The sequence below is a fragment of the Engraulis encrasicolus genome, chromosome 18 (genome assembly GCF_034702125.1).
Source record: "Engraulis encrasicolus isolate BLACKSEA-1 chromosome 18, IST_EnEncr_1.0, whole genome shotgun sequence".
NCBI lineage: Eukaryota > Metazoa > Chordata > Actinopteri > Clupeiformes > Engraulidae > Engraulis > Engraulis encrasicolus.
This window is the reverse complement of record NC_085874.1, coordinates 4860647-4932735: the sequence shown is the minus strand read 5'-3', so window position 1 is coordinate 4932735 and position 72089 is coordinate 4860647. Positions and strand designations below refer to the sequence as shown.

Here is a 72089-nt window from a genome sequence, read left to right as displayed (position 1 = left end):
AGCTTTATGTCCCAGTATTGGCAATTGTTTTGCAGTGGGTGGTACACTTCTCACACCCACACACACAAAACATTTAACAGATAAAGATTTTTTTAAAAAAAGGTGGAGGGGTTAAGATAAAATAGTAATCTAAAAGAAAGCTCTACAGAATAAATCTAAACAGTATCACTTCAACACTTGATTAGTAAAATAAGGTTTGATTGTACCACATTAAGATGGTAAGTGGGTTACTTTTTACCATTTCCATACATGGATGCAATATAGGCCTACTGTATAATACCAGCCTTTCAGATTCACAGTCTTCTGAATTAAATTCGGTCCGTGTACCATTCGTTCTTTTGTTTTTCGCTTCAGAACCAAATAACAAAAAAACGAAAAAACGGCTGGTTATTTCATTATTTCGTTTCAGTGATAAACGAAAAAACAAATTTTGATCTGTATTTCCAATTTTTATTTTCTACTTCATTTCAAAATAACGCCAATGGAAAAAAGGTTGACGTGCTATTTTTAATTTTTGATATTTTCATCTCTCGGCCGTATGTGCCCCGGAAGTTATAGCCTACAAGCCGACCTCGAATAAACAGGTTTAACTCATTACTAAATCCATACTGGATGTTGTCAGAAGAGGTGTTTTGAAACATATATGTGAAATTCACAGTCTAAAACAAATCTAAACTGCAATATTTTTATGAAAATCTATCAGTTGAAAGCTTTCATGTCCATCTACATGGCCTGACGCGCTTTGCCTGCATGGACGGGCGCCCTCTGTGCATGGTGCTGAAATCGCGGCACCAAAGATTATTTTAAGTTTAACTCCTCTGGCTGCACAACTCTTATGTGTGAAGCACGTTACAGTTTCATGAGTGAATACGTACAGACAGTCTACAAAAGACCAAACAATACAACCGATCAATACTGTTACCCTTTGCCGACATAAGGCTCTCACATGCACGTCACAAAACAATAATCCACGCGGCGGGACTATTTTGATTATATTCCTTCCAAAAAATGTCAAAATGACACAAAAATCAATAATTTGCATTGTCCGTAATTATACCAAACTAAAACAAAAGTATACACGTAGAAGACAGTCCACGTTACAAAACTTCAACAAAAATGCGAGCCATATCACAAATGAAGGCCATCCAAAATGCTGGTTTATTTAGGCAATTACCACAAAATCAATAGCATCAGTTTTACACTGGAAAATGAAATATGAGCTAAAACAACCCCTATCGTCAGTACAGTAGGTTACATTTCTGAGTAGCTCTAGGTGTGATCATTCTCTCTGGCATTTGCAGCTGGTGCAGCCCTTGTATTGCACTACGAGCTGTCCACGTGTGTGGTGCTAGGTGAAATGTGCACTGGCAGCACTCATCATTGAGTTTGGGAGATGTCTTTAGTGAGAGTATTTGAATTTGAGAAAACACGTTGAATACAGTGGCAATGGCCATTTTCAGTAAGCTTGTGGGCGGTATAGCCTTTCGCCCTGTAAGCCTATGCGTCTTGTTTTACCGTCGTACTTGCATCAGCACATTACACTTGCCAAAATAACGTTGATGTGGTGCTGACATTTTACTGAAGCCTAATATCTCAACCAAATCGGGAGTAAATTGAATTAAATTAAAGTCTCTCAACATGGCTTGCCATTCCATGAGGGATAAGGAGAATGCAGCTCACACACGCGGTGCGTTCCTTTGATAGATGCCTGCTGTAGCCTATTAAGTTCTGCGTGCAAGCATTGTGTAGGTTTAGACAAATTACAGTGATAAAAATATCCAGGTCAAAATTATAACAGGAAAAGACGGACAATGACAAAGGGAATGAATTCGCCAATTTGGCAAACTAGAGACTTTCTCAAAGAATGCTTGGCATTAGATCTGATGGCTAATGGGGGAAACGTCAGAGGGCAATTCTTTCCGAGAGTCCAACAACAACACAATATCAAAATGTCATGGTGGACGTGATCACCTGCCACCAAAAGTCAGCTCCTTTCGGTTCCTAGAAAACAGATGCCTTAATATAATAATACTAATCCAGGGATCCCATTCGGCTACTAAGGCTATCTCCACATTGTTCCATAAGACAGCTTCGCTGATAAGCCTAGCTAATAGCTGTAGTAAGCCCACAAGACACCAAAACAGTGTTCGGTGGTCGTTGTCTATTACAAAACTGTTATAAAATAAAACCTGGGGTCTTCGGGTAGCCTAGGCCTACGACATTTAAAACTATGTCAGTCGTGCGCACTGCCAAATGAGAGCCACGAGAAACGCGGTGGAGCGCAGCATCGTCCTGTGTTTCGCAACTTCGCCAACGGCAGGGGCAAACGCTAGTACTTCCGGGGCACATAAGGCTGTGAAATGAAAATATCAAAAATGAAAAATAGCACGTCGGCTTTTTTTCATTGGCGTTGTTTTGAAATGAAGTACAAAATACATTTTGGAAATACAGATCAAAATTTGTTTTTTCGTTTATCACTAAAACGAAATAATGAAATAACCAGCCGTTTTTTCGTTTTTTGTTATTTGGTTCTGAATCGAAAAACAAAAGAACGAATGGTACACGGACCAAATTCCCTGCTCTTGTCTTATTCTGATATATTCAGTAAAACTCCAACCGACTTTGGGAGAACCAATTTGGTGCAACACAGAATCAACACATACGCCGCTGCACCCATCAGAAAGCGTGCCTATCGTACCTCTCCTCATATGCAGTCTGTGATTCAGGCACAAGTGGAAGACATGCTGGCCAAGGACATTATCGAGGTCAGTCACAGTCCATGGGCTGCGCCTGTGGTTATGGTGAGAAAAAAAGACGGAAGCTGGCGTTTCTGTGTTGACTACAGGGGTTTAAACTCAGTGACAGTCAAGGATGCTCACCCTCTTCCCAGAACAGATGACACTCTAGATGCACTGAGTGGTGCCTCTATGTTCAGTACCATGGATTTGTCCTCAGGCTATTGGCAGGTTCAGCTTGACCAGCAGGATAAGGAAAAAACAGCCTTCACAACTAGCCATGCTCTCTACCAGTTTAAAGTAATGCCAATGGGATTAGTCAATGCACCCCCACATTTCAGTATCTTATGCAGCTAGTACTACAGGGCCTGTCCTGGAGGACATGTTTGGTGTACTTAGACGACATATTGGTGTACAGTAAGACCTTCACCGAACACCTGCTGCATTTGAAAGAGGTGTTCGAACGACTCAGAACTGCCAACCTCAAGTTGAAACCCTCCAAATGTGACTTTGCGCAACCTCAAGTGACCTTTCTGGGACATGTCGTGTCTAACACAGGGTTAAAGCCAGACCCCAAAAACATTGACAAAGTACTTCATTGGCCAGTCCCAGAAAATCCTACTGAGGTTAGGGCATTCCTCGGGCTCTGCTCTTATTACAGAAGATTTATACACCAATTTTCAAAGATTTCGCAACCTCTACATGCCCTTACGCAGAAAGGAAAGTCTTACTCATGGACTGAGGTAGAGCAAAAGGCTTTTGACACACTCCGTCATGCCCTTACGCACACCCCCATTCTTGCCTACCCAGATTTTTCCAAGGAATTTTTGCTTTTCACTGATGCGTCTAACTTCGCAATTGGATGTGTGCTCTCACAGCTAAATGACAACAACAGGGAACATGTAATTGCCTATGGCAGCCATACCCTCACGGCAACAGAGAGACGGTGGTCAACATTTGATCGGGAGCTTTGGGCAATTGTGTGGTCGATACGGCACTTCCGTCAGTACCTCACAGGCCATTCATTTCGAATCATTACAGATCACAGACCTCTCCTTGGATTGAGGGAGATGGCCCTGGATTGTGATCCCACAGGACGGCGAGCAAGGTGGGCACTTGAAATAGACAGTTATGACTGGACTATTGAACACAAACAGGGCCTCAAACACAGCAATGCTGACCCCTTGTCACGACGCCCATGCAGGGCTGATGAACTCATGACTGCAAGCAACTCCGAGGCTGCGGATTCTGTCCTAATACAAAGTCAGATTGCTGGGAAGGCCAATACCACTACATCGTTAAAACCTACAGCTCAAACACTGGCAGTACACCCTGTGACAGTGAGCCTCCAACATGATGAGCTTCTTGGTCTCGGCCTGGAGAAAACCACTCTGGCCGATGCACAGAGACATGATCCAGTCTTGCAGGCAGTGTGTGAGTGGGTTTCCGGGGACAGCAGACCCCCTTTTGCACAACTACGAGGAAAGCCCTTCGAACTGCGCCACTACTGGAAAGAATTTCCAAGGCTGGTCATGGTGGACTCCATCCTGTGCCGCAGAGTTCGCCATCCACCAGGTGACCCTGTGTTCCAAGTGGTCATACCGAACCAACTGCGGAAAGAAGTATTTAACATGCTGCACGGCCACTCGCTGGCTGGCCACTTTGGCAGTAAGAGAATCATTCAAAATCCAGAACCACGTTGTTACTGGCCACACATGAATCGGGATCATACAGAGTGGAGTCTTCAATGTAAGGCTTGTGAGGCCCGCAGACCACCAATCCCACATCTGCAGGCCCCAATGCAGAACATAGTGACATCAATGCCTTTTGAAGAAATCGCTGCTGATCTAACTGAACTGCCAGTCAGTCACAGAGGCAATCGTTACATACTTGTTGTGATGGATTATTTTACAAAGTACATGAACTTGTATGCACTCCCTGACCAGAGAGCGACAACTGTGGCAAAGTGTTTGTTTGAGGACTACATCAGCAGGCAAGTAGTACCCCACAGTCTCCATACTGACCAAGGTCGCCAGTTTGACTCGGATCTGGTCAAAGAGCTGTGTGCACACCTTGGAGTTCACAAAACCCGGACATCTGCTTATCATCCTATGTCAGACGGTATGGTGGAGCGAGCGAACCGATCTATCAACCCATTGAGGTCTAAGTGCCCTTGAGAGGGCAATTTGACATGTCTCTAAAAACAAATCTGTAACTCTGTGAGTTTTTGTCATTGAAACACATAAGTTACACCATTAGAAACATCAGACCTTCCAGATTTCAAATATATATATATTAAATAAATTATATAGCTGGCCCAATTTAAAGAAAGTGAAAAGAAATCTTCGCATATTCTGTACTCTCTGCCTGTAGCAGCCACACCTATAGCTATTCACATGTAAAGTACCAGTGCTTGAGTGGCTATTCAGAGGTGACAACACGCCCCTTTCAGGTAGGATAAACACAGCAGACGTAGAGTGACAGGGGGGTTGGGGCTATCAGAGCACATGGGGATTGACAGGGGGGTGTGGGCCATTAGAGGTTTTTCACACCTATCTCATTAGTATTCAAATGAGACAGGCAGTGGCAGTGACATAGTCATTCTTTTTTGCATTTTGTATGAAAACAACAAAACATTTCTAAATGCCCTTTTCACTTTTATGCTGCCAATACATTTGTTTACAAGATTCAAACTTCAAAAGTCTTGGCTAGATATATTTATTGTGTGTTTTCTTGAACTTTTTGAAGACGTCTGAACCCTGTTTTTTTGTACAGTTGTGTTTATACTCAATTTAAATAAAACATGTTTGTATGACATCCAATTTTTTTTCGGATTATTTCTTGTCAGGCTTTTCACAATACAACCATATATCCCACTTTTGCATAGATGCTTACTGTTAGCTGAAAATACTTGAAAATGTCAGGGTGGTGCAAGCAGCCTAAAAGCCTCTGAAAGGCCTTAGACCTCAGAGGGTTAAGGATCAGCTGGCCAAATTTCTCTACACAAAAGGGGGTGAATGGGATGATCACCTACGCCATGTTGAATTCGCATACAACACAAGTGTGCATACCTCAACTCACCACACACCTTTCTTTTTGACCAATGGCAGAGAAGCTCGCTTGCCTGCAGATGTCCTTCTTGGGGACTTACCAGCATCTTCTAATGGTACACCTGGAAGCCCTAGTGAATATGGAGCGTCTCTCAGACAAAGGCTTTATTCAGCTTTTAACATAGTGGAAGGCAACATTGCTGTGGCCAAGGCTAGACAGAAGCAGTATTATGATCGCCACATGAGGCACAGTGCTTACAAGCCAGGCGACCTGGTGTGGCTCAATCTCCCAGCACTGGCCAGACAGAAGTTGTCCCCCAGATGGACTGGGCCTTTTAAAGTGCTACAGCGTTTGGATTCCCACTCCGGGGAAATTGGGGTGGATTACAACATCCAAGACCAACTCGACCCAAGGGCAAAGCCTAAAGTGGTTCACTATAATCGCCTCAAACCCTACCGCTCACCTTGGTCTGAAGACTCAGCTCCCACGACACCGGAGAACAACCAAGCTAATCGAGCAGCAAGGCCACAGCTCACAGCCCTTTCAGCATCACGGCCATATGCTTACCGCGTTCCAGATACAGCCGCCAGCCATCCTGCACCTCCAGATGGTGCACCAGATACACCAGCAAGCCACCAGGCAGCTCCAGACCAGGCCCCAAATGCAGCAGCAACACCAGGTTGTGCGCCGCCAGCGCAGCCAGCTACACCAGGCCGTGCGCAGCCAGCTACACCAGGCCGTGCGCAGCCAGCTACACCAGGCCGTGCGTTGGATCCAGTGCCAGTGGCAAGGCTCCCTGCATCACCAGTCGGTGTTCCAGAGACACTAGCAGACAATCCTACAACCGAGGGACACGCGTCTCACGAGCAGACAACCAGATCAGTTCGTATTGTCCGTCTTCCTCAACGTTATAGGGACAACACCTAGATGTTTAAACTATTTACTTTTGTCTTGCTAATGTAGTGGGGCGGGGTAAAGTTCAATAAGTAGTCGACTACGCCATGGGGAATAGCCCCAACAACCAACCAAAACCTCAATCACTTGGTAATACCAGAAGGTTAAGCACACAGGTTCGTTGCAATTAAAGAGCAGAGACAGAATTCCATTCACATGATATAATTTATTTAAAGACAAATCAAAACCTGGTATGGTAAGGAGAGGGAAGGAATATGCAGTTAACTAATAGTTTATTGACAATAGGGCATTAGGCCAAGACACAGACAGACATGATGCATACATACAACATTCACAGGAGTGGAGGAGGGACCCACCAGAGGGAGGCGTCTCTTCAGTAACAGAGGCCCAAGAGGCCACACGTGGACTATAGTGATACTACAAACACACAATTGGAAGCTACACTACTACACACTGTAAAGAGTGCAACACACCACAACAAGAGGGCACCTGCCACTAGGTAACCAGCCTCCCTTCTGAGAACCCGCTCCACTCCTGGAATAAGAGACAGAATGACACATGAAGCGGGACAAACAAAAACACATAGGCCACTTGGACCAATGCGCTTCGCCTGGCATGCAAGGGTTAAATTGTGACAAATAAGGCAGATAGCCAAGCAAGCAAAATAATGGCACAGCAAGCAAAGCAAAAGAAGTCACACCATGCAAACCCAAAAGAAATACAGCACTGCAAGCTAAATTAACCCAGCACACCCAGATAAGCGCAGCCAAAAGCCATGCATAAAGTAGGCCAGACAGAGCCAAACACTGGATTGACAAGACAAACAAAACAAAATACAAATAGAAGAAGGGAAACAAACAAAAAGCTACGATCACACACACACGCACGCACACACACACACACACACACACGTCCGCGTCCAGAGGGCACTGGCCCAAAGCTGTGGGCAGCGAAAGTTAGCAGCAGACGTACGGATTGGACAGAGACAAAACAGCGGCACAGCTATCAGCTGGTAGACTGAGGATTCCAACTGACCAAGGAGTCAGGCACCTATGAATGTGGAAGCAAATTACTACTAGAAGTAACATGATTTAAGACATACCGGTGGAATCATCATCATTAATTACATACCACCGCAGATGATGTCGCTGAAGCACAGAAAGTAGAGAACGAGCGCTCCGCCCCAACGCAACCTGTGGAGTGAGGGCGATTTAGTTGAAAGGAAATTAAAAAAACAACTAAAGTTCACACATCCATTTTACATACCGTCAATCGGGTTTAGGTCACGGACGCCTAGTCCTCGCTTTTGCACCACGACTCAATGTGACCACCACACGCAGCAGAGAAACCAGAGACAGGGGAGGTAGCCACCTGAGCAACCCCTGCCGTAAACAGAGGATTTGCATGAAGCTGTGCGCTTAAACACTTAAAATACATGAACACAAAGGCATCGAGCATACCTTTCACAAACGGGAGATGTCCTCAACCTCCACTTCAAACGCGGAGCACAAGCAGAGAAAGCGCTGAGTTACCCCTGCCACAAACAACTCACGTTAGGATCATTACGCTTACATGCTAAACAGATAGGCGCACAACGATTCAACATACCTTCCACACAATGAGGTTATCTCCAGCTCCACTTCCAACGCGGAGCACAAACCGAATCAGATCGGATCAAGCGAATGGTCAAACACAACCAGTGTCACTCATCACGGTCGCACAGCCTAAACAAAGAATAAAAGCTCTCCTGATCACTAATTGATTACCATCCGCCGTGGGTGTAACCAAAGAGGCTTGAGACAAGAGGGCTTACTCACGTCATAACAGCGTAGTAGGAAATGATGGCGAGGGGAGTACGGAAATGTTATTCACTGTGGAACAGGTCATAGGACAGCGTGAATGTCTGTCAGCTGTCCTTAATTACCCCCAGCAATTACTGCTGACCAACAGCTGCCGTTACTTGGCCACAAATTACGGAGTACGAAAATGGCATCCATCGTGGATGGATGACCAATGACCATGCGCAAGGGAGTTAATTTTCCATCCACTCGTGTCCTCAGGCAACGCCCCCGTACTACACCGTGGCCAATGCATTCCCCGCCATGAGATTGTTCTTTCTCTTGAGTTTCTTTGGTGTAACATCCTTACGGTAGTGTGTCAGGATGACGTCAGCTCATACGTCATTACGGTAACGTGTAGTCAACAGGCACATGAGCGCAGCCTTTCCCATTACACTATCTGATTGTTTTGGATAGGGACAGCATTTAATTGCATGTGTACATGTGATGTGTTTTCTTCTGTCTGAGCATGTTATTTTTGTTGTTTCAGAGCCTGTTCCAAGTGAGTTCAAGAGCACAAGGCCGTGACAGTGCTATAATTACATAATAGTGATTATTATTGATTTTTTTGTATGTGTAGGACATAACGGTTATTTTGCTAAACTGTAAAACAAGGACGTTTTAATTTCAGAGGGGTGAAGTAGTGTAGGAACTGAAAGTGTGATTGTTGTGTATTGTGTTAAAGGGGCATTCCACCGGTGGAGACATGAATATGTTACTGAAAATGGGTCATATGTATAGTAGAATAGTAACATACATTTCTAATTTGGTGCCTTCTTGGCCAAGAAAAGGCAGAAAATGACTTTTCAGTGCTTGTGGATTTGTGACAACAATCCCCATAATGCACTGCAATGCTCAAGTTCCACAGGCCACACCCAGTTATTTGGGACTCTATGCATCATCCCTCCCTCAGCTTGCAGGCAGTGTTGCCAGATTGGGCTGTTTTCCGCCCAATTGGGCTGCTTAGGATGGTCGTGTGCGGGTAAAAATGGCATTTAGCAGAAAAACCCGCCCAATTTTTGCCATAGAAATCAATAGAATTGGGCGGGATTTTGAGCTTCTAGGCTGGTTTTGAGCATTTTTTGGGCTAGAAATCATCAGCCTCATCTGGCAACCCTGCTTGCAGGTGCATCACAGTGGAACAGACATCACTGGAAAGGAGAAGCTGGAGCACACTGCAGCTTAGTTTTCAAGACTTAAATTTGTGCACACATGCGACCAACATTTCTGTGTTGCTACACCTTCTTCAGAGTCAAATGATAGCAAGAGAGAGACACACATTTCAAGACTTGACATTCACAGGTGATCCTACTTGGTTTGGCTAAATTGGTCTGATCTCATTGCAGGTAATTGACCCCACCCCCCAACACCAGGACAAGATTGTAGACAATTAGACAGCTTGCCAACTTCCCAAAACAAAATAAAAAAGTGAAAAAAACAATACACAAAGAACATTGTCAATAAAACCACAGCTACAATTATTAGAAGACCACAGCTGCGATGCTGGAACAATTTGTTACAGAGAGCAAGACATATTGTGTTCCTCATTTATGCCCTGAGGCTCCACTGAATTTAGAGTATGAATCCAAAATGCCTTTCCACAAAGCCTCTCTGTCTAATTGTCTGCAATCTTGTCCTGGTGTTGGGGGGTGGGGTCAATTACCTGCAATGAGATAAGACCAATTTAGCCAAACCAAGTGGGATCACCTGTGAATGTCAAGTCCTGAAATGTGTGTCTCTCTCTTGCTATCATTTGACTCTGAAGAAGGTTTAGCAACACCGAAACGTTGGTCGGGTGTGTGCACAAAATAAAGTCTTGAAAACTAAGCTGCAGTGTGCTCCAGCTTCTCCTTTCCAGCTATGCCAGTGACTTACTGGCAGCGTTGCCAGATGAGTCTGATGATTTCCAGCCCAAAAAATGCTCAAAACCCGCCTGGAAGCACTAAATCCAGCCCAATTCTATTGATGTTGATGGGAAAGATTGGGCGAGTTTTCCTGTAAAATGCCATTTTTACCCGCAGACGGCCATCCCAAGCAGCCTAATTGGGTGGGAAACAGCCCAATCTGGCAACACTGCTTACTGGAGCCTCAATGCCAGTGATTTCAAAAGCACTGGGACACTGAGCAGTGATAGGTCTGTTAGAGCATTAGGTCCAACCCCCTATGGGCGGGGTTGAAAAGGTGGGAAAAAGGCTTGTAGTCTCAACAGAAATCCACCTCTCTTACACTTCCTATGTCGATGATGCAAAATGACCATTTTTACATCATTGACATAGGAAGTGTTAAGAGATGAATGTGGATTTCTCCAATCTCAGGGGGAATTGAGAGATTTTTGAAAGACCATTCAAAAGTATGACTGGGTGTCTATCAATGGAAAGCCTAATGCAAAATGGGTGGAGTGTCCCTTTAACTGCAAGTCCCAAGATGCTTTGTGTGTTCGATTGGCAGAGATGCTTTTGTATTGTATCCGAAGACACTTGGGTAATTTTAGGGGGGTCTGGGAAATGAAGAAGTTAAGTATTGTCTTTTCAGTTCGAGCTCGTATGTTTGTAAGTTATTCCAGTAAGAACCGATTCTTGAAATTACTTGGTTTTACACTAGAACTACACTAATGTTCTCCAAACTGAAAGGCGTTTTTCGCGTTGGGAGATATTTCAGTTAGCACTGAAATACAAGATGAAAATGCCATGGATATTCCACAGTCAAAAGTAGCCTACACCGCTACTGCTGGCGTTTTGGTCTTCACTAGATTGTAATGATCCAAGGGCTTTTCCACGCTCTTGGTGGGGGAAGGGAGGGGAGGGGAGGGAGCAGCTTTGAGTGCCAAGAAAAGCGCCATATAAAAAATAATTCTTTTCTATTACTACTACGTGTTTCACACTCTTGGTTTTGGTCGAAAGCTTTTTCCACTGTTAACCCCCTGTCCTCTGAAAAAAAACCCTACTTGTTTCTGAAATGTTAGATTGTAATGTAGCGGAATTGCAGAAACGTTGGTTTACGTTGAGAAAACCAGAAACGTTTTAGAACAATAATATTGAACGTAGTGGCACACAGGAGCAGGCTAATGTGTGGTACTATGCACCAAGTAGGCATGGCACCGTTTGAGTCAATGACGTGTTGTCTATTTTATCAGGGACAGTTTAGATTTTCCTATTAAAATCTCTGATTTTATAGCCTGCTACTTTTGATATTGACCAGGGATAAAATAATAGTCAGATTTATTTCCAGTTGCCTACCGTGGAGCACTGGAATCTTGGCTTTATAGATCATCTAACAAAGTACATCTATTGCCTTTGTTCAGCTATGAAAGCAGGCTTGCGCCGTCTTCCACTCCCATGAGGCCCATGAGGGAGAGACCCAGCAGGGTACAGAGATTGAGGCCTGCCCCACCATTGTCGAACATTTCAGATGGATCAGACAGGTAGATCTATATCATGGACCTGGTGATTCTATTTGACCTGGTACAGTTGATGTGTATGTGTGTCTCACACTCCCTATTCTTGTGTTTTTCCCTCGCTCCATCTTGTTTCTATGCAGTGACGATGAAGTTCTAAAAACCATCCTTGAAGGACGGGAGTCGGAGAGCCTGCGTCAGAGGTAATTTTTTTTTCTTTAAAAGAAAATATTGATTTGCGTCTGAGATTCATAGACAATTGAAGTATCTCTGCAGATGGTTGCCATTTTTGTAATTTCTCCCTTCTATTTACAAAGCTTGCAGGACATGAACACTGATAATGAGGATGGATGTGAATTGGATGAACATGTCTTCAATGATCCAATTAACAGTGTGTTAGTAATTAGGATTCTGAATGTGTTACTACTTGGGTGCAGTTTCAGGTGAAGTGCAGGGTATAACTTACTGTCTGTTCATCACAGAATTGACTGGTCATGCTGATAGGAAAGAGACTGATCGTATGTGAGCAAATATAATTGTGAATGTTTTGTGTTCTTTTTCATAATATTACTATTGGATGATTGCATTCATTTTTAGTCTCTCTCTGTTAATAGGCATCAAAGGTGAAAGGGCAGTCTATTCTACTCAACTGCAGTGTTGGGCAAGTTACTTTGAAAAAGTAACTAGTTACTAGTTACTAGTTACTTCTCCAAAAAAGTAACTGAGTTACTTCCTGGGTTACTCCGGTATCAAAGTAACTAGTTACCAGTAAAAGTAACTATTGCGTTACTCGCCCCCCGACCATGTTTCATAAACCACATAGAGAAGGACGGTAAAGACAGGTGACGTTACAAACAACAATTTATTGCAAAATAATGAACCAAAGCCACTGGATGGACAAAATATATTTTTTTTTTATAAAAGAAAATAACACATTTTAATAGGCTTATTTAAATTCAACTGAAAATGTGCATGTTAAATCCAATTTAAATTACAACTAAATGTAGTAGGCCTATTTACATTTTAATTATTACTAAATGCTTCCCTTTCAAACAAGACTACGATTACGTCATTTTGTAGTTCACAGAGTCGTGAAGCAGTAAAAGACGCGACCTGTGACGCGACCACAAAATGCGGAAGTAGCCACTTTGCGTCTTTGTCTCGAAGCGTGCGAGTTGAGTTTGTGTTGTTATCAGCGAACTATCAGCGAGCTATTTCATCGTGGTTAGTGAGAAGTTGAATCATGATGAAGTTCTGAGCATGTTATTTACCTATTCTGACTCTGAAGGACCGTTTTTATCTCACGAGGAGGATAATGATCGGACGAGCACTCTTTGTTTACCGCGGCGAAACTTCCGAAGGCAGTGATGCCGACATGCGAAGCAAGGATGTTCTCTAAGCACACACACACATTTAAACTCACTCGGTGACTTTATCATATCTCAAGTGAGTCGGTGGTACTGGCGAATGCAGTCGTAGTGACCATGCAGGTATTGGTGGAGGAATGAGGGGTGAGAGAGGTGGGTCTGGTAATGTTAGCTTGCGCTCCCTCCACAGCCCCCTGTGATGTGGGTAGCCACCTATCCGGACGCAAACGCAACAATCCTGGGATCAGACAAACACTGTTCACCAAGCAGCACACACACACTCATTTTCACACACCTCTTTCTGACTTCTACTGGGTGAATGGCAGCGGCGAACGTGGCCATATGACCGTATGGAGAGGTTTTGGTAATAGAACGCACGGTGACGACGCCAGGCTACCCTAAAACAGTAACGTGCAGTAACGGAGTGTATGAAATTGTAACGGCGTTATACTGACAGTAAGAATAATTAGTTAGATTACCCGTTACTGAAAAATGTAACGGCGTTAGTAACGCCGTTTATTTAAACGCCGTTATTCCCAACACTGCTCAACTGGCTGAAGGACATCACCAACCACTTTTGGTGGTGTTGCAAGACCGCAGACACGTATGCGGAATTTCTTGTAAGTGAATTTGACATTTATTTGCGGCTATAAACCCACATTATGTACTGTATTTGTCTAATACATTGTTCTGTGGTGTCTCCTGTATGTTTCATTGTCCCACACCCATAGAACCTTTGGATTGGCATTACCCATCATGTATGCAACGTACACTCATGGAGAATGGGCGGCTGCCAACACAGTCCAATTGAAGATGAGCCTGACAGACAGTGGATGGAGAGAGATTCCGTTAGCCACAAAGCGCTGGTAGACATTGTCCTCAACAAGCGTTTTCGGAAGGATGTCCACAAGTACTTGCGCTTCAGGTACTTTTTTTTTTTTTTTTTTTAAACATATTTTTACTGAATATACAGTAGAGGTGCTCCGATCACCATTTTTTGGGTCCGATCACCGATACCGATCACCAAAAATCTTTATCTGCCGATTACCGATCATTGCCGATCACAAAAATGATTTCCTATTTTTTTAATAGCCTATTAATTATCCTTATTGAATACCATTTCTGCCCATAAACCAATCAATCTTAATTTGCACATGTCTATTATTAGGCTATTATTATTATTATTATTATTATTATTATTATTATTATTATTATTATTATCTTTCAGACTAGTGTTGGTAATACAGTCTACAGTATTAATCAATGTATAAGTTATTGCATAGAATAACTAAACTATTTAAGATTGAATTGAAACTGAAACATTACATCAAATAGTCTTCCACATACGAGAAAAAAACAACCTGTCGCTTTAAATGAGCAGCCTCGTGAGGAGAGCCCCTCCCCTCTCTGTCACCGTCCACAGTTGCAGTGCTCCACTACCGTTCTGAATCTCTCTCTCAAGTTTTAACCACATCTGTCGCCGTTTGGTGTTTCAGCGACTATCAAACTAATCGACTGACTGCCAATTACAACTTTGAAAACAATAATCGACATGTTTGTGCTGACAACGTCGCGTGCTGACCAAGGCAACTACACAGGTTATAACGTAACATGGCTCACTGGCGAGTAGCCTACTCAATCGCAAATTACATTTGTCACTCAGGTAAACGGCGCATGGATCGGAAAATCAGATCATTGTTGATGCAGTTATGGTTATGAATGGTGGAAATGAAGGGGGGAATGGCGAAAAGTTATAGACAAGCAAAGATGCCTTCTTTTGGTGCAGTTGCAGCTGTGCAGAGCCAGCGCCTACATGCAGCGCCAGGTGTAAAGGCAAATGGTTGCGTGAGGAATTTAATATCTCTCGATCGGTTTTTTGATCGGCATGTTTTTCCGATCACCGATCAGGCTATTTTTGGCCATTATCGGCCGGTCATGATCGGCAGCCGAGCAATCGGAGCACCTCTAATATACAGTAAATAAAAATTCAAACCACTGTAAAATGCATGCAGAGGTTTCAAACGTAAAAGCAAATTCATGTTGCACGTACAATACTTGCACATGATATTACATAGCTGTTACATAAGTTATCCCATTGCACCTAAACATATGGACTGTTACTGAAAAACAATAAAACCTAACAAGAATCCACCACAAACAGAGTTGGCTGACGTTATGCCCCATGCACAGGTCTACTGATCACTCAGCTAAGCTACCTGTGTTGAAATGAGACCTGTGTTGGATTTTTTTTTTTCACTTTTAGTTTTGACGCCTTTGGATGTGTGCATCTTTTTCTGCTTATTTAGATCAACATCGCAGTTCGTTCCAGAACCACATACTCATGTATGCCAGTAAGCGCCACTCCTTCAGCCCACCGGTTTATGAAGCTTGAGTTTTGTTGGCAGCTCTGGACTACAACTTCCATCGTGACAGGCCAATGCTCACAACAGAGGGCCAACAAATGTAAGTTGTACTTGAAACACCTTTATGTGATTTTCTATTTGGTATGCCATTTACTGCGAAATGATGTTGGATGCTGACTTTTTTTTTTTTTTTTTACAAATTGATGTGGATAATGTATGCACTGATGCGGTGGTCCCAATCAGCCTATTTTAACTGCTTTCAAACTAATGTTCAACAGGCAATTAGGCATGAATCAAATGCAGACTCTACACCTAAGTACCTGCACGTCAATGTTTTCTAATTAATTCATACATTGGTCATAAGTCATGTTTGACAGAACACATTTTTTAGCTTTGGAATAGAAAACTCAAAGCTATGCATCTACTAGGAATACCTCAAACTACACATATTTTTGTCATGACTAAGACTCCATGTTGTATGTTGGCCTCTTTGTTTCAGTTTCAGACGGACATATAACAAAAATGCCAGGAGGTACAGCCTGTATGCTGCAAAGGCGCAGAAGACCTACGACTACATCCCAAATCTGCAAGGGAGAATTGTTGAGCAACGACTCAGCAGCGGGGTTGGAATGCCCAGGACCAGGACACTTCGACCTGACGACCCTAGGAGACTTGGCGTTGTGCCCCCAGTCCCTCTACCAACGATGTCAGAGCTTGTGCAGACACAAGTCAGCCGAGGTCTTGGTATGTGAGACTGTCGCTTATATTATTGACACTGATATCTTTGCACACTGTCATCTACCATAACACGTTGTGCTGGGCTTGACACTGGCACCTGCCAACCAGCTAAATGCTGGTAAAACTTGGCTGTGGCTAGTAATATGTTCAGTGTCACTAGCCAATTTGGCTGGCAGCTTATGACATACGCCTCATAGTAGCCTATATTCAGTTTTTTTTTTTTTTTGTATTTGAGTTCAAGAAAAAGCTCAGTAAGTCAGTTTCTATTTGCTTGATATACTTCCATGTAGAAAGCCGTACACTCATCTTGCTTTAACACCTTATCTTCTGAGGTTAGATTCATATCATGATAAAGAAAAAAAAAACAATATAACAATATACAATCTGTGGCTGGTGGAATACCTAAATGGCTAGTGACTCAAGAAAACCACTAGACACAGTGGCCGGTGGGTGGAAAAGTTAATGTCAAGCCCTGACTTTGTGCATTCATCTGATTGTGCTTTCTTTCCACAGCTTCTGCTTTCCAGGCAGCTGCTGATGACGACCAATGATGTACTTCATGACCACCTCCATCCTGATGTGAATTTTTTTTTTTTTTACCTTTACATTTATTGTTGGGAGAATCGTTCTTTTCTTGACTTTTTTATGAATGTATGTATATTCTGTATATAAAAACAGCACTGACAAAGTGTTATCTTTCTTTTTTTATTGCTAAAAGAAATAGAAATTGCACTGCATTACAATGTAACTTGTACAAACTGTTCAAAAACAAAAGTCTAACTATTTACAGTAAAAATAAACCAAATATTTTAAATTAAAAAGTCTGTCAAATATCTGAATTATCTATTTACAAGTACAAATGAAAAATCAATTAAATAGGGGGTATGAATCCAGCATATTGCCCGTGGGGATCAGGGAACTTGTCCCTGATCTTCCAGACACAACAGCTCGGAATGACCCTCCTGTTGCCCTGCCCCAAGGACCCATGCTGCCAAAATATGTAGTGGCGGTAGGCAGCATACCGGAATTCTCTGTTATCGTTCCCCGGCTCTCTAATGGCACCTAGCCTAGTCACATCTTCCCGGTACTGCCTGTGCACCCTGAGGTATGCTGGATCAAGGCAAAACTGTAAAAAGTGTCTAAGTGCACTTGAACAATTCTGAGGGTCCTGTCCACAGCACTGCTTCTCCCGGTCGGTTGGCATTTCCCGACAATTCCCACAACTGCACCAAGGCACCACTGGTGAACCTGCAGGAGATGGGGCACCATGCCTGTTCCGCCACCGCTGCAGGACATCAAAGACCAGGCCTGGTTGATACTCGAGGATCTCAGATGTGAAACTGCGGAAATCATCCAGTGTCATCTCCTGCAGTGCTGCCTGCAGAAATAACAGGGAATTTAGGTTTATACTGCCTAAGCCATTGTAAAATACATTGTGAAGGAAGTCAGAGAAATATGGATTATTGGAGGTCGGGTAGAGTAGAGTAGAGTAGAGTAACTTTATTGATCCCCAGGGGGAAATGCAGGTATCCAGTAGCTTACATAAATACACAAAAGGTAATGGAAGCAAATGCATTTGCTGCAGGAAGAGTGCTTTGTTGTCACTATAGGGCCTATAGGCCTAAATACAGTGAGATGAGGTGGGCCAGTTGTAGCATTATGGGTCATCATAGATGGATAGACCATATTATGACCTTAGTTAGTTGTTTTGTTGTCAAATGTGGCACTAATAGACCGGTCCGAGCCGGGACATAATCGCAATGTTTTCCTGTCAAGGTTTTCTCAATGGATTCTTGTACGTTGGACCATACCGATCAAAATAAGCTTTTGCTTTAAGTTGTCCGGAATCCAAGATGGCCGCCAGAAATTAACACATTCACTACCAAGTCACGTACAAATACGTTTTGCCTCCCATGCGTTGGCTCCCAAACCGTAAAATTACTTTTTTACTTTTTTTTATTGGATTCTGAATCTACACATTCTAATGCACATTCTGTGTGATTTTCGTAATAATGTGATGAACAGAACTGACATAGATCATGAAAACACCTACAAAGTCAAAACTCCTACAAAGTCAGGATCTGTATATTTCATCATCTGTGCATTTTATTACACACAGTATTTGAGTTTTATTAATAGCGAATCAAACCGTCTCTCACCACTTCCTGATCACGTCACGTCACGTCTCCATTTACTTCCTAGACCATCAAAACAAAGCATGTCCTGTCAGCACAGCCCTTGCTAGCTAGCCTGTTCCTAAACATATGATGGAAGGATAAGGAGTTTTGCCGCCATCAGGATAGGTGTAAAATGGAAGGTTGTAATGAAAAACAGCATGCAACACAGCAGGAACTAACCTTCTTTTGGGTGAGTACTTTGGCACGTCTACTTTTATCTGCAGAACGAAAACTGCCAGTCAAGTGACATTACCTAGCTAGCATTTCAGATGCTCTGAACTGCCTGACCAGGTGATTTTTGCATCAAAGTAGTTTACTTGGAAGATACTGGAGTTGTTCTTTGGGCAAGAAAATGCATTTAGACCCGCAATTTAAACTCGGAGAGTCAGAGCGCACCCCTGACAAAAAAGGCTTTATCTCAGTTCGAATGTTCAAAATCGCTATTTTTACCTAAACCAGTGCGCGCTTAAAGTGAAATAACTTCGGAATGAAACAAGCTAGAAACAAACCGTAAAAATATACAGACAGCTGAGTCTTTGGGCTTTCGAACAAGCCCTGACATGTGTCTGTGGGTTGAAGACAAAATATTCGGTGGGTGTTCAAAAAATGACATAAAATGATGAAATTGTCTGGGAGTCTACGGTTGAATTCCAAAAAACGGCTGGTATTGAATGTGTTAAATATGGCCACCAGAATGCCTAAAACCAGTCCTATGTTGGAGGAAATTGTTCAAAGATCACTTTCTTTGGCCTAAGTTGGAGATTTATGGTGACTGAAATAATATTCTGTGGCTTAGAGATCATTATCTCATGTTGCAAATCCAAGATGGCTGCCAAAGTGGTCCCCTATACTAAAAATTGTCATATCTCCCGATCGAAAAGGGCTACAACTATAATTCTGGTGTCTATTCATATGTTTCCATGGTCTGTGAATCAATTTCTGCATGTATTTTGTGAATCTGACCATTTGTTTAATTGTGCAAATCCAAGATGGCGCCAAATGTGTTCCCCTCAACCACAAACTGTATTATGTCCTGATCTAGAAGGGCCAAAACTATAATTCTGGTGTCTATTCATGTTTCCATGGTCTGTGAATCCATTTCTGCATGTATTTTGTGAATCTCGCCATTTGTTCTATCAGAAAATCCAAAATGGCCAACAATGCAGCCACCTCCACTTCAGGGAAACTGTGAAAGATTGGCTACACAGCAAGAATGAAATATGCATTGTAGTCAAGTGATATACTGTAGATGAGTGAATTCAGAAAAAAATAATGCATTTTATTAATATTCTGTGACTCGTAAATCATTAACCAGTACTTTCATCGTCCGAATCCAAGATGACTGCCAGACGTGGCCCTATGAAGTAGGATATCTCCTGTTCTACGAATAGTGTTTGGAATTCTAGTGCGTTTTCAATATATTTTCATGGTCCCTGAATCAATTTCTGTAGGTATTTTGTGAATCCAACTCCTGAAAGAAAATTCTAAATGGCAGACAGCGCCACCACCTCAACTTTGAGGAATGGCCATATGCACGCTATGTAGCAAGTATGATATTTGATTTGTGTGTGTGTGTGTGTGTGTGTGTGTGTGTGTGTGTGTGTGTGTGTGAGTGACACTGGTCCGTGTAAGCAGGGACAGGCAATCTGGATTGAGAAAGTGAGAAGATCTTGCCAGAATACCCTGCTCGTGACAAAGGTTATGTCACTAAATAGCTCATCAACCTGACTGAAGGGGTAATGTAATTAGGATCAGCTGGTACTTTAAATTGACTGGAGCAAATACAGTATGTCCCCCATACTCAAATAGCGGCTCGCGAGCCATTTGTGGCTTGCGGGGCATCTATTTTTGGCTCTCGAATAATTTTGAAAATTTAAAAAAAAAAAATGTTTTTTTTTTTTGGTCCGATCGCGCTGTCGGCTCTTATTTTGAAATCGCGCCACAGACGCAATGAAGAAGCGTGCCGTGCCCCGCCCCCTCGGCAGTTTCTCCCTCTTTGTGTCAGTCACCGCAGGCTCCAACGCTGGTATTAGAGGTTGTGAGGTAGACTACAAGGGAAGGACTGTATCAGAGCCTGTAAATAAATTATTCACAAAGTTCTCTATGCATTGTTTTTGAAAGTAATGGTCCACATTTGATTGCAAACAGTGTGTTAGGACTTCGAATTGGTTTAGCAGTAGCTGTAGCTAGTTGCTAACACAAATGAAGGCAAACTGAGTTTGAACTCTGCTGGCAGCTAACTATTGGTAGCCTATTAAAAACGAATAGCTAAATACACTTTTCACACTTTTACACAGTCCCCAAATAGTTCGTTTGGAATGCAAAGACCCTCATAAGACTGCAAACAAAGTTATGAGCAACTTGACAATTTATTATTGGCTTTTGCATTTAATCAACATGGCATCAAATGTGCCATTTTCTTGTTGACAAAACTTGGTGTTCTCCTATCTATGTGTCCTCTTTGGGTCCATTATTGCCTCTGATTCTCATTATGCATGTGAGAGCTGCATAAACAAAGTCATAATAAGCAACATGTGTTTGAAAAGTGTTATCTTTAGGCTTATTGGTTTTCTCACTAAGAAATAAATCTTTATGAACGTAGTCTGCAAATATAGGCTATCAGATAATCTTATGTCATTTTAAAAAAATACTGAAGGGTGGGTGGCAATGAGAGCAAGGCAGGCACCTCACACCACAATGCAGGCCCTTTATGAGAGAAATGTTCTCCCGTCCTGTCACTAGAAACTAAATATATGCTGTTGGTGTGAGTGCGTTTGTATTGTGCTTACAAAGGACTTATCATGTTTTATTTTATTTATTTATTTTTATTTTTTATTTGGGGGGGGGGGGGGGGGGGGCGTCGTGTCGGCCCGGCCCGGCCCTTTATTGGGAGGAATTTTGAAAAACTGGCCCTCGGGGACTTTTAATTGAGTACCCCTGCAGTATGTGATGGGGGCTTTAGTATTTGATCCCTGGATGTCCATTCTGTAGGTACAGTAAGACAGAGAGAGAGACTGTGCAAGAGAAAGAGACATGCATTTTCCATTAAAAAAGATGATTGCATAATATGATACGCATCGAGAAGATTGTGCGACACATGACGGAAAAACAGCTAGTGTTGTAGCGACGGTTTTATTCGGCAGGAGGAAGGTTGTTTCAATACATAGTTGATGAAAATGGTTTGACGCGGTAGGCCTATAGGAAATCCACACAGGCACAGAAGCTATGACTGGACCTGGCTCAAGAGTTCCACCAGTTGATGAGGCTCATGTTTGCTCAAACTCCTGATGACAGTTTATTTTGCACAACTGAAATAATAAACAATAAATTAAAAAATAAAAAACTGATGGAAAAGGACCAGTGACAGACACAGAGAGTGTGCTTGTCCTTGCACTTGCTCTTGTACATGGTGCTGGTCTAGATGTATTCAAACTGATCCATGATTCCTGGCATGTGGTAAATAGGACCAACACCACAGAGTGAAAAAATCCCCCTGTCATGATGCTTGCACAATCATGCTTAACCGTCTTCACTGTGTACTATGGTTTGCAGGATGTCCGACAAACTGTCTATGACCCTTAGACCTCAAAAGAACAATCTAATCTAATCTTATCTAATAATGGTGCAAGTATCATGATGGGGATGTTTTTGTTCTATGTTGGTCCTGTGTACTGCGTACCAGGATCATGGATCAGTTTGAGTACAACAGGATACTGGAAGAAGTAATGTTTCCTTATACTAATGAGGAAAGGCCTTTGAAGTGGATGCCCAACAAGACAATGACCCTAAATACACCAGCAAGCGACCAAAATCATGGTTCCAGACAAACAGCATCCAACTGAGGGGCAGCACATTTCCCGGACCTAAATCTCATAGAAAACTGTTCACAGCTGTTCATATGGCAAAACCAAGAAATGCGGAGGGATTCTGGAATCTAGTACCTGGGCTGCAGTACCTGTTGACTGTTGTTAGACTTTGGTTGACTCCATGCACCATATATGCAAAGCTGTTAAACCATGGTTGAGCAGTAAAATATTAATTTAGGATGCACAGCAAAGTTCAGTTATCAAAAATATATTCTTGTACAGAACATTTTGGAGTTTCCAAAGACAGTGCTGTTTTGAGCATAACTGAAATTTAGAGACTTTGGCTCCAAACATTCAAAGACTTAAGAGAGAAAAAACAACAACAAGTGTGACATATAAAATGTAATCATTCATCTGTACCCTATAGATTACAAATCAAATCAAACCAAAATTGCTGTGTAACAAGTCTTGACAGTTTCCCCACAGCGGAGGCAACATAATTTGTTATGATTTGTTATGCCACAAAATATACAGTCATGCCAAATGATTTGATAGCCACAGAATATTCATAAATTGCCTCTGAATTCATTCATCTATATCCCTAGCCTACAAATAAAATTTCATAATGGCTGTTTATCAAGTCTGAATCCAATCCAAAATGCTGCCATAAATGGATTCATAGACCATGGAAACCTATGAGTAGACCAGAGTATGCTGGTTAATAATTTGATAGCAACAGAATATTTGTAAAATGCATCTATGTTTCTAGACTACAAATGAAATGTCATACTGTGTCAAGTCTTTGACTGTTTCACCACAGCAGAGGTACTGGAATTGTCGGCCATTTTGGATTTTCTAACAGACTTAATGATTCAATTTGCAGCCCACCTGCATAAATACATTTATAGACATTGGAAACATGAATAAGCACCAGAATTATAGTTATGGCCCTTCTAGATCCAAACATAAGGCAGTTTGTGGTTGAGGGGAACACATTTGGCGGCCATCTTGGATTTGCAAAATTGAACAAATGGTCAGATTCACAAAATACATGCAGAAATGGATTCACAGACCATGGAAACATATGAATAGACCCCATAATTATGGTTGTAGCCCTTTTCAATCAGGAGATATGACAGTTTAGTATAGGGGACCTCTTTTGGCAGCCATCTTGGATTTACACAATGAGATAATGATCTCTAAGCCACAGAATATTATTTCAGTCACCATAAATCTCCAACTTAGGCCAAAGAAAATGATCTTTGAACAATTTCCTCCAACATAGGACTGGTTTTAGGTATTCTGGTGGCCATATTTAATTTCTGGCGGCCATCTTGGATTCCGGACAACTTTTTTGACGGCGCAAAAGCTTATTTTGATCGGTATGGTCCAAAGTACAAGAATCCATTGAGAAAACCTTGACAGGAAAACGTTGCGATTATGTCCCGGCTCGGACCGGTCTATAAGTAGCCCATTTCCCATATTTGGCCTACTGGCCAAACAAGCAAATGTTCATCTTACCCATCATCAAAACTGAGTGAAGGGGTGAGCTCTATGTTCCCACAGCCCATTGGTACCACAGCTTATTCCTGCTGCTCCATATTCCCACACTATAGGACATTTTTCAAATATAGGCCCTATGTTCTACAAATCCATGTTCACACATCTAGTAAACTAAGAGAACATGCATTTGGAACATCAGGCGTAAATTTGAATACATTATTAGATATATTGGAACATAGAGCAGCAGGACCATTGGGCATTGGGATCAATGGCCCTAAAAATTAATGTTCAAAATCTTAGATGTGAGACCAATGGGCTGTGGAAACATAGCTCTCGTGGGGAATTGGTATTTTTTTTTTAAACCGTGTGATGTCATACTCTGCTGTGTGTCTTGTTGATCTAAAGGAACTTGAAATTAGCTGTGAGTTTCTTTCGTTGACATTTTCAATCAGAGACATAGCCTACTGCCTACTTCATGGCGTTATGTTGTAGCCTGGTGGAATAGCCTACGGTAACTCCACGGACATAACACTCCTATTGTATTGTCGTAAGCAAAACCAACAAACGTAATATGACTGACCTCATCCTAGCCCAGATAGCAAGCTGACATTGAATAGATATTGATTTTCCATCTGAATCATCAGAATGGTCGACATTGAAATATTGATGCAAAATGTTGAATCACCATTGTTAAACCGATGTAACCCGACCTAAAATAAAGTTGACAGCAATGATATTGAAACAACATTGATTCATGGTCGTCCTTATTATGATTGATGTATCATTGATATTTGGTAATCACGTATGATCGAAAGGCCATCGATATATAGTTTACCGGGAAAGATTGTTATCGGTCGTTGCTGAACGGGACAAGACAAAGAGTGGCGCACGCTCGGATCCAGGAATAATTACAGGTAAGCAGACTTTCATACTTTTACACAGTAAGTGTCCCGCGATCCATAAACGGCCACAGTTTTCCTATTGAGAGCGCCTGGTGCGATCACGGCCGACCTACGATCCGACCTACGATCGGCAACACAAGCTGAATGAAACAGGCTAGCCGGCTAGCGAGCTTTACTGCAGCCATTCTGTGAACTGCAGCTAGCAGTACGTGTAGTCTACTGGTGTCAGTTGCTGGAACACACACTAAAACGTAATAAACTTAACTTGTGTGTATGTGCTTTAGACCTTCCATGACCACGACGAGAGCTCCAGTTCTTACTTTCCTGGCCCATCACAATCATAACGACCTAACAGCCCAGTAGGACCGATGGCCAGAGATGGAGGAGGAGGGAGACAGACGCAGCAGAGGTCGGGGACCTTGATTAGGAAGACTCCCAACAGAAGGCCCTGCTAACTGTAAGGATACGGTAGGCCTATTCATCCCACAATACCATATTTCCTGCTGTATTCCTCCAGATGTGTAAGTATTGTAATGGATGTTATCACAACAGATGTAGGCCTACATATCGCAACACGAGTACACCTGTTGTGATAACACCCATTATAATATTTCAGAAATTGCACGGTATGGGATTTTCAATATATTTTGAACAGTTTTATGGACCGTGATGTGTGTTGATAGGATTCATTTTAATTAAGACTAGGCCTATATTTTGTGTGCTTCAGATGCCCTCGCTCAACAGCCTGGTGGGAATCGGATGGATGATCTTGTTTTTACACAAGCTGTGCAGAAATGGCTGTGCTATGCGCCGGACAGAGCTGGAGGTGCCAGTCGCGGTGACAGTAATTCAAATAATTCAAATAATAAACATCTTTCTTTATAAACATCTTGTGTTTCATATTTATTATTTTATATTATTAAAGGGGATAGAGTGTGGTTGAATGGGGCTTAATTTCTTGTCATGTGATGTGGTATATACCCCGAAAAAAATTGGCTGGGTCTCTAATGCGTCAGAACCTCCCTAAAAGGCTTTCTGAAACAGCCATTTACTATAGTGTGTTTAGTAATGTGTCGTTTGGCCTTTTTGGCGTCGTTTCAGAGCTTATCTGGCAACCTCATTATGATATGCAAGTAGGCGTTGTCGTTGATCGGTTGCCGTTGTTTGATTGGCTGCCCTTGCTGTACTGAAAAGAAAAGCGCTCCATCTGTATCCTGCGCTTACCGGCAGCTAATATTTCATACTCCAACAAATATAACCCTCCGGTATACATAAAACATCATGGTTCATTCACGGATCCAGCCCTACATGTTCGAGCCAGAATCAGAGGAAGAGGAGGAGAATGAAGAAGAAGAAGAAAGAGAAGAACCTGTCCGACTGCAGTTAGATGTTTCTGAATGGTACAGTACCGTATTTGTATATTTTATATTTGTACTATCACTTCTCCAATATTAGCATGTTGCTATGCTAATGTGCTATAGATGATGCTCAAAGTCAGGACAAAATAAATACATCTATGATAAATATATATTATTTAAAAGGCTTTTCCGGAGCATCCCTACAATTGTGTTCAGGAACGCACCAGGCATTGCCATTGCCATATCTACATTTTCAACCAAAAGTTTGGTGCTGTCAAAGATAGAGGATGAATATATATTGTGTAAAAGGCTTTGCCGTAGCATCGCGCTACCTTTGTGTTCAGGATGAAACGAACGAGGCAAAACTTGTTGGTACCTTCTATTATCAACAAAAAGCTTGGACACCAGAAAGTCCCGTATGAGTTCAGAAGTGCTGCACTGTAGGCCTACTTTGAATGCACAGAACATAAAGTCATTGAATAAGTCATCGTTAACAATAATAGCCTTGAGAATTGAAACAATTACTAAATGTAGACTAAGTGCACGACATAACAATTGCCCATTTATTGTAGCAGTAGGCCTATGCCCTTCAATGCAGCCACTGTAGACAAATCCCGTTTGGGAAAGCAAAGTTTGACATCTGATCAATCACACTGTCTGTTTTTTACTCACCAGGTGCTTATGTGGAAATTGCATAAAAATGCAGACAGAAAGAGAAAATATATGCTGCCGGGAAATTGAAGAGGTGCAACAACACAAGTGAATGCATCCATAATGAGAGATTTTTCATGCCAATGACTTCTTTGTTTGCTGACATAGGTTTCAAGACGAATGAACCAAGTAGCCACCCCAATCACTTGCATGACGAGCCATCCTGACCTGGAACCAGTGTGTTTAAACATGTATTCGCTCCGAAATGCTATGAATGTTTATAGAGCAGACCATGGACGCTTGAGACTCCAGGGAGTGGAAAGGTAGGGCAGATGATCATTCACTGATAGTGTAATTAATTACTATACAATTACTTTTACCACCTCAATAAATATATTGCTACATAGGTGCAAGGGAAACGGATACAAGATACAAGATGTACATTTATTTACAACAGGCGTCCTGATAATTGCTCATTCAGTAGATAGTACTGTCATTTCTAATAATAACAAAGAAAATACTATGTATATATTATAACAACATTTGTGGCGCCTGACATTTTCAGAAACACAGAATCAGAAAACATAAAGTAACATTATTACATTACTACACATTGTATTTGGCAGATGCTTTTTAACCAAATTGATTTACAATCTTGGACATAATCATAGCCAACATCTCTAGCCAATATAAAGTGCACAGGAAATATACAGAACAAGTGCGTATGCTAAGTGGTAATTGTCGTTTTTACATTTCACAAGAACATAAGGACAGGATTAAGTACAGTGCACGAACACACACACACACACGCCAGGAATGTAAATAATCACCCGTCCACCTGCCAATGACAGGTGAATTTGGCCTTTGAGGGGGTGAAATATGTCAACCTAACCTATCCGTCTGTCACCTTGACGGGTGAAATTTTTCTGAAGGCGCCTGGGTTAATGCTGAATTATACACAGCATCCAACATCCAAGGTTTAAGCAAATTGGTAATGAAAAGAGTTAGTGGCATCACCATAACTGGATTAATGACCTCAAATTACTTGGCATTAGGGCTGCAGGATTATGGAAAATGATAATCACAATTATTAATCACTATTATTGTTTTTTTTTTTGGCAGAATATTTTTAAAAATTACAACAAGACGAAATATAACCAAGGATTATGACAAAATAAAACTAAATTGTAATAATTATGTAAGAGGCAACAGCATGAAACTTAGGAGGAAAGAGTTCTGGCCAGAAACACCACCCTGTCAGTACATTCTGACCTCAAGGGTGCTCGAAGGCACGTCACTATTGCCAGGATTAAATCCCTATTGAAATCACGATTTCGATTATTTTCGATTAATTGTGCAGCCCTACTTGGCATTACAATATTTGGAACGGTTGGTTGAATAAGATGTGGTAAAAATTGAGAGTGACGCCACACTGACTGGTGGGAAAAAAAAGTTCCACCCCTAACACACACACACGCACATGCACACACACACACACACACACACAAAATGTGTTATCTCTTGCAGGCAGTGCAGATTCTTGGCGTATCGGTGGTTTGTGTCCTGGTGCTGGGGACTTCTCGGACGCAGTAATCGGGTGGTGATACCGTCATGCATTGTAAATCGTATACGGCGCAAGTTCCCTGACGCCACTGGGGACTATGTAGGATTCAGACCCCCCCTTGACTGAAGCGAGAGAGGTGTCAGGCCACTGCCTCCTCCATTGTAGGTCGCTCAAGTGCGCTGCTGAGGGTTGGTGGGACTGGTATCCTCTCGAGTTCAGTTCTGTATGGGCGAGGATCCAGGACCACCTCATCGAACACCAGCTTCACAAGGCTATTGGCATAACCTGTATATGTAAAATAGTTTACAGTAGAGTACAGTAAAGTAGTTATTGTATGTTTTATTGTTTGTAACTTGTTTCCGACAGTCATTTACACTGAAAGTGTATGTTGTTCTTTTCCCAATAAATGTGTGAATAACTTACCAAATGTTGCCTCAGTTTTGACTAGCTTGACTACATGGCCTCCCTTCTTTGCCTTTGGAAAGGACAGGCGGTACACAGGCTTTACACTTGCAGAGGTCTTCTGGGAGCAGTCACTGTTTTCATTAAAATGGAGGGCACGACGCACTGATGAAGGCTTGTTAGCCGAAACGCGTTTGCTTTTTGGACATGGTGGTAATATAAATAAATAATGAGACGCAGTTTGTGAGTGCGGATTTCTTCTTCCTTAAGTTGACGCTTTTTATCTCGCACCCAAAAGCTTTTCGGTTTTCCAAGAAGTTGAGCGCGTCCTCTGCCTATAAAGCAAGGTACAATCTACCACAGCTATTGTAGTGTGTTAGTAAAAAGGTCAGGAGAGTAATGCTGTGAGCACCCTGAATGCGACAAAAGCTACAGGTATTGCATGCATGTTCCACGTTTAGTAGAGAGCTTATAACAGTGATCATTTACAGCAGGGATGGGGAACCCTTTTCATTCGAGGGACCACTTCAAATTCAGGATTTCCCCCTGCTCTTTAGTTGAAGTCAGCCACCTTTAAAACAGACCCCACCTTTTCTAGGTCCCATTAATCTTACTCAATTGTAACGCAAATGTACTTCCAGTATGTATGTATATGTTATATTTCATGTGAACCTGTGTAACATTAAAACTATATCTGGGCCCGGATTAAACGGCCTCAAGGGACACAAATGGTCCTTGAGGTTCCCTACCCCTGATTTACACCAAACCCACTGCTTCTTTATAATGGTAAAATCTAAATTTTTATCAAAAAACGTTGAATTAGATGTAAATGTATCTAAGAGAAGAACATACCTGCACAGCATGACTATGTAGGGATACACCACGTTTTTTGGAGCGAATCTCAGGATGAGGCTGTGGAACGATTCCACAGTCGATGTTTGGTAGAGCGGGCTGAACTTGCCCACGTCGCAGAGAAGCCTCTTATTGGTGATGATGCGGTGCAGGCGGTTGAACGCTAGTGACCCTTGAGAAAGTTAATGGGATTGTGTGTTGATTTGGATAATAGCAATCCACAGAATTTAGACATGAGGTAACATACCAAGTTTTACTTCAACGTGTGCAAGCATTATGGAGAAGCACAAGCCATTTTCAAAATAAAGCAGTACTTAATTACATACCTGGCTTCAACCACTTTGCACGCACTCTGGCACGTTGTGGGGGGTGAACACATTTGGGGAAGGCCGGGTTTGGGTGGACATGGACGCTTTGGACGTGGTTCACCAGGGACATCCATTTTGCATCCTTTTCCTCACTGGATTCAGAGGTCGTGGCCGTCCAGTAGAGGTGATTAGTGATGCTCCGATGCCACTTCTTCACTAACTCCGAATCTTTCTCCTTGGAGATTTTGTCGATCTTCTTTGACAACCCTAACATATGTAGCAGAGTGGTGGTTACCAAGATTTCATACTTTTACTTAGTCAGGTTAAAAAGGTGACTACGCCAGACTCGTTAAAGGGTGAGACAACTCAGATGTTAAAGTGGTAGTTCGCTATTTTAGACATTAAGCCCTGTTTGTGTGACTTCTGGGGTGAAGTAGAGATGTTCTCATCCAGGGTTCCCCCAGGATTGTTAAACCTAAATTCAATGCTTTTAAGACCTTTTTTAATGCATGTTCACATAAAATTTAATACTTTTATCGCACCCATTATTTCAATAATATTGAACGAAATTCAATTAAGAAAGCGCGTATCAAATTCAAACCTCATTACTTCTTAAGAGATTACCTCTCTGTTTGGCACAAGAATGTACATTTATGGAAAATACAATTAAAACACATGCAAAGTTGCATTGTAGCATCTCAGATTTATTTACTTAAACAAACCCCAGAATTGAATTCAAAAGCTGCTTCAAAAGCACTATTTATTTGTTAATTGCAGATTACCGACTTGTATTAGCCAATATAATGTAAACCTATCAGACTAAATTGGAGTAGACCATTATTATTGTTGTTGGGCCTAATAATTAGGCCTAATCGTTTTTCTTCCCTCCATTATTATGACGTTCAAAAAGCATAATTGCCTACATTTAAATGTACCATTTACAATTTGAGCGTTAAACTGACAATAACCCACTCATTTTTTGAGTCAACAAGTTATTGGTCATAGGGCTAGTTGTGCAAGTAATGATCCCCCTTAATGTAGTGTTTTACAGGTATTTGAGAATAGCACTGCCATAGTCGAATGGCCACAGTAATGATTATCCGATAAGACCATGCATGCGTCCATGCTTGTTTACTATTTTTCACCATGCGCAATTCTGGGAAGTATGCATTATCTGAGCATGATTCAGTAAGGAAATGCGCCGTGAGCCCCCCTATTCATAGATGGGTCAGGTCTCCTGGTTTAGCAGCGCATCGATTAAAACAAGATCAACTAAGTAGTCGTCTTTTTTTCCGAACAGCAAGGGGAAATAGTTCAGAGACGGGATTTGATACGAGTCAAGTTTGCTACCAACAGGTATAGCGTGCCCACGCGTTGGTGTGTGGAGTGCACTGTAGCCTAACCAGTGTGTGATTTAACCGCGGTTACGCGTCTGTGGTTATTATTGGCCACCTCAAAAATTCAATGCAAGATTTTAAAAAGAGGCTAAATGTTGCATGACGTCGCCTTGTTTTCTGCTAACGCTTTTAGGAGCTCCTCAAACAAGAGTGTGTTAATTAATGTCGGTGGTCGTTGGTGATACATCTACTATTGCGACCAATCGATAGGTCTGTCTCGCCAAGTAGCCTAATTGCGTTTGTAACACAGCTTTGTCATGAAATTGAAATGGCTACAAATGACAGCCGTGGATTTCTGATTGCTCCTTAAGTTTGCTTCACAACGTTCAATAGCCTTAAAAAGAATACCCCAAGAAAACCGGTAACACTCCACAACGTCAGTTCTCCACTGTTTGCATGAACACAATGAAATAAATATAAAGGGGGGGTGGCTTTGATCACAACCTGCTTCTCGAGTTCAACTGGTGCTTGGACGGCACAAATAACTTTGCTGGTTAGTGGAAAAAATACTTGTGCGCTACATCGAGGATAGATAATTGTTAATGCTACACTTCCCGTTGTCGCTGCAGCACTCAAGGTTTGTGCACGTGTTTACAGTGCAACGAATGGACGTTCTGTGCGTCATCTTCATTATGAAAAAAGCCCAGCGTAAACGTTTTCTTGCATAGTGTGCAGCACGCCTCGCGGTCATTCGGCACAGATTTTACCCAAAAGTATTTTGGATCCTGCAGCCACTTGGGGTTAAACCGGCACTTTCCCATTCTTCACCTCACCTCATCAAAAAATGACGCCGCTGCACTCTAGATTTGTGTTTACAGTAGCGTTCTACAACGAATCATGGGTATTGACGTTCTGTGCGTCATCTTCATTATGAAAAAAAAAACTTCGTCCTTTAGGTTGCACACTGAAATGTTTTTTGAAAATGTAATGCCGCAGTGAAAAAAAATCCCGACCTTTAACAGCTAATTCAATGCTCTTAATGCTGGATAACTAAATATTTACTAATATTTTTAATAACCCGCGGTAACCCTGTCATCACAATTTTGACATTTGGTGCTGAACGGAGCATTTGGGTATCCAAGACGGCAGCCCCCCCACCTTTACATTGACTCCAATGAAGCACTCAAGCAATCGATCATAAAATGGCATTAAACTTTGGTTTGCAGAGACATGAAACTCACCGAGTGGTCAGAGGTGGGCAGCGATACGTTGGCTCGAAAATCACCGCGAAATACGCTTCCAGAGAAGATATATCCATTATTGTCCGTCTTTATTGATTGTATTGGTTTGACTAGTATTACTCCGCGCGACCGGAAATGGGGGTGCGTTTGTTTACGTTACTATCTATGGTTTGTATGCAAGCTGTAGTTTTTGTAGCCAGTCCTGCTCAAAGATAGCCGTTCTACCTCGCTCCTTGATGTCTACATAAACAACACACTATCGCTACCTACTGGCTGGATGTCTACTGCTATTCAACGGCGTCTGGGGAAAATTAGGTCCGCCAAATGCTAAACAACAGTTAGAAGGCATATTTCGCTGCAATTTTCGGGTCAATTTATCGCTGTCTACCACTGACCACACGGTGAGTTCCATGTCTTCTCAAACAAAAGTTTAATGCCATTTTATAATCGATTGCTTGAGTGCTCTATTGGAGTCAATGTAAAGGTGGGGGGGCTGCCGTCTTGGATACCCAAATGCTCCGTTCAGCACCAAATGTCAAAATTGTGATGAGAACATCTCTACTTCACCCCAGAAGTCACACAAACAGGGCTTAATGTCTAAAATAGCGAACTACCACTTTAAAACACAAAGTTTCCCCGACAGGATCTGGATGATAGAGGAGGACACAGCTGTTACACATAGAATTCTTTTTATTTTCTTTTAAAACTCCCCACACAAACAGGGGACCTAGTCCAACCTGTCAGACATAGAACGAGAGAGGTAAAATGAGGTAATTAAGATCCTTTGCACTTTCTCCTTATTGAAGAAATTTGCTCCTCGTTGCGAATAAATTAACTTGAACAGTGCAACCACAATGTATAATCAGTATTCCAAATACACTCCTACAGCAACAGCAATCATAAATCAAAATCATACCTTTTGCCACGTGCCATATGTCGATGTTGTGGTCCCTCAGAAGCTTTTGCACCTGGAGATGGCGGTCGCTCACCACGGTGTCCACAACCACGCCATTGGCCTCCATGACCTGCAAGGCCCGTACAAGACCCTCCTTCTCCATATGATAGGCCCCCCCTACCTCGTTACTTTGGAAGTATGAAAGCACAGTAAAGAACACATCTTCAACATTGATAGAATCGGAGATGCAAGAGCCCAAAGATTCATACACGGCTTCTAGGTGCTACCAATACAACAAGTGTGCGGGACTGTTTTTTCCCTTTCAAAGTATTGACAGAATTGATTCATGCGAACAGAAAAGGGAAAACGGCACAGTTCAGTACAGTATGTCAGACTACATATATGCGTAGCATAATCAACCCTTGCACACAATTAAAGGTCCATTTTACACAACAATTTTGATCACAGATAGCACTAGTCATGAGCCAGAAAGTGTTGACAAAGTAGAGACAAAAGTAACAACCTGCACAAGTTGTAAGTCGATGATTTTGTTGGTCCTCAGGTTCATTACAGAGTAGCTGCCATATTTTGCAGAGTGACCTGAAATGACAGGATGAAGGTGACGATAGGGACACCACATGACGATAGGCCTATTTACATACACACACCCTCTAGACACCACACCTCAGTACACACAAACATTAAATCCACCAGACATAACACCACCCACAGACAAAGTGAAACCCACACATCCAACGTGTAAAAAGCACATGCGGGGACATATAGGTCAGATTCTTATCCTTTGACCTCTGAACAGCAATAACGTCATGCTCAACTTCATGGAGATTCATGCTCTAAGGTCTATCCCTAAGCAATAATAGAGTTATGTAATGGTTATGCTTATTGTGTGGTGCTCAGTGTTCTACATAGTTCCACTTTCTACTGTGGTAACAATTGAATTATTTATTTTTAGACAGTCATTGGATGTTACTTTTGACATTATTTCAGACTAGTTTGGCTGGTGAGCACAGAATGGGACAGGTAACTGCAATGCCTTTGTATGTTCAGTGAATGTGATGAATTTGAGAATAAAGCTGACTTTGAAGTTATTACACTAACCTGGAGAGTCAGCTCGCATATCGCCACCTAGTATGACAGGACCATTGTGAACGAGGCCATCAAATGCATCTCCTTACCACTTGTTCCAGGTATGGATTATCGCTGGCTGGAGATACCTCCTGGCATGCCGATTGAAGGCATCATAGGTGTGGGTTTTCAGCTTCAAAAGGTCGAACACCTGCTCACAATAAGATGAAATGAAAGTTGTACCAGTCATCACAGATGCATCTGTGAAAACATCTTTCTGTGGAGCAGTGTTTTGGAAAATGGGGGTTACGACCCGTATAGGCATCACACAGCATGGGTGGGACATTGGGGGATTCAGAGGGGACTTCATATTAAAACTGGAGAGGTTAGCAGTTAACATGATTCCATGAGCTGGTTACTAATAGTATTCACTTATAATTTTACAAAATGTGTGTAATTCCAGGATTTTTAAATTAAACATGAGCAATATGAGAAGAACAACAATACTTGCTGACTATTCCAACATCCAAAAGGCATTCACCGCAGAAAATGTTTGGTAACCACGGTTATGTGTAAGATGTACTGAATACCTTGTTCATCTTCAGGAAGGATGCACCACTGAAGAATATGGCAGCGGATAGTTTAAGGTTGTCCGCAGGAATGCTGCCAATCAATGGTTGGCTCTGCCACTGCCTGTGGAATTGACAATGTTCACAGGATTGGGTAATTGATTGCGATGAAGGTCCCTCTTCTGTTGTCTTGGAACTTGCAAACGCACTCACACCGTGGGCAGTTTTCAAACAAGCTGAAGAGGGCCTGTTCACACACAATATACTTGGAGTCCTCATGTGCAGATGGGGGTGTGCTGAAATGATTGAAAAAAGAGCAATGGACTGATGTGTCACAACAGCAATTCTCAAACACACACTGTGGCAGTGCATACAATATGAAGAATAACTTTCTAGGTAAGTATTACTTGAGAGAGGCAAACCAACTGTAGACAGACCCAAAATTTAGAGGGTGATGATTAATTTCCAAAGCTGGCTGTACACCAAACATACAATCTCTAATCACAAGGTGGTGTGAATAGTGTAGAGTAGTACAAACTAGCTTTTAAATTATTAGACACTAAATAACTGTATTTGTCGAGTTAAACAGACATTCTATTAACTGCATGATTACATCAATTTGAGTACGGTACAACGCATCAAGATTCATATCAAGTATGTGAAGTGACCAGTTTCAAAATGCTTATGTGTGAAAATGAACAAGTTTTCAAATCTGAGCTTCAATTGTCAATGTCATTTTTCTTACAACACAAAAACATAATTTGATCTTACTTACAAGACTTGTGACACCGACGCGGTTGAAATGGAATGGGCAGCAGGATCATAGATGATATCTGCTGGATCAGGGTCTACAGATGGTAACTCTTCCATGTCCTCTTCCAACTCTAGGCGAGGTCTTTTTGGGGGACACTTGACCGGTGTAGAGCTGAATGTTTGGGTCACGGTGGTGTCATCAGCTACACTTGGGACAGACATTGAAGCTTGTGTCTCTGACAACAAAAATACATTTAAATGAAATCCATGTATATTCATGTCTAGTAAGAAGCATCTCAGCAGACGAAAACCAATAGGCCTAGGTAAACAAAGAACTGAGGTGTCAAAAAAATGTAAAGGTAAAAAAACACATAATCACACACAGATTCCCTCCATCACAAGTAACTGAGTAACCAGTCGACTTGTGTACTTGGTTTACGATCAGCTAACTATGCACTGGATGGATCACGTTTGTGGTGGGTCCTTGTTTTCAGTGTTTTCAGTAATAACACAATATCTCATTAGGTACAATGGCGTAAATGGTGAAACAGCTATGTAATGACAAGTTATAATTGCACCACCAAAATACCTTTACTGTTGACACCTCTGACAAAGAATAAATAAATAGCCACGGCATCATTCAAGGACCAAGAATAGACGATACATGAGATGAAATGCAAAGACACACACTCACCTTTGCTTCGGTAAGAAGGCCCGAGAGTCCTAAGAGAGACTTGTGTTCCACGACACACAGTTTCCAGCAAATCCGTCTGGGTGGAGGCATCTCTTCTATTCCAGGGATACGTCGTAGCAGTCTGAAAACGATACGACAGTTACCTTCACAAACGTATATATCGCGTTTCACCCTTGCTGTTGACACTCCTCATCCACCAACATGAAGTCAGCCAGAAGTTCAGTCACACACCAACAATAATAAAACCATCCGACAGTCACTAGTCACCAACACAGACATAGATTATTATAGATCTGCGGTCAGTGGTTACCAAATAAAGTAGCGCCTGCTAACACTACAAATGTAATAACTACTGTTGGCTACGTGTGTTTCTCCAACTTTCTACGGAGACGATTGATATGGAATCATGCTAGCATTGAACCACTTGCTACGGGTTGCTTTGAATAGCCTCGGTTTCTGAAACCCCCTTCCTATTGAGCTCGTAACTCAATTCTGTGGTAACCTAATACATTTTTAGTTTGGCTTCATTTGTTTCGTTTTACTTACGGTACTTTGACTTCCAAAAAAGTGAAACTGAAATAATGAACTGTCCTTTTGCATACAATGCCACCAGCAGAATGGTGCATGTAGCTATAAAGCTGATAGGGGGTTAACTCAAAGATAAACAAACCAAAGCTAACATGAAATTGTTACAAGAAGAATATGGCGCAAAACAAATGTAAAAAATGAACAATGTGATACTTACAGGTTGATGGGGTTGATTCGGTCGCAAAGTTGGAACTGACCCTCTTATAAGCATTAAATTCTGACTGTAGCCAGCTCGAAATTGACCGAGGTTTAGGAAACAGTCATCCGTGAAGTGGGCAGAGCAAAGATATAGTTCACGGTTTGTAGTGGGGATGTTGTTGAAAATGAATAAGAGCCATTGCTCTCGCACATTGCTTTCGGTCGGGACCCTATGTAAAGAACAATGTTGTCCCACTTGTCCGCTACAGCCTGGGAAGGCACAATACCTGTTACGCCTAGAGCTCGCCATTGCTCGTCTTCCCGTGATAATGTAAGCCTGGGCGGGCAAACGATGTAATTTCGAAGGGGCGTGTTTCAAATGGGGTTTCTGTGGGTGCGGGTATGGGGGGGCTTTTTGCAATATCATGACGTCAATTAAGTGCAAAAACGGGATTGGCCGATTTTTTGGCGGTGATTCAAAAAATAGGATGTACTTGAAACAGAGGTTCTGACCATTTCTGGCACTTTGTGTGTACTCCCCACAGTGGGGAGACTCTGACTTACCAGTAAAAACGCGAAAAACATGATTTTGATTCTCTATCCCCTTTAAAATGTGGATCCTGGCTGTAGATAAAGCAGGATATATGAGCCAGACAATTCTGGTAGCCTTTCTATTGAAATAACATTGAAAGCTCATTGATTTTTAGTTACGTCGAAATTTCAATGTTGTTTCAATATAGGCACGTATCGAAATACAGTTGAAGTTACGTGGATCCATAGTTACAAAATCAACATAGTTTCAATGTTAGTCGAGGGTGCAAACTGATGCTAAATCAACATCGACATCTGATGTTGTTTCAATGGTTTAGCGTCGGCAATGGAATGCTGATTCTACATCGATTCAATGTAAGCTTGCTATCTGGGAGTAGCCCAGGCCTATTTCATATCGTTCATAAAATAAAGGAATGAAGAGGGGCGTTTCGGGGAAATCAAAGCAGCAAGAAGCTAGTCGGGAAATTGTCAAATTATGATAGTTTCACAGGGGGAAGAGGGCCTGGGCGAAGTGTGGAGGCAAACCCTTGGGATTCTTTAGGGATGCTTTGGGGTGACCGATTATTAATTACTATGGCGATTATTATACATTGTTTTGTACACATACATACCTCTGTGTCTTGGCGACGTTGCCTTATGAAGCCCTCCACTATAATCTCGCTGTTGTGTCTTGCACTTACCTTTGATCCACCTGCAGATGGCGCCACCGCACATCTATAAATAGAACTGCTGTAACTGAATTCGAGGAGTTGGAATAAACGAAGTGTACAGTACAGTCCGTGTCTGTCATGCCTGCGTGCTTACTTACTTACCTGCAACTACCTACGATACCACATTTTGGCGACGAGGATGTCTGTAAACGTACCCTTACCGGCACCGTTCCTGCCTTTTCCTGGGGAGCCTACAATCGCATTGCCGACTTGGAAGAAAATGTTCGACAATTACATGCTTGTCATCGCGGCTACGGGGGACTCCTGGCCAGAAGCTAGGAAGCGCGCCGTGCTTCTACATGCACTTGGGACAGAGGGACAACGGATCTTCTATGCATTGCCGAATACAGGTACTACCTACAAATCTGCCGTGGAGGCTTTGAATAAACACTTTGTGCCCAAAGTCAATGTGATCGCGGAACGTCACAAATTCCACCAGAGAGCACAGCGACCCGATGAGTCGATTAATGAATATGTTGCCGCCCTGCGAGAGCTAGCATCCCAATGTGAATTCCGCGCCATGGAAGATCAAATGCTACGGGATCAGTTTATCGAGCGAGTCGCTAACACTCGCATCAGAGACAGACTTTTAATTGAAACGGACTTGACATTTGAGAAAGCAATTACTTTTGCGTACAAATTGAAAGTGGATTGAAGAATGCTTCTGTACTGTTGGACCACAGTGCTACACATGCTAATGCTAGCACCCCTGCATCGCTGACGGTTGGAGCCATACACAGGCAGCCCCAAAACGACCGCGAAAAGAACAAAGGAACTTTTGGCGCGAATGCTGCTGCTACTACTGCTGCTACTACTGCTGCTACCCAGCCGCGGGCAGATGGTCGCTCCTGCTACCGCTGCGGTTCGGCCAGTCACCTTGCTAATGACCGTTCATGCCCTGCTGTCCACTCCACCTGCAATGCATGCGGGAAAGTGGGACATTTTTCGAGGGTGTGCCGGTCCGAACAACAACACCACGTTCGGCAAGTGGTTATGAATGACATTACAGTGCTTTACCTGACCGATACTGCTGCTGCCCGAGACAAGATTGTGTGCACTGCGCAGGTTGACACAGAGGGACATTGTGCAGCTGAGTGTGGATACAGGCTCGTCAGTGTCCATCATCCCTGAGCCCCTGTACCGCACCTACTTCCCCACCTGCAAACTTCTGCTGCCTACTGTGAACCTGCTCACATACTCCAGAGACAGAATTCCTGTGACAGGCTGCATGGAAGCCACTGTCACACACGATGGCCGATCTACCACAGGCACATTCGTAGTGGTGAAGTCAGGCATGGCTTTGCTTGGACTTGATCTAGTGGCTGCACTCCACATGCGCATCGAGGGCGCAAAAGTCATCACCACTCATCCTGGGGGCTCTCCTGTTGCTTCACCTACACCTCCTGCTGCTTCACCTACACCTACTGCTGCTGCAACACGTCCACCTGCTGCTACACATCCACCTGCTTCACCTGAGAGACAACTGCTGCTGCCTGCTACTGAGGATGCTGACCTGGAACCACACATCGTTGCTACCGTCTTCCAGGACTGCTTACCTGCCTGCTCGCCTACCATGCCCGAGTCCACTGCTGCATGCAACCCCTGCCAGTACAACGACAAGACGGTGAGAACTGCAACTGCACCGCACACACCAGCGGAGTTACCTGCTGGACCATGGGAAAAGGTGGCCATTGCCATCACAGGCCCCTTTGAACATGCCCCATGGGACTGTCGCTATGTCATCACCCTCACTGACACCTACAGTATGTGGCCAAAAGTAGCACTCACCTCCTCAGTCACAACAGAGGTGATTACACGCTTCCTGGCAACAGTCTTCAGTCGTGAAGGGAACCCTACCTGCCTGGTCTCCGACAACAGTTGCCAGTTCACATCCCGCGAGTTTACTACCTTCCTGAGAGAGAGAGACATCATACATCTCCGCTCCAGTGTCTCCAATGAGACAATCGAGAGATTCAACCGGGGGCTGAAAGAATGCTTACAGACTGCAGACGAACTACACAAGCCCTGGAAACAAGATGTGACAGAATTCCTGCAGACCTTCAGAGCCACTCCACATGCTACTACTGGAACTACACCATTCGAGCTGCTGCGGCGCCGGAAAATGCGCGCCAAGCTCAACACTGCACACTACACTACATCACACTCACAAGTCATTCAGAGGGCTGTTCCCAAAGCAAGCTCTGGTGTGCACCAGAGAGGGCAAGGACATGGACGGTATAGACAATCTGCCTTTACCTGAGTGCACACAGGTACAAGTGCCAACACCAGACCCAGGCCGACTCAGAACCTCAGGGTTAGAAACCCACCAGCCTGGCTTTCAGATTTTGTGAGGTGAAGGAGAACTTAAGAGAAAAAAAAATACATTCAAAGACAGTTGTGAAATCAAAACAGTGTTTTAATGTTTTAATGTGATACTTACCTTAACGTTTTGAAATGTGTTGAGACTTATCTGTGAAATGATACTACTTGATTAATGCAATGCCTAACTAATGAGACTTACCAAGTTCCAGGTATTTTCCCAATGCAATTACTTAATTCATAAATTCAGAATTTAATATGGTACTTAATTCCTACAGACATGTAATGATTTTCATGGTTTCTACGTTTCTTAATCCTACAGGTATCCAGTAATGGTACATTCTTTTCTTACAGTGATTAATCCATACATGTGATAAGATGCAATGTTTTCTTGCCTAATCCATATGGTTCTTAAATCTATATCAGTTAACTTTACCTAGTTACTAAGGGAAGTTGTTTCTTAAAAGAAAAGGGGAAAATGTTGTGTCTTGCACTTACCTTTGATCCACCTGCAGATGGCGCCACCGCACATCTATAAATAGAACTGCTGTAACTGAATTCGAGGAGTTGGAATAAACCAAGTGTACAGTACAGTCCGTGTCTGTCATGCCTGCGTGCTTACTTACTTACCTGCAACTACCTACGATACCACACTCGCTCATCTTGAGCTGGCGCTCTACGGCGACGGCGGCCAAGACCGGGCCGACCAACCTCCTCTTGCGGGGGATGTCCTCTACCCCTCCCTCTCCCTCTCCTCCTTCTTCTCCCTCTGCCTCTATCCGTGTCCGACTCCTCAAGATGTGGTGATGACAGGCTCTAAACACAAAGTGAAAATATAGTATCCATCAATGTTCGCAAAATGCTACGGTGCTGTAAAATATGTTGCCTTTGTACGTTCGCTAGGTTCTATCCATTGGTCCTATCCGCTAAACGTAGCAATGTCAACGGCTAGCTAACAGCTAACCAATCTCCAAAATGCAACCAAAATACGAAATGGTAACTTAATTAGATATTGAAAAATGTATAACATTTCGAAATTAAAGCAATTTAACCATACTAACCTCATCAATCCAGGGAAGACTGCTGGATGTGTTGACTGAAGCCATCTCGCCAAATCGAGTCCAATGACGTTGACATATCGAACTGTGTGTTCGCGTGCGGCTCCCGTAGAACTGCTGCTTGCAGTACACCAACGCAACAGATAGATGGGAGTGTAAATCACTTACGGGGACTAAGTAGTAGCTAAGTAGCCTAATAGCTAGTAATTCCCGCCGGAGTTTTCGAATCCAAAATGTCAACGCGTCCTCTTCAAAGATAATAATTCTAATACATTTAGATCGTCTCACTCTGTCCTCTTATTCAGATGAGTTTGCTGAAATACTTCACCAAGAAAAGAAAAGAGCCAGATGACGAAACGAAACAGGTAAGCCTACGATTCATTTCGCAAATTAACCTCGAGATATCCTGTGAATTCATAACCCCACTTCGACATGCGTTCGTGTGCACAGACCTGTACTAACCTAGACTGGCAATGCCCCTCGAAATTTTCGGATTTCTCAGAGCCTCAGAATCGTAGTCTGCCATCTTGGTGGAGACTCCCGTAATTACGTAATGACGTCATGCACCGATGGGGTTTTTAAAAAAAATTTTTTGCAACACTGGTTCACTAGTTAAGTTGGGTCAGGCCATGTGTAACGTCTTTAGAACAATACCTCTAGTATAAATTAATGTTCTAGAAAAGTCTCGCTCTCAAGTGGCTCCTTATTTTCACAGCTGCAATGTGCTGTGCCGTGTTGTTGCTAGGTTACCTTCAGCGTCCTTGGGTGGGGGGTGGGGGGGTTATTAATAATAGCACAGTTACCGGTAGCTTCACTGAAAACGTACGGCTTATTTAAGAAATATACATACCTATATACACAGTTGTCATTACATCTGAGTTAAGTACATTAAATAAGCTTTTCACACGTAAGCATGGCCGATTCAGTGTCACAAATATCCACAAACCTGCATAAGCGGCAACGAAAACAGTCGGCTTCAGGGTTGCCAGATAATACTGATTATGTTCGTCCATTTTTACCCACAGACCGCTTTCCTAAACGGCCCCGATTCAAGACCGCTCAGCTTCAGGCTCTCTAATAAAACGTTTGGAGGTAGTGAGGGTTATTTCATTAGTGGAGTGAGAATTTAGACGTTACGACTTGTCAAAATCTTACAAAAAATGATTGAAACCCACTTTGATAACGTTGTAATCACCGTTTGAAATCGTATGCATTCCTATGGGCAGGGTTCATACACTTTTTCACCAATTTTTTTCCATGACTTTTCCAAAACCTTTTTCTGAATTTCCAGGACTGAAAAACCAATGACCAATCACGCGCGGGCGGTGGGGGCGTATTAGGCTATATTACAGGCTATAAACGTAGCCTATATTATAAATTTGTAATTACTGTATACATTTATACTATAGACTATGGCATATTATATTATGTATTACATAGCCTATATTACAAATATGTAAACAATAAACATATTCACTATAGGTATCTTTTACTACAAGCTATAAGCAACCATTATACTTCATGTTGTATTACATTAATTCTGCTATTATTCACCAATATTATATAATTCGCTTGTCTAATGTACAATCAGAAATGAAAATGAATAGGCCTAGGCCAGCCTATAGCAAATAAGGTCGTGAAATCATCATGAAGACACATTTGTATCAACATGCTCTCTATGGAGATGGATAAATGCTCATCCTGCCCAAGTAAGAAATCATAGGCCTGCCTACTACACCTGCCTAAGCACAACAGTCCAAAGCTCCTGTAAGAATGATAATGTTGTCATTTGTTGTGGTCGTTGCTGGAGCAAAAAAAAAAAGAAAAAGAGACTGCACTGTTCGTGGCATAGTTCTAGTCTGACGCCCACTCAAGGAGATGCTAGGGTGAGTTTCATTTTGTGTTACAACGATCTGACCGATTTGAAAGCAAAGCCACAGATGACTTTTCAAACTCTAGTCACGCTGCCGTTTATACCGTATTTCAAAACAGGCGCGTGATGCAGACATTCGTAATCGTTTGGCTCGCGGTCAGCTGCACATAGACTACTGTACGGATTTCATGTAATCTTTCAGCACACTGGACAAGTTCACTCGCAGGCAGCAGGTGCATTGCGTATCAATATCAAAATCTCGGGGCTTACCGAAAGCATAAAGGTTCGCTTGGTGCCCTATCTGGCAAATTAAACCAAGACCAAACAGGTCTTAGGATTGTATTCCTTTTGGCATTAGCTACGTTTCAGTGGAACCGCTAAATATTTTAAAACGCGTATAACTGCTAACCTGTTAGTAGCTGAGGAGGTAACCGCCTGCTGTATCTTGCCCTTCAGGTGGCTAACAAGTGCCGCTGCTTCGCCCATATCGGACGGACACATCACAACTTTCGTCCTCTCCAGCCATTGTTGATCATCTTTTCAGAAAGTTAAGCCGCGCATTGTTGAAGTAACACTTCGCGACATGCTGTAATATCGTACAGAACCACATTTCTTTTCTAGGATTAGAGCTATGATCACATCTCACCACCACGCACACACTAAATCTAGCTCGCGCGTTACGAGGCGGGTTGCCAGGTGTGACTGATTTTTAGCGCCAAAAACGCTTGAAACTCGCCTGAAGCCATTACAGCATGCGTTATTTGAAACCCACTCAATTTGGCAACACATGGTTAGGCAGACGCAGCCTGCACTAGACAACATTTCCACGAGAACTCGGACATTTAGATTTTATTACGCCGTGGCATCAACTTCATAAAGATAATTGATGAAACACTGGATGGATTTCCATGACTTTTCCAAAACTTTTGACCAAAAATACGTTTTCCATAACTTTTCCAGGCCTTGAAATTTGAATTTTCAAATTCCATAACTTTTCCAGGTTTTTCATGACCGTACGAACCCTGTATGGGTCACAGCTGCGATAGTCTCCACTAGGCGGGGCTACGTCTGTGGGAGGCGCCCACAGGGCGCGAAAAAGGCAAAGATGGCTGCGCCCTGTCAATCCGAAAAGCTGCCACTGGCTAGAACAGCCCATTGCCAGTCTAGGTTAATACAGGTCTATGTTCGTGTGTGTGTGTGTTTTGCCTTTCAGCACCGCCTTCTCTTGTTTGACTTGTTGACCACTTTGCGGCACCCTGCTTAATAGGGAGGGAAAGTAATCTCATCGCCCCCTGCTGGCAACGTTCCAACCCCCTGCAACAAATGAATGTTTTTTTTCTTTGAAAAATTACATCTCGGACCTGACGACGAAGTAGAAGTAGTGGCAGTCATATTATGGGCATGTTGGCCCGTTTTATCGAACCAGGTGGTAAAATGTTCGGTTTTTCACTGATCTGAGCTGATTTTAATATTCTTTAAAAAGCTAATACAGAACTACACTGACTGGCATGTGTGGCTTGTTTACTTCATGTAATTAGCATAGCCAAACATGAGCCAGAGAGGTGGTTCATATCTACTAGAGAATTTAAAACCATACCAAAATGATCGCGTGTATATATGTGTAATAAGAAGACAATGTGGAACTCATAGGATTACAAGAATGTGAAGATATGCGAAGAACTTCCGTTCGTTCGCGTTCATTTGTTTCTCTGTGTTGTCAACGAGGCGCGAAGCACAGCATGCTGGGAGCTGTAGTCCGTTTCCGACCAGATTGGCACAATTTCTATTTTTCTTAAAAGGGCAAAAAATGACTTGAGATTTTCACAGGTAGTAGTTCATGCTATTGTGTACGCTGAAAAATGTGTTTGGTGTTATAGTTCCAAGTCATATCTTTGTGGTATTTTTTAAAAAACTTGTCTATGGGAGTTTCAATAGGATCACCCTGGTGTTTGGAACGTAACCGCTAGGATCGCTGTTTTCCACTTTCCCTCCCAATGACGTAATTGTAGCAAGCGCTGTACAGCATCATTAGGCTTCAGCAAGCAGGCTACTATGCGTGCAGTGTAAATATCCCCAAAATAAACACCTGCCCCTTTTGCTAAATCTTCTTATGATGACAGTATCAGTAGTCAGTAACAATAGTCATAGTAGTCACACAATGTATGTGAAGCAGGCTACTGTAAACAGTAATATTTTGTCATCATATTTCAACATGTAATGTTTTGAAATGAAATATAGGCAGGTAGTAGTAGTGGAGCTGGAGAATGCTGCCTAGAAGAACAAAGAGAGTCCGATGTGAGGGAAGACAGTGAGAAGAGCCAGCCAACCAACAACAATAAAAAACCTGGCAAACACAGGGCTTCAGGTTGGGACCCAACATGGGTTGAAAAGCCTAGGTTTAAACCGTGGCTGTATAACACCGATCATGGCAAATATTGTGTTGTATTTTACTGCTTCTTGTTGTTGCTGCCGATAATGTTGAATTTATTGGAGTCCACCTGACGTAACCTGTGTGGATACTTTAATATGAACAAATTCCTTCATTCATATCTGTTAGTAGCAATAATAATATCTCTGATCTTTACCTACAGGAATGTTCTGTCGTCTCTGTAGCCAGCATAAGCAGACCTCAAAAACTGGTCAAACTAAGAGACCATTTATTGAAGTGGGGTGCCTAGTGTACAGGTCTGACCATTTAGACAGGCACATGGGATCAGAGCACCACAAGCACAGTGTGAAGTGTCATGCAGCGCTCTCACAAGGCAATGTCATTGTTATTATATCCCTATTTTTTTTCTTGTTTCCACGTCCAGAATGGCAATATTGACACTTCAATTGTGTGCAGGTTCTTCAGTTCTTGTTGCTTTTGAGCCAAATGTGATTTTGGAGCACGAGGCCGTAATTGGAGGATTTAAGTGTTTGTACCACCTGGCGAAAAAGGAACGAGCACATCACACCAACTATGCGGATCTTTTAGGGACTGTTCCATACATAGCACTGAAGCGTGTATCTGTAGTCAAAAAACTATCAGGTGCAGCTAAGATTGCCCGCGCTGACTCTCTTTCACTGTAGGATTGCTAGTGCTACGGAGGAACATTGAGCATCATAGAAAATGCCCGTGAGCAAATATCAAACTAGCTGATGTGAACTATATGGGCTAAACAGTTTGGGAAGTTTTGACAACGAATTGGATGGGCATTTCCAGAGGAATTTTGGAGAGGTGTTGTAGTCAACTGGTGGTCACAGCCTCTGGTAAGCCATGATTTTATTTATTGGCACCGCCGTGTGCTTACATTTGTGTTCAAAGAACTTCAAAGACCCCAACCAGACCGGAAAGAACAGTACCTAGGCCTAGACATTTGGCCTAGACATACTTTGGTAGAACGGTGCAGTGACGCGAGTTTGTTTTGTTTAGCTTGTGGTGTCAAGGTAGTAATACAAATGGTATTAACGGCGATGTGTTGGCCATGCATCATAAGGTCTTGAAACCATTGGAGGAGCTAACTTGTTGTGAAGAGAAGTCTCATCACTTTGGTGAACAAAAACGGACCAACTAAGCAAGGAATTATGTACATTTAGGCTAAAGCGTGACGGGAGAAGGGAATGTCACCAAAGTTGTGCATCGTGTCAGGTAAGAAGTGACTTTTGTTTCTTGCTGTGGAGATTGGATTCATAGAAGCGTGTATTGGTATGCTAGGTCTTGCCTGTTGCTGGTGAAGTAGTCTAGCTTAGCCTCGGAGTTGGCTATGGGGTGAATCTGAAGGAGAGCACAGCCGATGGTGTGTCTGGCTTGTCTATCATCACAGTTGTCAAAGTTGAATTGCCGCGGTGTGTAATGGCTGTGCTATTGTTGGATGTTTTGGAATGTTGTACTGGTTCTGTTTTGGCAATTTGTTCCTTTTGCCTCTTGCTGCTGATTTGACCACCATAGCACCGCCACCACCTATTAATGCGTCTTAATGGCCTACGTTAAATGCAAACTAAAGGTGGCTTTCTCACTCTCCCTGTAGGCCCTATCAATAGCCAGCAATGGCTCGAGCTGCTTTGGCGCTTAGCCTACTTCTTGCTCCGATCACATCCCGAACTCTTTGGCCGTCAGAGTGTAATTACATTCGGGAAGGTAGAGCTATGCCTGTGTGTGTGCGTGCGTGCGTGCTTTTATGCACGGTCTGGGAGACCGAGATGCACCTGATCCACAGTCGCAATTGCAAGAAAATCGAAATTATTTGAAAGCCCGGTCACCTCTCACGAGTGCATCGCATAGCCTAGTCAAAGCATTTCTTCTAATTTCACACATTGCACACTGCCCATGCTGAAGAGACAAACTGTCAAGGCAGCGCGATTTGCTCTTGAGCCCTCACCTCCACATCAGGTGCGCGTTTCACTTCCGCAAGAAGAACATTAATAGTGTCAAAGTGAGATGTTAAAGGAAAAAAAGTTAAATCTAGCCATCCTTGTTTAGGCTACATAAAACATGAGGAAGTTATTCAGATGTGATTCGCCATTCCTCAGCCTAAAATTGATTAGAACGCAGGAAATAGCATCTAAAAAACAGATTTTTTTTCCCACAGCACCCCCTGGTCAAAACCAGTTCCTGCGTCCCTGGCTTCGCTACTGTGCTGAACATGTAAAACGTACCTTGTGAAAGGCGCTGCTTGTCGAGCAGGGAAATATTGAAGCTATGGTGGGGAAACTCTCTCCACTTTGTAGTTTACAGTAGTAACAACTCGGACATTGGTATTGAAATGGAAGTTTTTATTATCATTATTATTATTATTATTATTATTATTATTATTATTTTCACTTAACACGTAAAAAAAATAGTGAAGGCAATTTGTCTTGGTGACAGTGGAGTTAAAAGGCATCCCATGCAGCCGCAGAGGTAGATTCTTGCGGCTTCTCATAGGTATCCACTGATATCGATAGCACATAATAGTGCAGGCAACCGCCCTTGATGTAGGCTACTCTGACTGTTCTCATGATGGTTGTTCATCTACCAATTTGAAATATATATATTTTTTTATCTGTAGGGGGAGGGCCATGGGAAAACAAAATTGAAGTGGGGGGAGGGCCATGGGGAAAAAATTTGAGGTGGAGGGGGGGGCCATGATTTTTTTTTTTGACCGGACTTCCAGCGCACCAGCCCTCCCCCCCCGGTAAATAACGTACAGTCCCTTAGATCTTGCTGAGTTGTTAGGGTGTGACTACTTTAAAAAGTTGAAGGTGTGACTTATTTTGGACTTTGTTAATTCACATACACTATTGGCAAATTATTCTGGTAGTAACCTTCCCTATCCTCAAAACATTCTATTCTCACAATATAGATCGGAAAAAATGCCAATTATTGTTCCCACCACATCATTGATTAGATGAGATGCTCGAGATTTTGGCATCAGTAGTTGAAGAACCAATTCTGCAAGAAATCCAGTCCAGTATGGCAATTGGACTGGAGCTTGATGAGAGCACAGATGTATGTGTCTGTAACAAGACAATTACATCTGCACACCAGGTAGTTTTCCTTTTTTCAGGGAGGGCTAAATTAGGAAGGGATGAATTATTGACAGAACATTAGGAACATAAAATAGCTACTGCAACTGATATTGTTTACAAATGTCCCCAGGTATGCAGACAAAGAGGGACAGCTGTTTAGTCAATTTCTAGACATCGTTAGTGTCCCAGATGGAAAGGCTGTGACTATTGTGGCAGCTGTTAAAGTAGTAGCCTGATAAACCAGCCTAAATGTATTGGATGCCTTAATTTAGTCTGGCTCTGATGAATGGATAAAACGGAACATTGTTGATGAGCACAACCCGTTGTCTTTCAAACCATGTCTGTGCTAATAGGCCAATGCTCTGACCAATCAGCGCAACTGACTGTGACGTAGTAAGCGCGACAGACAGCTGTGGTGGAGAGGGGACTGTAAACAAGGGAAGTAGTGAAGCTGTGAGCAGGACCGTGGATAACTTTAACGTTTTGAGATTGAGTCGGACTTTAGTTGTCGCTTTTGCCAAAAAGACATGCGAGTTGCCGGTGTACTACAACACTATACAAAACTGTTCCAAAGTTCAACTTCAGCTTTGTCGGTTTCAGCGAACGTCTCGCATGCATCGAGGAAGCCCACGGTGTTAAACATACTTGAAAGAGATCTTCCTGTATTTATAGGCCGTCAGGTCACCTCAATTTTCGTTCATTCTCGCTCCACAGCATCCGAACACGATGCCCATAAGATGATGAACTGACCAAAGCTATTGTAGCGAGTCTGGGGGGTTACTTAAGTTGTGTACGCATCGGTTCTATGATTCTGTTCTATGGTTTGGTGGGTGCGAGGCACTGTTGGGGTTCGAATAAGGGGAGCGGGGAGTTATCTCTGTTTACTGTGAGAGATCTACGTAGCAGCTGTGCTACAGTTGGGTTACTGGTAAGCAGTGTAGCCCTACTTGTTCATTATTTTTATGTGGCGTGGCTATGGCCAACTGTCTCCATTAAACGGACACTTCTGTCTACATCCTGTGTGTTCCCTGGCTACCAAACGCTACACTATGTTTCACTTCAGAGAGGTTCGGATCGTGAAAACATCCAAGGGTATAGACGTTTACAGAAGGAATATTTTCCTTAGCTGAATGAGGAGACACGATACACCATGTGACCGCGCTAAACCAATCACGTTGCCGATTTGGACAGCTATCAGTCCTCTTGCGTTCCACAAATTGTACTAAACTAAGGTTTTTAAAATATATATCTCTCTAAGGAAGACAGATTGATTCTTAACAGTTAAGAATGACCGTGATTAATTTCTATCTTGAAGAACAATAATGCATGAGGGTGCCAAAGGCAAAGACATGAGCCCAAATAGAAATAGGCCTACAATATCAATAATATCCAAGATCAATAATGATCGTTCATATAGGCTATACAAAGTGGTCCAACTGTTAAACTGTGCTTCAAAAGGCAATGCAAGTTACCTTTCATGATATATACATTAAAATAATAATAATAATAATGGAAACAATTCCAATTTTCAGTGATATTCATGCATTTAAAGTGGGATAAATGGATCCTAACATTATCAAACACAAGCAGGTAATTGGAGTGCTTCTGGGTCTTCACCTTTTTTCCTTGGTGCTCATCAGTGTAGGGGCTGTCAAACTTGGTCCAGGAAGACAGATGCTGAGGGAGGCATTGTAGCCAAATAAAGTAAAAAAAAATAATAATAAAAAAATGCAACCTTGAGTGCCTCGGCATCCGTCTTCCTGGATTCCTAACAGTGCTTCATTTATAACAAAACAATAATGCAAGTGGTGGTAGATCCCTTTTTAATCAATAATGGAAGCCATTATAATTATCAATATAATGAATATGCAGTTATTCATGTGGTAATTTATCCATTACTAGATACACAACACATACAAACAGTCATAAGTGCTTCAATAGACTGGCCTAACTGCATGGTTGTACCTAAACAGGAGCACAAGGGCATCGGTCTACAATCCCTTGGTGGCAAGGAAGATGGAGGCAAGGCAAACAATTACAGGCTGCCCTTTTAATGTATGCCATTGAAATGTTGACAAAATTATCCACTGTTGGCTCCTTAGTGGCACCTAGAATCCAGCTGACTAAATTATTAAGTACAAGAGGAACAGCTGTTTGTGCTTCACTGAACGTCTGTAGTCTTCTGCAGTGGGAGGCCATGGGAACAACGTTGTCCTTTTTCAGTGTTACTATCTGTCTGGCTCATTTTGCTGGACTGTCACAATCTGTTTCCACACCTAAGGGTAACATGTCGAAGACCATATCTGTTGACAAAGTCTGAGCAGCAAACAACAATTCAGGCATTCAGTATTACAAGTGGTGGGGGTGAATAACACAAGATGCCGGCGGTCATGTCGGAGTCTCCTCTTCAATGTATCCTGTCAATAACAACAAATCAAACAGAAAAATTCATGAGTCATGAATACCGGCAAAGGGGGGCTTGATATTGTAGTTTCTTAACATGGTGGGCAGTGTGGCATAATGATTAGTGAGGTGGTCTTAAGATCAGACTAGGGTTGCTGACTCAAATCTCTGACCACTGCATACACCTCCATCCATGCCTAAAGTGCCCTTGAGCAAGGCATATATCCCAACATTGCTTTAAGGAAGGTAAACTATACTCTTTAAATTACTGTAAGCATTACTGTTGCATCACACTGCCATAAGACTTCTGCCTTCCTACTACAAAATAATACAGGTGGCAAGATGAATGGTCACACACATGTATGAAATTTGCCTTAATTTCGACAAATAATAAATTGCCTTGCAAACACCTGTAGCTTGAAACAGACAACAACCCCACTTGACTGAACCAGGCCAATATGTATTCCTCAATTTGTCTCATTACTTAGAAAATAATATATTATAAAGTACATGTGTGTTGGGCACACCCTTGTATGTGTATTTGTGTGAAGTTAAGATATGACTTACTGTTGATTCTCTGCTCTGGCAGGATCCCTCAAAACCTGGTATTCCGTGGGTAGCAACTTTTGGGTAACTGCACCTCGAGATCCACACAGTCAATGTCCTTGATATGAAGGTCCTGTGTAGGTCCTTTACTTCAGGAGCTTGCACAAAAGGAAAAAAAAGAATGTAGCTGGCAGACAAACAGTAGCCTATATTTTCGCTGGTGAACTGGTACAGTTGCATATTGTTAAGATCAAGCAAACAGACATGATCCTCATTAACATTCACACTACCTATTACAATCAGTGTGTTAACTTGTGACAACAGATTGTAGGCCTAATAGACTGCTGGATATTGTTAACACAGACCCCCCTCAATAACTCAGATGGGGTGGGGAACAGTCCTTAACTCAAACACAACATTTGGCTATGGTAAAGTACAACCAAGACATCTTTCCACAGATGATAGAACTAGCTTACCTGTCTGTGTGTCTTTGATGAAACCTTTTTGTCTGTCAGATGTGTTCTCCTAGCTTGCCAAAACAATACCTGAAGGCCTTCCCTTTGTCACGTTTCCCCCTGTGGAAAATCAGTACGTTATTCTTCAATCACAAAGCAATTAAGTCCATATAAACTAGCTTCTTAGTGTTATTTCCACATCAACGGAACAATTAATTCAACATAATTGAGCAAGTGCGTTGTGAGAGATCATCGTGGGGCTCGATTGACTGGGAATGGTTTCTCGGAATGCTCACCGCACTGAAGTGTTTGAGAATACAAGAGTCTCAGAAGTGTTTTCGTTGGTTTACTCGGTGTATTAACTGTCTGAATACACGGTATCAGTGTGATTCTAGTGTAGATCACTCCACCGGTATGGCACCATTAGCTCCATAACATCGATGTTATTTTAGTGCGACGCCATGCTGGTCTCGTCGAAGTGCAGTGTAATCGCTACTAATTTCCAAAGTGTAAAATTTAACTTAAGACGCAGCATGTGTATCCTCTAGCCGCCGTACGTACACAGCCGTTTATCTGTCATTCCCAGTCAATCAGCCCCACGTTCATCTCACACAACGTCCATGTAAACTTCAATCTTACGACCACAGACTTTGTTTAGATAGTCAACATTAAAGACTGTAAACTGAGATTAAAAAGGGAGACGTCCGGGGCGACAGTCCATCTGTTACAATGGCAACAGGGTGAAGCGTTTACCAAATCATTACCGTCATCTTTTAGGAATATACTTTACACACACCCTGACGTTGTTAAGAGCATGCCACTTACCATTATATGAGGTGAACCTCGTCCACTCCGAGGACCTTGTCTTGGAAGACAACACGTCGCGTTCAGCAAAAGCCATGCCTCCTGACTGCTCCGAAGACCAACTGGCACTGACGACATATTTTTATGTTTGCTGGGTTATCGACGCCCAGTTGCATGGCAGTGAGTCCAACATTGCTCGCCTCCTTCGCCTGGTCTACCATTAGGGCTAACAAGGGCGAGACGACTACCGGTACCACCATCGGGTTTTCAAAGAGCCCCATCATTTCGGCTACCAGTGGAGTTAACTGGTAGATAAGACTTTTGCCATAGCCTGTCGGTAACACGACGAAAACGTCCTTCTTAAAAATGAATGAACGTAGAGCCTCCTCTTGCTCACGTTTTAACGAAAACCCCAAGTCTGATGCCAATGCAGAATCAAACGAGCACTGTTCCATTGCCGCCGCCATGTTTCTTGTGCTTTCTCCACTGCCCAGCGTCTGACTGCTATGTCGTCACTCCCTCAAAACCCCGCCCCAGAACCCTCTGCCCCGCCCGCGTTGATTCAAAACACATCTCTGCGTTGTGATTGGTTTAGTTACCATCTTGCCAGATTCAGGGCAAGATTCAAAATGAATAGTTGTTCGATACCAGACCCACCCGCAGCTGAAAAATTTTCAGCGTCCAGCAGGTGGCGCTGGTTTACCAGGCTATGAAAGAAGTGCTCCACAAAAAGCAGATTCCAACTGCCCAATTGTTTGGCCTAGGGACAGATGGCGCTGCTGTCATGACTGGTAAGTTCTAGGTATCTAGAATGCAGAACAGTTAAGGAAATCTTATACAATTTAATTAATAATTGTGAAAAATGTAGGTGGAAGTTGTATGACAATGAGTCCCTGTGTCCAAAATGAGCACATACGAATGTCAGTTGTAACTGTGTTGCATTTGCTCTCTGTACTTGTATTGGAATAGGCAGACAGAATGGGGTGGCAAAGCTGCTGCAGGACGACTACCCTTGGCTTATCCATGTTGCCTGTGCAGCTCACCGGTTGGCTCTGGCCTGCCGAGATGCCACAATGGGAGTGCAGTACATGGCAACTTTTAGGGACCATTTGCAGCAGCTCCACTTGTACTTTCACAACAGTGCGAATAGAACTGCTGTTCTGTCAGCTGCCAGTGGCCTTTTAGGCCTGAAAGATTTGAAAGTTACGGTGAGGGAGTAAAAAAAAACATAATGTTAATATGGTTACATTTGTCTACAGCATAAATATGTAACCTTTTAACATTTTGATATAATCAGGAAGTGAAAGACACACGGTGGCTCTCTCAGCACCTGGCCATACAGAGCCTTCAGCGGAACCTGCCGGCTGTACTATCCGCATTGGCTGAGGAGGTCAAGGTGAATAAGTGCCCTACAGCCAAGGGGCTGTATGCATTCTGCTCCACCTTCAGGTTTGTGGCAGCACTGCATCTTCAGGCCGATGTGTTGCCCCACTTGGCCCGCCTGTCAAAGGTTTTCCAAAAAGAAATGGTCAACTTTTTGGCAATTCGGTATATGCCACTCTTATTATGACGCACTTACTCGTAAATGTTGGGCCAGCTTTGCACTTCCTTTCGATCGTGTCAGCTGTCATTTTCAAGTCTCTGGCGATCCCTAGCGGTGACATCTTACTTAAACCATGGCATTTTTTACGCGATCCTTACAAGATCTTCCACGGATCACCGTCACAGACGTTCACCGCATAATACAGGCGTCATCAAAAACCCCAATTTCAAGGAAAGAAAAAGGGTTCAAGCTCTACGTATGTAATTACATACACAATTATGAGGGTAAGTTAACAGTCTGTCGCCTATTGTGTTGACTGCATGATGCTAGGTCCATGGAAACAATGTTAATAACGACAGAGACTAGTATGAATTATAGTTTAACATCATAACTTATTTTTGTGCTTGGGTCAATGACGTTTAGGTGCTGTAAAAACTCGTATTTTAGGTAAACCACCGGAGTATCTTCTTTCGTTCGTGGGATTTATTCACACAACACAACACGACTCACTGCTTGTTACAGCAAGTGATTTCCAACTGTCATGATTGTGTATCCATTCCTCGCACGCGCATTTGATTCATAGTATCAACTTTGCGGGTGACCACGATTTCCTCGAGTTATTGTAGGGCTACTGCAGCTGGTGCGAAATCTGACATCGATGACCACTCCAACCAGATGTTGATCCAGGACCAACTTTATCAAGTTGTTCCAGGAACAACAGTAGGCTAACCCGAGGAAATCGCGGTCACCCAACTTTGCGTGCATGACCGGTGTCACCACAGTTGTTACACTGTTGTATGGATTAAATACGGTGGCTTATCTAAGCATTGCAGCACATTAATTAGTAATTAGGCTACTCATTTATGGACATTGGCTGTTGTAGGCTACTACCTGGCGTCTGAGACCAAAATATGTACTTGACCTGTTCATGGTAAACCTAGGCTACATCACATTAATAGAATGTCTCTGTCGATATCAGTCTCAAACAAGGTGTCAGGAGAGGTCACCGTTAGGTCGGAATGCTTCAGATCTATGAAGAAAAGTCAGAAGCCTCACTGTCTCAGTGTAAGGGAAATGTTTTTTTAAAGTGTTTTAGGACTGTTGTAAACAGAGCTCTAAATTTACTTTCTTCATCATTAGCCAAAATGGCCAGGTTAGACATTCACTACTGAGTCAAAGTAGCTGATTAATTGGTCTTTCATACCAGCCAAAATTGAAAATTCACCTGTGTTTGGCCAGTTGACTGGTGTTAATTTAGAGCCCTGGTTGTGAATAAGATGAACAGTATCATTGTACCGTGTAGCTTAGGCCTTGTTTGACATAAACAGTGTAACACATTAATGACTGTACTAACTATCACAGAGGATTTCGAGAGGTCTGATAATCTGACTCTGTAAATTGAGTAAAGTGTGTAACTATGATCTATTACAACAGCATTCATATTACTGACCATGTCATTAAACATATATTTGGTGTTACAATAGATGGTGCTGATGGATTCAACCCCCGTTGTTTTGGAGAGATGCCAGTGCTCCTGTGTGGCAGGAACGGCCCTGTGCAGCCATGTGGCAGCGCTGCTTTACCAGACGGCCCACTTCTCCGAACTGAAACTCTCTGCAGTTCCTCCAGTCTTCAGCTGTACTGAGACTGAACAAAAATGGCATAAGCCAAGGACCATGGTAGGGACCTTTTTAATGACTCCTCCATTGTGTGTATGAACAGAATTCAATGTGTCTTAAACATGTTTTTTTTTTTTTAACATGTTTCTACAGGGCATTAGACCTGGTCCAGTTAATGCCATGGTCATAACATCGGCCAGACCAAGAGAGAGACGACTTACTGAAGGGATCAAGTATGTCTAGTAAACATAAACACTCGCATGCCAACTCCAAAGTCAATTTATGCACATTAATTTAATAATAATAACAACAACAATAATAATAATAATAATAATAATTGTATTTGTATAGCACTGTATCATACAAGGCATGCAACTCAAAGTGCTTAACAAATGGGGGGGAAAACATCATTTTTAGAGATTTAAAAGGAGAGGTAGAGAGGAGATGCAGAAATAGCAAGAAGGCAGAGGAAGAAGAGATAGATGGAGATTGTAGAGTCATAAGGTCCACATAGGTTGGGACCAGGATTCTTAGAGGCGTAAGGTCCATAGTGACTGGGTCTAGCATAAGTCATACTGTAGACAGTCACACTGAATTTGGGCCCCCTTACTCATCTGTATTTTCTTTGTGTCTGTTGTATGTATTTTCACAGAAGCAGCTTATATAGAGGTGTGACTTGCCCTTTGCCGGAAATGGGGACCCTGAAAATAAAAGAGGCCTACCAAGGCCTTACAGAGGATGAGGCGCCACTAATTACACAAATGGGCATGTCCTGTGACGCCCCACTGGTCCAGTCACTGTTTGGTTCTGTACAGGAGGGAAGTGTCCTATCCTACCAGGCACGGGTGAAGAAGGGCCCCAACACCCGGCCGCACAGACATGCCCCCTCTCCCCCACAGCTGCCTCTGTCAGGGTATCGCCTTGAACAGTCCAAGTGTGCATTTGTGTGCACTGAACATCAGCACCATCACCTGGCGTCACTGACAACATCAGTGGAGGTTTCCCATGCCATCGAGAACAGCACAAGGCAGCAGAGTTCCTGCAGGGAGTGGCACCAACTGAGGCGGTGCCGCATCACTTCAACCAGATTCAGGGAGGTGTGCCATGTAAGGGGAGGGAGCTCTGCAGAGAACCTGGCTAAAAGGCTTCTTAGCTCTTCCTTATGGCCCCAAGGGCCAACCACAATTTGGTCTCGTGGAAATTAAATGTCCCAATTAAATGACCCGTCGCGCCCCATAAAACGGGTGTATGATCAGGTAAAGAGATAGGCCCAGGACCTGTTATTTATGAGCCATTAGCGCATTATTATACGGCCAGTGGTTTAATGCTGGGCAGCTAACATACTTACTTGGTTAACAAAATTAGTTAGCCAGGCCAAGGCAGCCTACTCCTAGACCAGATCAGCAAAACACAAATATTCAATAACACAAACCAACCCTTTATAAACCAGGTCCTGGCTCAGGCCGCCAACCTGGGCGAGATGCCTCCATTCGAGGCCGTGAAGTCAAGGCTGGAGAGAAAGCGGGCCAGCTTCATGCCCCCCATCCCCACCAACCTCCAACAGGTGACCGTGGAAGGTGATTGGGCCGATACGTGGGATGGTGAGAGATTTCTCACCAGGCACGATCGGGCCCTCTCGTATTTGGTGTTCTCCACGGAGGAGAACTTTCAAAAACTGAGTGAATGTCGTCAGGTTAGAAGCCATCCCCTCTTAACCAATATTTTCCCTGTTCAGTGAAATAACACCAATAATAATAGTAGTAGAAATAATAATAATAATAATAATAATAATAATACTAATAATAATAATAATAAGAATAATAATAATAACAATTATTACTATTATTATTATTATTATTATTATTACTAGTAGGCTATTATTATTATTATTATTGTTGTTGTTGTAATTGTTATTATTAAGCTATACATATAAATGTAACAATATCATGTCGGCCCCCTATGACATAACCTATATAGCCTATGTTTTCTATTTTTTATTTCATTCATATCTTAGGTGTACATGGATGCAACTTTTAAAAGTTGCCCACGGCCATTTTATCAGTTTTTTACCATCCATGGCCTGTACATGGAAAGAACGGTGCCATTCGTAATGGTGCTCATGGCTGGGAAGACTGAGGCCATGCACCGGTCTGTCCTACAACATATCAAACGGCGCATCCAGCGCCAAACTGGGCAACAGTAAGTCCATTGTTTATTGATGTGGCTAGGCCTATATGATCCCCACCCCGCCCCCAGTTTTTTTTTTTTTTACTGCGTTTGCGCCTGTTATTGCATGTTATCCATTCTGTCTGTAGATGGACGCCATCTCGGGTCATAACCGACTTTGAGATGGCATTGATGTCCGCTGTAGGACTGGAGCTGCCCAACGCCCGCAGACTGGGCTGCTACTTTCACCTGTGCCAGTCCTTGTGGCGCAAAGTGCAGGAGCTTGGCCTATCAGGTGCGTTTAACACAAGCACACAGTGACCCCCCCCCCCCACACACACACACACACACAGTTACCGGCGTTTTGGGAGTGTAGCCAATCATCAATGTCCCCAATTTGAAATACGTCGTGTTTGGAGAGCTCTTAAGGGCCCCGTCAAGTGATCGCCAAACGCCAAAACATACCCAAAAGAAAAATAGGCCTACTAAGGTTTAATATGCTGAAACCATAAAACAATTAACCACACACAATAGGCATACACATAGTGTAGGCTAATTTATCTCATTACATGACCTTTCAATAATCAACGCGTGGAAAAATCAACCGTCCTATCAAAACATGCAGTATAGCCTAGGCTACACACCAGCGCTATCAGACGCAAATATGAGAAAGAGAGAATGGGGTCTGCGCGTGATTTTTTGAGCGCTGCTTCAAATGCGTTGATAACACACCTCTGTAGGCTATTATAGCCTCGCTCTCGGAACCTCCCCTTCATCTCCTCTGCGTTTCCAACAAAATCCCGTCGTCTGGCATATCTTCCGACGTCTGTAGAACTGGATTTTGTGGTGGATGCGCGCAATGTAACAACATGCAGAAAGTGCAGTCTTTCCGCCATCTCACAATAATAACTCGTTCCCGTTTAAGTGTGTGATAACCTGCAATTCCATGTTCTTTACACTGTGTAGTGATTCGCATCCAGCCTGTTTACAGAACACACGCACACGCACACACACATTCGTAACTGGTGAGCACTGTTTTATTCACAGTCAATTGCTTCCTTCATTTTGCAGCCCACTACCGACAGAATGCTCGCTTGAAGCAGTGGGTCAGGAAGGCAATGGATTTTCTCCCGCTAGCCCTGGTCCGCCAAAAAATCAGATTTATGGTGACGTCTAGGCAGACCCGGCGCCTTTCCAGGCAGTACCGGGACTTCCGGGACTTAATTCAGTACATGAAGGGCACATACATCGGGGGAAACACGGTTTCCACCGGCCATGTGGAACGTGTATGGCCATACGTCCGACAACAGGACAAACAATCGCGTAGAGCAGGGTAACTGTCATTTGTTTTCTACACAGGCTTACTCTTTATTCTTTAATGCGAGGAGGACGCACCCCCCCCCCCCAGAAACCCACAGTAGGCCTACAAACCAATAACCCACCACCCATTTCCACCGTTTAAAGCTATTCTCCCATTTTCAGCATACGGAGGCCCACAAGGGAGATGGTGTAGCCCAGGGATTCTTAACCTTTTTGACGTCGAGGCCCATTTTGTCCAGTGCGCAGTGTCCCGAGGCCCATACCCATGTCCTATATATTATTATATATTATATTAGGCGGTATTATATTATATTAGGCATATATTAGGCCTATATGATATTATGAACATTCCACAGCCGGATGGAAGAATTCCCACAAATTCGAAGTATCACAATTAAGCAAAATTCGTGAAAGGACTGTCTTGTTAGGGGACATTTGCACAAGTAGCATATAAGGGATACAGATTCAGTAACTAGAATTAGCCTATTTTGAGTAGCCTAACCGTTGAACACCTATTTCTAACTAACAACGTGAGGAGGATATTAGGACACAGAAGACGTCGCCAAATCAGCTGGGAAGCGGAACCAGTTGATAATTTCGCTTTTTCCAAATACCCCACTGCAAAGTGTGTTACCGTCTTGTTCTTAAATGAATCTGTTCCAAACAAAAACAAACGCGGGTTTGGTCATTGCGCGCTATATGACAGAGTTGCGTTTGAGGGAAAAGACGCACACTAGTAGGCCTATTTGATGACTACGGTCCTACCCACGGCCCGCGCGGCCCACTGGTGCGAAACTGAAAGTTGTCTGCGGCCCTAGAGGTTGTGAGCGCGGTTTCTCTATGGTTAGAATCCCTGGTTTAGCCTATCACGCAACAATGCGTGCCTCGGCCCAGTTCTGACGCACGCTATTATTTCAGCTTTTCATCACAGATGGAACAGGGGGATGGATCGTCGCCACCCATCCCTTTGGACATTCATCCGGCGCCTGAAGGATGAGCAGCGGCAAGTGGAGTCTCGATGTGCGCGGGCAGAGCGGGGGGATCCTCCTCCTCCCCAGCGGAGGAAATGGCGGACGCTGGAGGAAAGGTTGAAGCGCCTCCGGCGCCACTACAGAAGAGGAAGGAGGACGCTGGAGCAGTACTGGAGGGCAGTGACGTACTGCATCACAAATTTTGAATGAATGAATGAATGAACGAATGAATGGATGGTTCGAATTGTTCGAGTGGTTTGAATGTTAAATGTTACCTCTGCCAAGGATCGCCTGAGTTTGTGTGTGTGTTGTCTGTGTTTGCCAGTTCGCTGCTATTCCAAGACCACAGTGGCCCATGCGAATGATGCATATACCATCGAGGCAAAAATAAAATTAAATTAAAAATAAATAGGCCATAACCCTTCTGTGGTTGTTTCAGTTTTGTTGGTCAAAATCATGTGTCATTTTGAAAGTCTGACACAGGAATATAGTTGTTCATATTGGCAAACTGATTATTTTTGTCCATCTAATTATGCCATGCCTTGGCGGAGGTATGTGCTCTCGGAGCACTTTTCTAGTTGTGATTTGTAGTCTGTTATTGTTATTGATATTGAGATGTTAATGAGAATGTTATTGTTGATAATGTTAGTCTAGTCTATCAATGATTGTTATTGTATTGTTATTTAGTTCGTTATTCATTAAACATGTAAATTGAATCCCTTGTACGATGTCCTCAATAATTTGCCATGACGTGCCATTGTGTGAACACGGCTGCATGAAATAACATTTGTTTCACCGAAACTCAGGCTACAGATTTAGTGAGTTTAGGCTAACTGAAAAGATAGGCTATTAGATAATTTTAATAAATGCACAGTGCAAATAAATCACTGGGAGCATTGACAGTGTTACGGACTTCTATCATTTTTTCAGTTACTTTATTTTGTCCAGCACCTGTAGGCCTACCACTGATGTGCACGCATTCTCTACCTTCTAGGCCTATTAGTTAATTTTGTCATGATTTGTCATCCTTCGCGCATTGGGTGCGTTTCCGTTGTTCCGTCAGTAACTTCAATATGCCTATTTCTGAATAGCGTACTGACATCACCACCAATTAGGATGGTGCATGTTAAAAAAAAACATGTCTTTTTTTTGAAAGCTGAAAAAAACGCATGCCGCCCGGAGGTTCTACTGTCTGTCAAGGAGGGAGATGGATGTTTGATGGAGATGTTTCGTAACTTTTTTTTTGCTTGGAAATGTCCCGCTGCTTAGGTTAGTGACAACAAGTGCTTTTTTGTTTTGCTTGTTTCTGTGTCGCGTCTCCTCTGTCCCTCCCATCGACACGAGAAGTCAATTTCCCCATTTTGGAAAGGCGGCTGCGCTAGGGAGAGCGCAAGGAATCTGCGCTTGACATAGCGTGTAAATAGCCTAGGTTAAGTATAGGCCTACAACAGCCTATTTTGGTCTGGTTGTAGCCTACATACCCCCTCATGAAACTGTTAATTGCTTCAGGCCCTACTGCCGCGATTTCAGAACCATGGACAGATCTTGTGCGCCAGCAGATGCTTTTTAGGCAAATGAACACATTTTTGACAACGGTGATAACGGCTTTTTTTCTCGATTGCAGTTTTGATCGAATGCACCACTGCAATAGCCTAGGCTTCGCTCTGTTAGGATAGAGGAATTCAGAAAAGCATATCCTGATAAAAGACTACATCCAATGCTTAAAAATGTGTCGGAATGGCGGTATTTTTGATAACATTCAGACGCAACGCCACTCCGACAATAAGACGTCAATGTCGGAATGGCGGGGTGTCGGAATGGCGGGGTGTACTCCTTTGAAGCCTGCACCCCGGTGACCTTTCCCTCTAGGCCAGCGTTCTTCACAAAAACCGGGGGGCAATCGCCATTCCGACACAACGCCACTTCGACACACCGCCATTCCGACATTTTTTTTAAAAAAAATGTCATTCCGAGCCTCTGATGTTCCTGCTCTTTTTCTGCCTTGTCCTTCGCAGCCAGTGTTTTTTTCAGACTAAAGGGCAGATTATAGTTCAGCAACAGCGCCCGTTTGTTACGGTCGCTAACCACGGTTGATGTTATAGATCTGGACATGAGGTCTCATGTTGTTAGCCACATTTGGCTACATAGCTACAAGGCTACAGTACAATAGTCAGACTGCAGGCATTGTGCCGTGAGTGCTAAACTGATGTATTGTTTGTTTGTTACTTACTAGTTCAGTCATTGTAGCTTCATTTATTTACACACACTGGAAAGAAAGCGTTCGTATTCCACAGAATATTGACAGCTTGGCTCTCGTAAACTACCGGAGAACTGTGCCGCCACGAGAACAAGGAAGTAGCGAGACGACCAATCACAGCGCCTTTTCTCTGCGACCTTCGCAACCGTCTGTCGCGTAGTCAGGATTTTTTTGAGGCGCGCGACGACGGTTGCAGAGCCTCTGCGTGGGAGGCGTGGTCGCGCACAGACGGTTGCACAGGCTCTGCAACCGTCAGCGACAATAAGTATAAATTGGCCTTAAGCCCACAATTAATAGAGAGCTCTGTTTAAAAACACCACTCTTCCTATCATTTAAACATTGTTGCAAGTGCTTAGGCGCGTGAACAACATTCTAACGCCAATGACATGTTCAACAATGTTGCGACACGAGCGTAAAGTAGTGGAGAGAGAGTGACAGCACAGTTACGATCAGTGTATCATTTTGTCACGGTCCAAAGGGCCTTAACTTGTCCCTTTTCCCTGCTTTATCAGACTATCTGGTCCCTTACATATCGGATGCTTATTTCCCGTTGCCCCATATTGGGAATTCGATATTAGAAAACTAGATAATTACCTGATGTTCATCACGGTCATAGCAGCAGGCATTTGAAAAAAAACAAAAAAACGTAGTGATGCAAGTTCTCCAGCGGGTTCAGTATAGCCTACACTAACAGTGATCTGCGGCCAGTCCTTGATAACTTTAACCAGTGCGCAGTTTAAAGCAGGAACAGGCACATTGCTCGAGGACAGGAATCACAAAATCCATCCAACAGCTCACAATATTCAATTCGTGTCGAATTCTGATCCTAACGGCTGTAAAAAGGCATGTCCGCGACTGCACTGTGGGTTATGAATAAGACTAATAAAAGCAAACATGAAAGACACTTCAGCAGATGACGTGCTCCTACTGACTGGCTATATGAGGTCCGGGCCTCATAATTTTCGAGAAAGCTCGACCAAGGCAACGAGAAGGCAACCAAATAAGCGCTCAAACACTAACATCAGAGGTGATGCTTTCTTTTTAAAGCGTTACATGCATTGCAATGAGTATCCCTACGCGCATGGCGCATGAGAAATGCACTCTCCAACTTGCCGACTTAGATGGAAATGTTTATGCATTTTTTCTTGGAGATGTCCCGCCGCTTTAGACTACTTGGTGACAACAAGTGCTTAGTTTGTTTTGCTTGTTTGTGTGTTTATCTTTGTCACGCGTCTCCTCTGTCCCTCCCATCGAGGGGAGAGGTCTGTTCCAGGCGGCCGCGCAGGAAGAGGTGGGAGAGTGCGCCTGGAATCTGTCAAGGTTTACTTCAGTAATCCACCAGTAGGCCTAATTTAGGGATTGAATAGCCTTAATATAAAACCAGAATTATTGAAAGACAACTACACTGCGTGTGCTATTTATTTAGGCTAAGGACTCGAGTATCCAGACTGGCCGCAATGGTCCAGACCTCGGTAATAATCCATTCTTTTTTTAAAGACGAATATTTAACTTACAGTAAAAACAAAAAACAAAAAAAAACAAAAAAAAACAAAAAACGAACATTAACATGTAGCACGTCTCATTACCACTTGCATTTAGTTATAGCCTACTAGGCTATGCCTAGACGTGGTGTTCTGTGCATGTTTGGTGTAGCCTATATATGTGCTGATTATGAACACACTTTGACAAAGCTGACAAAACTTTTTTTATGAAGTCGATTGAATGTTCCACTGCAATATGCAGTGGAATAGTGTAGGCTAATGCTGAAAAGTACCCTGAAGGCTATTCATCCGAATCTGCTTAAAAATGTGTCGGCATGGCAGTGCCTTTGATAAAGATCAAACGCATCGCCACTACGACAATAAGACTTCAATGGCGGTGCGTCGGAATGGCGGGGTGTACCCACAAAAACCCTGTTCCACAAACATACACACACACGTGTCAGGGGTTCATCTGACTGGAAGTCAATCTTGTGCTCCAGTTCTGACTTGGTTATTTCAGAGTCCTCTGCACATACACAGTATCGGCTACCCTAATGATGGCACTGATGACCAGACCAGAACTAAATGAATAAATCAAGTGCACACATAAAGTAGGGTACACAGATGCAGAGCGTGGCAACCCGACCGAAGCCCGACGGGCCGGGTCGGAACCCGACGGGGCGGGCCGGACTTGGACAAAAAAAAAAAAAAGAATATCTGTCGGACTCGGGCTTGAAGCAAACAGACATTGTGAAAAGTGTAAGCAACCAGAGGAAACGTTTCAGTTCATGCAAACGGCAGTTTTGTGATTAAAAAATAAGTAATTGAATATGCATAAATGAAAATGTTGGTAGGCTACTCGTGTGAGTGATTATTATTGGATGTATGCACGTGCCAGTTACCAGTGGCAACATGGACGCTCACTCCCAGTCAGCCGAGCAGGAATGCCGAGTCAACTTGCTTTCTTAATAAGCGCCAAATCAACAGTTGTCAGTGAACGTGTCGTCTTTTGTTGTAGGTCTAGTGTTATGGAACGCTAAATGAGCCACGCTTAATTAAATAAATATGGCAACAAATAATTAATTAAATGTGTCATTAATTTATTTAAAGTAGAAAAGTATTGAAATGACTCCTTTCACCATTTAAGCAATTATTGAATTATATTCATTTAATTGGTAACACTTTAGAATAATGGATGCAAAAAAGCATTATAAAGACTTAATAAATAATTAACTATTGATGAACAAAACATTAACAAACGTTTGTAAATGACTAGGAAATGTAAACAAATGCTTGTAAATGACTAGGAAATGCTATGTTAATATTTTATATTTATTAAACATTTAGAAGTTGCTTGTAAATGAATAAAATACTCTGTTATAAGGTGTGTAAGATCTTGCAGATATCATTTGTAGATATTTTATAAAGCATTAATAAAGCTTAGTTAATAATAAAAACATTTGTTAATGTTTTATTCATCATTTGTTAATTATTTACTGAGTCTTTACTAAGGAACATTATTATAAAGTGTTACCATTTAATTATTTCATGGCCCGTGTGTTTCAGCACATTATGAAATAATTGTATCTGTCAAACTCACCCATCAAAGTCTGTGGGCGTATCCTAAAATCTGATTGGTTGCACTGCCTATCAAGTCAAAACAGATCGAGCGTAGAGCCGATCATAGGAAAGATTTTGTCGGACGTTCGTGTGTAGGTATTAACGTGAATCACCCAGATCGGTGAGGTAAAAGGTGACCTGCCAGCATTCATTCACCGGGATCAACATTTCAACTGGTAAGTCCATTTTTATAAAAATGTGGAAATTTAAACATGGTTAATGTTTTGACCTAGGTTAAGGAAGTTCAGTTTGAACGGAATGGCTAACCTTAGCAAGCAGCTGTCTACCAGCTAGCTTACTGTGTGCTCAGATAGTGGTTGTGCTACTGTTGAGATATAATGGGCTATGGCAGATAGTATATTCATCTGTTTTTTGTTTTTTCACTAAAAGCCCATGATGTGATATGTTGTTGAGCAAGGATGAGACGTGTGCATTTGACGTGCAAGTGGATAGTGCCATGAGTGCCCCAGCCCAGCCATCCTTGAAAAATGTGTGCATGCATGTATTAACCTAGAATAGAACTAGTTGCTTCGTCGAAACAATCTGACTTCACTGTAGTAGCGATGTGTGTGAACATACTAGGGCCTATAGCTTGGGTAACATTAGGTAACATTGTAGCACACACTTTGTAACGTGTACAGTATGTCTATTCCAGGCAACTGATTACTGCCCGTCTCTCTTTCGCTAGCTGCTACTGCTTCCATTGGTTTTCTTGACCAAAAGCTTTTTTTCCTTCTTTTTACAGTGAAGATGGGACTGGGACGGATGAACTGATGGCAAAGCCGCGCACCTACCAAAGAAGTGACTGCACGAGAATGCCCCACAGACCACGGCAGAATGCTGACAGGAACAGCAACAAAACCAACTTCAGATGCATCATGTTACTTTGACGTTTCTGACATACCATGGTCACAAAGTAGTAACTTCTATTACATGTGACATGGGGGGTCGGCCCTATGTATTGTTATTGTGTACTGACGTAAGCATGATTCCACCCTGGTTGTGGTTTAGTTAAGTCCATCTCTACTATTATGAGTAGAGCATGGTTAGAGGTCATTACATTGTGGTTTAGAGGTAGGTATGGCTGGTGTTAACTGACTGTTAGGCACGATTTCAATGAGGTTAGGGAAAGGTTTTTCAGTGGAACAGTACCATTGGCCTGCGGGACAATTCAGTCTATTTTTTCCCCCTTTTCTTGTTTTTGTTTTCAGTGTTTGTGATGTGGGACGGGCTGTGTGAACATAGACACACTCCCTTTGGTAGACACTGTTACTCAAAATTGTTACACATAATAACTTGACCCTTCCCTCTCATTCCAGTCTCACATCAAAAACATCACCAAATCTGCCTTTTTCTATCTCAAGAACAGCTCCAGACTCCGGCCCTCACTCTCCGACTCTGTGACCGAAACACTTATCCATCCTTGAAAGGCGCTATATAAAACCAAGTTATTATTATTATAATATAACAATAGATGTCTCAATTGTTTAACAGTTGACCAATAATGATTATCTAACCCTTACAGTGACAGTTAAGGGTTTATCAAAGTGAAAATACTGTAGGCCCCTAGGCCCTACAGGGGCAAATTATTATCAGCAGTTGTAGCATACCAGCTATATTGTATTGATGGTATTCATAGAACCTACTAGGTCTGCAACTAACGATAATTTTAATAGTCGACTAATCCAGTGTTTCTCAGCCTTTTTTTTAGGCGAGGCACCCTTCCAATTCATGAAAAATTTCAAAGCACCCCAAACCAACAAACCGTAAAATAGCATCGCATCCGATACCACACAAGCTTAGAAAAGTAACACATTTGGTCACACGACCTACGTTTGAAGTTGCAGCTTACTGGGGTGACCTAAATTTACTTTATTGAGCGTAAATGGCAGATGAAAGATTCCACTAACTAGCATTAACTTATCAATTTAGACAAATATATCTTATATTACATAATTTATTTATCAGCCACTTTTCCGCGGCACCCCAGGGTTCCCTGGCACCCCTGTTGAGAAACACTGAACTAATCGATATATCTAGTCATGATTAGTCGCGAAGAAAAAGAGACTTACTCCAACCTTTGACAAACCTTCCTGGCCTCTTGCGCAGGGATAAAAAAAATCTTTCAGCTCACATTGATCTTTAAATCTGGATAGTAGCTGATTTACTCAAAGATACAACGTCCAATTCATACGTGCTGGACAATTTTAGGATTCAATAAAGTAATAAAGCTGATATAAGTACCCATTCGTCAAGAGTAAGAGCATGTCAGAAGATTGAACAAAGGTCTCGACTCTAGGCTTCTTTGTGGAAAACTAACAGTCTATAGCAGCCTGTAGATGGAGTAAACATGTACAGCATCACAACTTCTTCACTGTAACAAATATGTGGCATATTTGGATAGTCCGTGCCTCTTTCACTGCTTGTAAATATTGTAATTATTGATGGCTAGTCTTCCTCTTGTTATTTATGCCTCCAATAGATACTTTGAAATATACTAGAAAGTTAACTTGGCTCAGTTCATGCTGAAAAGAAGATACAATCACTGACAAAGACAAACATTTATTAAATCTGTTCAATTGTGTTTCTGCAGGGAAAGAGCAAGAACAAAATACAGGAAATTGATCTGAAGTGCACAAAATGTGTATCAATGTGAGGAGGTTAGAATAACGTAGTAGTTGCTTAAAGATGGCTTACAAGTCTACATCAATTGCAAGATTTAAAGGATTTATAGGTTGCATGCATAGAAATACTAAAACATGCAGTGAAATTAGAGTTGTGTGCCTATACTGGGCGTAGCAAGGTTTCCCGCAGAGGAGCTGTCCGCAGCAGCCTCCTCTAGTCTTGGTGGACACGTCGTGGAACTCATCCCTATCTGCAACCTTGGTTGACCACCTCAGTGCTATGTGTTTGGACTCGGCTTGGATGGCAGGTTGACTGCAGTTAAACATGGGAAGAAAGATATACCAAGTTGTGCAGAATTATATAAACAAGACTGAACTGGAATATTACATACATTTAGGAAAATCATGGTGTAACAAAGAATGGTGATCACTTACACCTAATGGTGTAACTGAACCTTGGGGCCCACCTCAACACAAAACCCACAAACCAATATTATTTAAAGGCGCACTTGGAATACTGTCCACATTGCGCCCAGTTTGAGAATGAGTGTAATCACTCTACTTTCCTTCTGGCCTCCAGAGCTTTAACCCATTGTAGCCTGGAGACACATATACGCTGCATTCAGGTTCTTGAGATTTTAGGGTTTTTTTTAATTAAAAATGTGGGTATGTTAGAGCTGACTGAACACATTGTAATGGATAACATGTGTGTGGTGAATTGTATAGTAAGTGAGTGCGTCTGAGAGTGCTTGACTGATTGTATAGTTAGTTTTTTTTTTTCAATGATACAAGCATGTCATGTTCTGTATTCGTGTACAATAAAAGTGTAGTACTAGACTATAATGATGATACAGGCCTTGTTTATCTGCGGTTTTCTTGACAGATTTCATTTGACTGGCTCTCTGATCCAGGTGTTGAGAGTGCATGACTGATTGTATAGTTAAATGTTTTTTTTTGCAATGATACAAGCATGTCATGTTCTGTCTTCGTGTATAATAAAAGTGTAGTACTAGACTACAATGATGATACAGGCCTTGTTTATCTACGGTTTTCTTGACAGATTTCATTGGACTGGCTCTCTGATCCAGGTGTTGTGGGCAGTCAGGCTTTGTTGATTATCTGCATAAATAATACACATAAAGTCAGATGATCCATGATCAGTGCAAGCTTGCAATCTCAGCTAAATTGATACTGCGCCATTTGTGGAAATAAGGTCATATTACGCCTCCCCTTGAGTTAAATGATCGAGGTTTACCTTCCTCCTGTACTTTCAATCGTTTTCAGAGTATGGCTGTGCAAATACTACCTCCATGCTCCACCATGCTAGTGATAAACATTGAATCCTATGAGACCAGCTGGCGGCTAGAGAAAGGTAAAACTCAATCATTTAACTCACAGGGAGGTGTAATATGAGCTTATTTCCAAAAATAGCACAGTAGTAGTAGTAGCCTTATGTAGTATTGGCAATTGTTTTGCAGTGGGTGGTACACTTCTCACACCCACACACACAAAACATTTCACAGATAAAGAATTTAAATTTAAAAAAAAGGTGTAGGGGTTAAGATAAAATAGTAATCTAAAAGAAAGCTCTACAGAATAAATCTTAAAATCGCTAAACAGTATCACTTCAACACTTGATTAGTCAAATAAGGTTTGATTGTACCACATTAAGATGGTACAAGTGTGTGTGGTCAAAATTTTATCTTATATGATTCATATGCAGATTATTATATGTACATGTCTATGCAGGATTGAGATATGTGTATATGACTATATGTATATATCGTTCCAGTATGTAAGCATTGTAATCTGTGTTAAGTATTGGGTAAACTTTGCTAGAGTGTGGGGGCTGTTTGAGGTGTGTTCAAGCTAATTAACATCTGTATAGGGCCTAGCAGGCCACGGGGCTGTGTGAGCTCACACAGTATAAAGGCGTTGAGAGGACACAGCAAAGGGCGCATCCCAACTAGGTAGATCAGCAAGACTGGTGTATCATTAGGATGTTGCCCTGTTCCATAATTTCTTTGGAGCAGTATGAATAAATACATCTGCAGAAAACTCATCGGACCCAAAGTGCTTGTCTGACAGTAATAGAAAAGAAAATACCCACATTTAATGGTGTCAGAAGTGCGATAATGATGAAGCTGCAGACAGGGGAAAGATGGACTATTCCAGAAGGACAACATCTCAAAAAACTTGGCCAAGTAAGAAGTGGAAGAAACCTACTGGAAGAAGTTCATCAAAGACCTGCCGACGGCAAAAGTCGGACCGCATTCTGGGCCCGGTGAGTAGATTCCAATAACGTTAATTATTTCAAATAATTGTATTATGTTAGCTAAGGAAGTGGGAAGTTAAGCTGAAATGTACAGTTGTTTGAAATGATGAGGTTGGGGGAAATAAAGAAACCAAAAATGGATGATCCAGCGTATTACCGAGAATGAGGGAGTGTTTGAGTTATACAAACGGCGGGCACTGCACACTTTTATGTGGCCTATTAGAAGCGGTGTACAATATGAACGGCGTATGTGGTAGGTGGTCGATTTCAAGGTCTTAAGCTGGACAGGCACATTTTTGGATATGATTGGACGGTCAGCAAAAATAGATGCTCAAAATATTGTTCTTTGGGGGAGGGAGAGTGCGTAAACTAGGGTAGCACACTGCACACTGAAATATGTGGCCTTAAAAGCAGTGTTTAAATTCTGAAGGGCATTTCATGCGATAGGTGGTCGAGCCCAAAGACGTATGATGGGCAGTCGTATTTTTGTGAGAATCGGCCAAATGGAGCGCTGAGTAATGGATGGATGATCTTATGTACTGATGATTGAAGGGTGTGTGGCGAATGACAAGGTGGCTAGATCATGTATTTTATGAAGCTATGATTTATGAACGAGGTTTGAATTGGTAGAAGGACTTTCATAATATCTTTGATGTAAGACAGGCACAGTTCATTACGAGAGATCTCGGTGTGTATGATAGGCCTACTATGTGTGTGTGGCATTACTCAGGGAGAAGAGGAATAATTGTATGGACAAATTTAAATACTAGGTGAAGAT

General features: G+C 42.5%; 1 protein-coding gene and 4 long non-coding RNA genes across 6 annotated transcripts; 1 reads left to right on the top strand and 4 right to left on the bottom strand.

Annotated features, from left to right (window-relative positions):
• Positions 1-7334: 7334 nt before the first annotated feature.
• Positions 7335-8234, bottom strand: LOC134468357 (uncharacterized). Its single transcript, XR_010038773.1, has 3 exons — positions 8162-8234; positions 7968-8083; positions 7335-7894 (listed from the first exon to the last, which is right to left on the bottom strand). It is a non-coding gene; the product is annotated as an uncharacterized LOC134468357 (long non-coding RNA).
• Positions 8235-15665: 7431 nt separating this feature from the next.
• LOC134468356 (uncharacterized) lies at positions 15666-17996 on the top strand. The gene is made up of 3 exons (XR_010038772.1): positions 15666-15763; positions 16163-16407; positions 16915-17996. It is a non-coding gene; the product is annotated as an uncharacterized LOC134468356 (long non-coding RNA).
• A 15924-nt stretch (positions 17997-33920) lies between these two features.
• On the bottom strand, positions 33921-35217 carry LOC134468355 (uncharacterized). Its single transcript, XR_010038771.1, has 3 exons — positions 35074-35217; positions 34517-34694; positions 33921-33997 (listed from the first exon to the last, which is right to left on the bottom strand). It is a non-coding gene; the product is annotated as an uncharacterized LOC134468355 (long non-coding RNA).
• Position 35218: 1 nt separating this feature from the next.
• Positions 35219-37535, bottom strand: LOC134468752 (uncharacterized; the record flags this gene model as incomplete). Its single annotated transcript, XM_063222625.1, has 3 exons — positions 37193-37535; positions 35828-36008; positions 35219-35348 (listed from the first exon to the last, which is right to left on the bottom strand). Coding segments are annotated over exons 1-3 (654 nt in total), but the record flags the coding sequence as incomplete, so codon positions are not given.
• A 13693-nt stretch (positions 37536-51228) lies between these two features.
• On the bottom strand, positions 51229-53737 carry LOC134468354 (uncharacterized). 2 transcript variants are annotated; one of them, XR_010038770.1, is made up of 4 exons: positions 53457-53737; positions 52653-52751; positions 52198-52334; positions 51229-51644 (listed from the first exon to the last, which is right to left on the bottom strand). It is a non-coding gene; the product is annotated as an uncharacterized LOC134468354 (long non-coding RNA). The 2 variants fall into 2 exon arrangements; XR_010038769.1 differs by lacking the exon at positions 53457-53737 and having other exon boundaries at positions 52653-52896.
• Between the last annotated feature and the right edge of the window lie 18352 nt (positions 53738-72089).